This window comes from Pocillopora damicornis, chromosome 4 (genome assembly GCF_964200805.1).
Source record: "Pocillopora damicornis chromosome 4, jaPocDami1.2, whole genome shotgun sequence".
Lineage (NCBI taxonomy): Eukaryota > Metazoa > Cnidaria > Anthozoa > Scleractinia > Pocilloporidae > Pocillopora > Pocillopora damicornis.
The window spans coordinates 6437868-6491664 of NC_142673.1; the positions used below are offsets into that span (position 1 = coordinate 6437868).

The 53797-nt window shown below is 37.8% G+C and overlaps 1 protein-coding gene, 4 long non-coding RNA genes and 2 pseudogenes across 11 annotated transcripts; 6 read left to right on the plus strand and 1 right to left on the minus strand.

Moving 5' to 3' along the window:
• Positions 1-2638: 2638 nt before the first annotated feature.
• Positions 2639-3591, plus strand: LOC149046619 (uncharacterized). The gene is made up of 2 exons (XR_016186340.1): positions 2639-2862; positions 3473-3591. It is a non-coding gene; the product is annotated as an uncharacterized LOC149046619 (long non-coding RNA).
• Positions 3592-9666: 6075 nt separating this feature from the next.
• LOC113673565 (TNF receptor-associated factor 2) lies at positions 9667-25950 on the plus strand. 4 transcript variants are annotated; one of them, XM_089204382.1, is made up of 8 exons: positions 9667-9743; positions 19134-19321; positions 19574-19628; positions 19757-19861; positions 20297-20461; positions 20854-20931; positions 21308-21397; positions 21744-25950. In XM_089204382.1, the coding sequence occupies exons 2-8, from the start codon at positions 19182-19184 to the stop codon at positions 22797-22799; spliced, it is 1689 nt and encodes a 562-aa protein (XP_089060508.1). In that variant the 5' UTR covers positions 9667-9743; positions 19134-19181; the 3' UTR covers positions 22800-25950. The 4 variants fall into 4 exon arrangements, with proteins under 4 accessions (XP_089060508.1, XP_089060509.1, XP_089060507.1 ...); XM_089204383.1 differs by lacking the exon at positions 9667-9743 and adding an exon at positions 12622-12697; XM_089204381.1 differs by lacking the exon at positions 9667-9743 and adding an exon at positions 13848-13988.
• On the plus strand, positions 15216-17282 carry LOC149046620 (uncharacterized). Of its 2 annotated transcripts, none has more exons than XR_016185991.1 (3): positions 15216-15352; positions 16153-16495; positions 16734-17282. It is a non-coding gene; the product is annotated as an uncharacterized LOC149046620 (long non-coding RNA). The 2 variants fall into 2 exon arrangements; XR_016185992.1 differs by having other exon boundaries at positions 15260-15352; positions 16368-16495; positions 16734-16969.
• LOC149046621 (uncharacterized) lies at positions 16924-19292 on the minus strand. Its single transcript, XR_016185993.1, has 3 exons — positions 19152-19292; positions 18074-18128; positions 16924-17608 (listed from the first exon to the last, which is right to left on the minus strand). It is a non-coding gene; the product is annotated as an uncharacterized LOC149046621 (long non-coding RNA).
• Positions 25951-31851: 5901 nt separating the features above from the next.
• LOC149046622 (TNF receptor-associated factor 2-like) lies at positions 31852-37617 on the plus strand (annotated as a pseudogene). Its single transcript, XR_016185988.1, has 7 exons — positions 31852-31990; positions 32271-32325; positions 32454-32558; positions 32997-33161; positions 33493-33570; positions 33948-34037; positions 34384-37617. The product of XR_016185988.1 is annotated as a TNF receptor-associated factor 2-like (transcript).
• Positions 37618-42992: 5375 nt separating this feature from the next.
• On the plus strand, positions 42993-43702 carry LOC149046623 (uncharacterized). Its single transcript, XR_016185990.1, has 2 exons — positions 42993-43272; positions 43558-43702. It is a non-coding gene; the product is annotated as an uncharacterized LOC149046623 (long non-coding RNA).
• Positions 43703-46181: 2479 nt separating this feature from the next.
• LOC149046624 (TNF receptor-associated factor 2-like) lies at positions 46182-51575 on the plus strand (annotated as a pseudogene). The gene is made up of 7 exons (XR_016185987.1): positions 46182-46344; positions 46626-46680; positions 46809-46913; positions 47352-47516; positions 47909-47986; positions 48347-48436; positions 48782-51575. The product of XR_016185987.1 is annotated as a TNF receptor-associated factor 2-like (transcript).
• The last annotated feature ends 2222 nt before the right edge of the window (positions 51576-53797 follow it).

The following is a 53797-nucleotide window of genomic DNA, read 5'->3' on the forward strand; positions in this document are numbered from 1 at the left end:
CTAAAACGACTGAAGTTAGGCCACCCAAGGGTTATAAACTGGCGCGATTAGTTCCCTAACGGCTCTCAATTCCTTATGCTGATTGGATGTATTCACATGAGCGTCGCATTCAAAATATCAAATACACTTACGGAAGCAATTTTGTTGTAACTTGCTGATGTGATCAGGCTAAACTTATCAATAAAGAAAGATCACGAGGGTAAGGCCTCTTTAGTCTCGTAACTCTGAACATTTCAGCGTAAAAGAAGTAGATTATCGAGATGGGTAAACTAAAAGTGGGTAAGTTTCTAAAGAAACTGTGGTGCAGCGTCGGTGGGAGAGCATAACAGGGTAATTTGGTGTTGTCAGCTGAGTTGATAACGTAAATTGATCATCGTAAAGAGTTTAAAAGCTGACGTTTCGAGCGTTCGCCCTTCGTCAGAGCGATTGGAGGAATTGTGGGTTGTGTTTAGGTTTATATGCAGAAAATGGAGCTACGCTATTGGTGGGAATATGGTGACGAGAAGACAAGAATAAATTCAAGAAAGATGTTCAAGTCGTCTTGTCACGAGCGTGGGACCAAAAAAAAATTAGTAGAATGAAAAGCGCTCGTTGATACCGTGGGGATTAAGAGTGCCAATCAGTGGAAGGTAAATTTTTGTTGTTAAGTTTTGCGGCTTTCCGAACTGCCTAAATGTAGGGAAAGGCCGCAAACTGCCATATGCTGCTTAGAATAATTAGGGAGATTAGTGTCTAGCTACTGGTTTGGATGCGTCCCTGTCATTTCTTTCTACGTCGCGAAGGTGTTGACGGAATCGATCAACTAGTCGTCTTCCTATTTCACCAACGTATAACTTTTTGCAATAAGTGTAAGTTGTATATAGTGAATGAAATTGACGGTGGTGTACGTAAAGTGATCAGTGATCTTATTGGTCTCTTGTGTCCCGACAGTTTCTCTACGTTATGAATTTCAACGGGGAATCTAACAGTAACAATGCTGTAGTTATCATGGCTGGGACTTCTGAAGTTAGGCCACCCAAGGGTTATGAACTGGCGCGATTAGTTCCCTAAGGGCTCTCAATTGCGTTATGCTGATTAGATGTATACAAATGAGCGTCAAAAAAAAATACATGTACACTTATGGAAGCAATTCTTGGTGGAACTTGCTGATGTGATCAGGCTAAACTTACGAGGACTTACGACTTCATCACTACAACTCTTCTTGTGAAGTTAACTTCAAATGCATTCTCAGCAATTCAAGATTTGGTCGATCTCTTATCACTCAGTAGGCAATTGGCGTAAATAACATATCAAGGTAAATTAACCTCCGACGTCCATAAATATGAAGCATGTAAAATACACTGGAAATGTCTCCTACCTTTCATCCGATGGTGGAAAATTTCCATTAAAAAAATTTACCATTCAAAGTCGACATTAAAGAACGATCAGGCTAAAGTAAGTATTGAAATTGAAAGCTGAACTCTACCTCCGCAGTTGATTACTTACAAAAATTTGCATATGAGTGAAACTACCGTGAACTTTACTGATAAAAACTACCGTGAACTTTACTGATAAAAAAAACAATGAAACGTCCAGGACCGGCAAAGGGAAATATTTTACCCCAGGAAGATGTTCAAAACGTTCCCGAAATGTCAAATTCTCTGTGCCCTTGGAGATAACTTATCACAATACAAGCTTTTTTTTCTAAGGATTTAAAACTGATTAATAAATAAGCTTCAGCCGTGTTTGCTTCTGTATACGATAAATACTTCTGGTTCAGCATTCGACGACTTTAGGAATCGGTAACACATGAAACTCCTGAAATAATTACGCCAATTCATCGCTGCTTGCTTCAGAGATGTAAACCTATCTAGAAACAAACTCCGCGCAAATGGCTTACAGGTGAAGGTTTCTTTAATCCTCTGGTCGCGATTCTACAACTCTTCTTGTGGATCTACCTTCAAATGCACTCTCAGCAAATCAAGATTTGGCGGTCGATCTCTTGTAACTCAGGGGACAACTAGCGTAAATAAGATATCAAGGTTCATTCCCCTCCTACGTCCATCGTCTTATCGCTATAAATGTGAAACACGTAAAAAATATACTGGAAATGGTTCCTGCCTTTCATTCTATGGTGGAAAATTTCTATTAAAAAAATTTACCGTTCACAGTCGACATTAAAGTACGATCGGGGTAAAGTGAGTATTGAAACTGAAAGCCGAACTCTACTTCCGCTGTTGATTACTTACAAAAATGTGCATATGAGTGGAACTACCGTAACCTTTACTGATAAACAAAACAATGAAACGTCCAGGACCGGCAAAGGGAAATATTTGACCCCAGGAAGATGTTCAAAACGTTCCCGAATAAAAGAGACTTGCATGTACCAGGGCTTATTGAACCTATCTACAGATGAGTAACGAGAGGGTCGAAAGATAAATCCCCATTTCGTTCACACAGCTTGGTCATGATAACCTCACTAGCCAAGTTGCGTTATTTGTTACGGACCTGAAGATATTGTAGTTCTTTGACAGAAAAACAATGCCCTGAATACATAGTAACAATGTTTAGAGAAACAAGCGACCAATAAAAAACGAACGGTGCTTATTTTTTTCTACTTAGCTAATCAGGGTGTATCAGTATAGACTTGACTTCGAGCTGCTTAACTGAAAGACAAGATCGAACACCAGACACTGCCCTTCAGTTGGTACCTTTGTCAGAAGTGAATAATGCTCATTAATCGTCACGTTTTCAGAAGGATATCTCGATGCCCATTGGGAATCGTACAGTTGTGTTTCTCTTTATTTTTGTGGTTATACCAGTGTATCCTCAGGCCAAATAATCAGGATAAACCAGGTCCTGTTGAGCATCATTGCCTTGAAGGTAAGAGCCATAACTTTGTTTATGTGACGAATCGTTTCAAACTTAAACAACTTTCTCAATTTGTTGATTTGAAGAACTCAACAATAAATCTTCATTTTTCTTCGTTTTCCTCTGAAATCATGCCAACAACTTGACTACCATACGCAATTTTTTCCATTCTTTTTAAATTATTCTAAACATTGTGACCCTGTCACACACACTGGGTATATGGGAAGATAATCGCCACAGTTTCTGACTCTTCCGTCGTTTTAACTGAAACTTGAACCGCATTCATAACAAGGCTGGTCATATTGTTCCCCAGCATATTTCCACCCCACTTATTCCAACCTTATACCACTTAGCTTTAAATTTGCATAGGCAGGTTGACATTTTGAACTGTCAAGAAAACTTTCTTTGTTAATTGCAATAGGCCTCTGTTCACACTCAGCTGCACATATCTTTGGTTTCCTGTGACCACACGACTCACTCACTTCCTCGATCGCTCGGTCACTAAGTTTCGACTATGCATTGACGCAAACAATCATGCTAATTAGCAACAAGCGACCAATCAAAATCACGAACAGTGCGTGTTGAATGCACTTAATACATTTGCTTCTTTTTGTTTTGTTAGGCACAAACCCAGTTCAGTGCACAGAGGATGTTGCAGATGACATTCTGGTGTAAAGAAAAAAGATGAAACAAGAATGTTTGGTTCTTTGTAGTCACTTTTAATGAAAAACTCAATTATGGAACATTTTCAAAAATACGTACTCATTAAGTACGTATTTTGTAAGTACGTATTTTGATTTAAAGCTAAACTTTAAATAAAACCGATCAAAAACTCATGTAAACAATAATCGTACATACATTTGATCGCTTCGGGCCAAAGGAGCGACACGCTATGTAACGTTCTTGTGCCCTCATCCTTCACAAGCTCTTGTTATTTTCACTTCGAAATGCTATGTGGGATACCGCCAAAGTTAGGTCACGACTTACGGGGTACCAATACATGTATTTTTAGTTCACTTGTCAGAGCAAACAGGGCTAGTTAAATAAATTAACCCTTAAATTGCCGTGAGTGACCAAGACAAAATTTCTCCTTACAATATCAACACAATATCAACCAGATAAGTGATGAGAGTAAAGAAAAATATAAATTTGGGGATAATTAGTTGATCCAATACTAAATTCTCTGAACAAACATTATAAGAATCGTATGGTTAGGAGTAAGGAGAATTACAAATTTGATCTGGGAGTTAAAGGGTTAAGAAAATAATGGTATTAATAGTAATTCGGCACCGGAAGTCTATTAAGATTATTTTTTTCGGGAACTTTACTGAACAGGATCACATCTCTACAATCCTAAGATCTTGCTGTCGACACTTTTACTATATTGACACAGAATTCGATGTTTAAAGTTTTAAGTCATATTTTTAGCATAAATTGAGATAACGATGCCAATTCACATTCATTTTATTATTAAAACCCTACGTGCAATATGTGGAACATATTTCATTAGTGGTTGGAACGCCGTTCGGAAAGCTTCCGTTACACGTCAGAGTCTTGTTTAAAACTGGATATACTTAACTTCGGCCAGAACTTTCCAAAAAAACAATTTTGGCTTGGTAAACGAAGCGAAATCAATTATATTGCCATTGTGATTCTGTCCATATTGCCGTGTTTGCGTCAACATAGGTTTAGTAAATTATGGAGTTCTTTCTATCTGTGAATTTTTATATTGTTCTTAGAAAATCAAACTTTCCCTAAATTCACTAACGCCAGCTACGGTAAATAGCGAAAACAAAACCACCGACGGAAACATCCCTTGTGACATATCATTGACAGGGGATTCGGGGATTCCCCTTCATTAACAAATGTCAAACGACAGGTTTCCGATTTAATTCCCTAATGCAAAATTCTCGGAAATGGGGTTGTGCCCTGACTCATTGCAATTTCCATGGACTCGAAGGTTAAACATACAATAACTGCTGAGTAATTTCTAAATTGCATCGTATGGAAACTTTGCAAAATTGCGAGTGAAAAGAATTCGAAAGCAGAGACAAGTCTATGATTTGGGAAAACTTTAGGTTCTGGTCTTCCAAAAAGTGTGCTACATTGAATGTTTTCAGGAATTTGAAGTCATGATTATCTTACTGAGGTTTACAGTTCACTTACTAACCTGCATGCGATTTCACGTAAGAATCGACAAAATTTTGTTGTCATTAATTATGTATGACTCAAAAATCTGTAATCTCAAATCATAAAAATGCGTATCTGGGCACATTGCTATAGTGACAAACCCTATTCTATGGATAAACATCAACAAGGTTACCCTGTTGACCTCGGTTTGGTTATGTTCACTCAGCCATGCGTGATTACATTTAGTTGAACAAACGGCTTCGCTATATCGATTCACAGATAAACCATACAGATAAACAACAATATCTTAGTGATTCAAACAATGCTAGTCAGAAACAAGCGACCAATCACAAAACGAACGGCGTGATCATTTGCGACTGACCACAGTGTGTCAGTGCAGTCCTTACACTAGAGAGCATTAGCTGAACTGCGAGAGAAGAACGACATAAATCGTCCTTAACACTTTCGTCGGAAGAGAATAATGGTCATTAATCGTCACGTTTCTAGAAAGATCTTTCGACGCTCCTTGGCAGTTATGCAGTTGTGCACACAGAGGTTGGAAATGACGCTTTGGTTTAGAGAAAAAAGATGTGAACATTGACAAGAAAAAAACAATAATGTTTGGCGTCGTAAATTGTGAAAAACTCAATAGTGGAACAATTTACAAAATATCTTGGTGATTTCAAATCAAACTCATAAAAACTCAAGTAATCAATAATCATGCATACGTGTAATCGCGCGAGAATCGGAAATTTAATTGTATTAGGTGTAAGGAGCGTCTGTCTCTGTTCCCTCTTCACTGGTTATGTCCGTTTCGAACTTGATACTACTTAGAAGTTGGCACAAGTGTGGAAGTTAGATTCATATGCAAATAGTCTCTGTTCATGCGCCAATCAGTTAGCCACAGCATACAGGTATGAAGTAAGAACAATGCCGGACATCATCGTTACCTTATGGAAGCCAGAGAGTCGCTGTCGCAACTTTGTTTTATGTAATGAAAGTCGGCTTTGAAAATTTCCTTTTTTGGAACTTGACTTTTAACAAGATTAAATCTTAACAAATTAAATTAAAGATTAAATCTTAACGATCATACATTTGGCTGTCATTTATTCTTCTTCTATACTGGCACATTCGGTGTATAGGACAGGTTGTATTTAAGACGATGTATTAGTTTCTAGAAGTCACATGACAGCTATAAAATAATCGTAGCATCTTAATAAAAGTCGTATATCTCTTCTCATCGTCTTACTATCTTAATCTGGTTGTCTTATATCCTTTAACAACACAGAAGCAGAAAATAGAAATATAGATAAATCTTTTCCTCGCTAAGTTCAGAGGGTCTTCTCTCTAGAATGTTCAGTTTTAAAAATGCAATAAACTCCATCAGATGTTACCACACTTGGACACGTATATCAAAGTTCGTCCTTTTATATTGTTATGTTCCCGCAGTTTTGGAAATGCCCCTCAGAACTTTCAGTAAATTTCAAGTACATCGCCGATGCACAGAACAGCCTGTCTCCCACATGATCGCCCGCACTGCCTAACGTCTTAGAAGGTAGGGATCATCCGGGTGATCCTTCCATTAAAGACTCCGTTACATCCGGAGGATCGTTGTCGTCCTGATCCAACGGGTCTGTATTGATATATAATTTACCAGATCATTCGGAACGATCGTTGTGCCACAAGATCATGCAAAGGCAAGGTCTGAATTTTCTTCTCTAAATTTTTCTCCTAAGTGTTATCTCAACTACACGAATCTTTCTTCTTCAGTCGCACAATTGAATGGCTTTCCCAAAGTCAGAGAAATTCTTAATGCTGCAATTGCGGTAAATTTACGGTCAGTACCAATTTCTTATCATGCTCCGATTGCCTTTCGTAATTTAGACTATTTCAGTCGGGGGTTTTCCTAATAAAGAAACAATTTCGAAGTCACCAGTTGGTCAGAATGCAAAACGAAAACGTGTTTTCTTTCGGGTTAACGCTCTGCTTCTTGTTCAAGATACTGATAGGATCGGCGCGGAATGTGGTGCTCAAGTCCAATAAATGCAGGTCAAATCTATAACTGTGAGGGTTTAAAATATACGTAAAAGTTTTTTATATAGGGTTTTCAGCAGGAATAGAATTAAACTGAAGGAAGTACGGTTCGGAAATCGTGATCATTTGGTGGAGCGTAATTACCGATTAAAAATAAACCTTTGACTTCCAATTCATAACCTTCTCGTTTTGTTCGGTCGTACAATAGTAATCTAAGGTTGTATTTAAGCTTGATAGTGATCAAACGAGTAACAACTACAAGTCTTAAATTGTTTCTCGGCGATAAATGAATGTCGGACCCCGACCCGTTTCGTTACCTCAACGACGAAATAGACTCGAAGTTTTCCCATCTATACTACAAGTATAAACGCGGAAACTGATTAGGCTTGCACAGTTAAACAGAGTAGTTTCATTGCTCTGCACTTTAGACCAAATTTCAACATGATTTGCATATATATTCTAACGACTGTGACCAAATCCAATGCTGTTCGTTCGAAGCTGTAGTTTTGCAACAAAATACTAGTTTCACTGGCGTTCTTCTATTAATGCCTGCTCAATGTAAAATTTCGCTTCAATCGCTATTCTTTGGATGCGCAAGCAATCGATTTGCATGAAATTTCGGTTTCGGGAAAGGTTTCGTTGTCATGATCACTATAACCTGCTATCGAGACACCAAAACCATACTACAAGCATCCACATCACCTCTCATGGCGAACCACGTTAAATTGATTCAGAAAAAAGATAAATGCTGTTCACACCGCTTCACATAGCAAGACACACCACATTAATTCAGCAAAATAATATGTATTGTCCACATCGTTTCTCGTAGCAAGACACACAAAATTTATTCAGCGAAACAGTAAATGCTGTCCACATCGCTTCACTTAGCAAGACACTACATTAATTCAGCAAAATGACAAAAACTGTCCACATCACTTCACATAGCACGACATACACATAAATTCTGCAAAACAATAAATAGTGCCCACATCGTTTAACTTGACGAGACACGCCACAATGAATCACCAAAATAATATATAATGTCCCCATCGTTTCAAATGGACATCAAAAAACACATAAATTCAGGAAAATAGTGCTACTTTATTACTGTCCACATCGTTTCACATGGCCAGTAGGAAATACATAAATTCAGGAAAACAATGGTTCCACTGCTAAAATCGTACGTACTGTCCGCATCGTTTCACATGGCCCGCAAGCAATATATAAATTAAGGAAAACCATGCTACTAAAATACTGTCCACATCGTTTCACAAGGCCACCAGGAAATTCAGGAAAACAATAGCTACATTGCTAAACTACTAGGAAAACGATGGTTCCACTCCCAAGCCTGCATTTTCTCGCATATCTACTTGTGGATATAAGTACTCGCACGATTATTCAATCTTTCAATCAGATGCGTCAAGGATTAATAAAACACCTCCAGACAGGCTAAAGCGAAAGATTATCAAACGAAGCCATTTCAGAAGAAAATGCAAATTATTTCCAAGGTTACTAGAAAATTTGCTCGATTGCTTTTAAGTATAGTGAAATTGTGCTTGTCTTTCGTTTGTCGTCTGATGAAATGCATTACGAAGGGTGATCAGAAAAAGATAGGAGCCATCGAACATGATTGGGGCAGAGGTAAAAGAAGCTAAACTTGGATATGATAGGTGGTATTTTAACATGTAAGCATATTTTTCGTAAGTCAGTTTAACTCTTTCCGGTGAGAAGCGAAGTATTTTTATTCCATGGTCATTGGTAATAGATATGTGCTATGCAAAATAATACAAATAATCTATCAGACTTTTTTCGCTTCTCTAATTTAATGCCTCATCGAAATTTTACCAGAGAGAGTCCCCGTTCAGTGCTCAAAGGATGCTTTAGACGACCCACCAAATTACCAGCCGTTCGAGGAAAAGTTGCTGGTGATGACTCATTTCCACTAATCCAAAAGCAGAGTGGCGTAATCAACGAGAAAAGCACGACTCAGAGGCCAGGCAGAGCGTGTGATAAATCTTAAAAACTGGTAAATCAGCAACACAAAGGAACAACTATAAAGCGTGTATTGAAATACCACTCACATCATTGGGCAAATACTTTCTGTTGATTGGTTAATATGTAGGACAGGTTTTATTTAGGATGATGATGTCATAGTTTCTAGAGGTCACACAACAGCGATAAACTAATCGTAGCATTATGATAAAAGTCGTTTGGTTGTCCGATATCCTTTAACTACACTGAGGCAGTAAATAGAAATATAGATAATTCTTTTTTGCGTTGAGTTCAGAGGGTCTTCTCGGTAGTATGCTCAGTTTTAAAAATTCAATAAAGCTCTATAAGATGTTACCACTTTGACGCGCATATCAAAGTTCGTCCTTTTTAGTATATTGTTATGTTCCCGCAGTTTTGGAAAATTTCTTGTACATCTCTAATGATGCGTAAGCATGTCTCCCACATGATCACCCGCACCGCTTAACTCTTCGACGGTTTATTCATGCAGCGTACAACTTGTCTTCAAAAACAGTCTAGGAAAAAAAAAATAAATTCACCCTCTCTGTCTTAAAATGCATCAATTTCCTTTCGCGACAGACTATTTTATATTTCGGGGATTTCCCTAAAAAAGTCAACTGGTGATCAGAATACAAAACAGACGTTTTCTTTCGTATCGGCGCTCCGCTTCTTCTTAAAGAAACAGGATCGGCACAGAGTGTGGCACTCAAATCATAGATGTACGTAAAATCAAGACAACTGAAGGTATAAAATATACGTTTAAGTTTTATTTATAAGTTTTTAAACGAGGATAGCGCTAAACTGCGTTTAAATGCGGTTCGAAAATCGTGATGATTTCATCATTTGATGGAGTCCAATAACCGTACCAACTTAATGTGGCTTAGACTTCAAATCTTATATTGATGCTTTGTTCGCATCGTAAAATGATATTCCAGAGATTTAAACTCAGTGGTGACCGAACGAGCAACAACTGCAAGTCTTGAATTGTTAGCCATTGCTGTCCAAGTGAAACCCGGATTCTCAGAAATAACTGATCAGGAATGTCGCGCCCTGATTAGTTGAAATATTAGTAATGTTCTGTTCCCCCAAAAATGTCTTCAGGATTTCCCACCCGTAACGAAATATAACACTGTGAAAACTGACCAGGTTTGCGCAGTAAAACAAAGTAGTTTTATTGCTCCGAGCTTTAGACAAAATGAGTGCGTTCTTCTTCTGAGTTTCAACTCGGAAGTAATTTGTTTTTTCTCGTACCCTGTTCTCGTCGAACGCCGTTCGACAAATTTCATTCTGTTTATTAACACACGTACTCTATTAGACACTGAACAAAATCTTTGGCGATGTTACTCTTGGTTTATCATCAAGAGTAGTCTTTAGAACCCAAAAAACAGTAAGAAGTTTTCATATTATAATTATTGAAAACAGAAAGGTTTTAGCTTAAATTATAAGCACTTCCATTTTTCAATACGCATATTTTGTTGCCCACTATATTTATACATATGTATATTGTTATCCAATGCTGTTCGTTCGAAGCATTAGTGTTGAAACGAAATACTAGTTTCAGCTGATTTTGTTGAAATGACTTTTCTGTATCACTGCCTGGTCAATGTGAAACTGCAAATCAACCACTGCCCTTTGGATGAGCAGATGATTTGCGTTAAACTTCGGTTTCGTGCGCTAAAAATCTTCGTTGGCATTATTACTGCCCATCTCAAAACCATAAATTTAGATGCATTTCGCAAAGGTGTTTACAATTCTGTGAAGACCTTGACAGAGTTAACAATTTCAATCAAGTGAAAATGGAGTTTCTCTGGATATAAAAAGGCTACCCAGAAAGCACAGACGACCATGTCAGCGCTGTTTGGGAATGATGTAATAATAAGAAGAGATACCAACTTAAAGGATGAAGTCACACAACGCCCGCCGGTTTTTTTTTTTAAAAGTCCTCAGTCGATTACACTTATATTTGTCCTACGTCACATCCTGCTAAACATTCGCCAAGGGGCTTCTCAGTGGGTTCTCCAGTAACCTTAGTTAAACATTGACAAGAACAAGTTTTCCCTGGAAATACAAAGTAATGCCACTTAAGCAGAACTTTGATTCAGAAAGTTTTGAGGGAAAGAATGCCATCTCTTTGCCGAGGACAAATAAAATTTTTTCGATGCTGGTTGGGAGTAATGAAGTGGTGCATCACGATCGTTTGGCGTCTGACGAAATGCATCATGATGGAACGGTCGTCAAAGGACAAAGCCTACTGAACATTTCTGGCGCAAAGGTAAGAGAAACTGAATTTAGATATTATGGAAAATATTTAAGCAGGAGGAAAATTGATTGTGTATTATGAAACAATAGGCCTTTACAAGTAAGGAGTGCCAATTATGCACTGTCAGTGACAATAATAAAGGAAACATTTTTATCGGGATTTTTTCGTTTTGAAAAGCCTTGCTGGAATTGAGGGATTGATACAAGTTGTTCTTTCTTGACCAGAGAAAACCCCTGTTCAGAGTGCAGAGGATGGTGTATATGACCAGCTGCCAGTTTATTCTTCTTCCGTAGAATAACGTCCTTTAATAACTGGTAGAACAATGTCTTCGAGGAGTAAACAAGAATAGGAAAATGAACTTGTTGTAATTACGGGGCAAATAAAGTTAGTTCTGTATCCAAATGCAAGACTGATTGATTGAAGAGGTTCTACTAATGTTTGCAATAACTTAGTAGAGTGCTCTCCGTCGAGTTGCTAATTAGGTTGTTCATTTTTAGGATCTCGTCTATATCATAGTGTTATGTCATAAGCTAGGTGCTAAGGTTGATTGCGAAGGACTGGATAACGACTGGCTGTGCATATGAGATAAAAAGAGAAAGATTAGTCTCTACTACTAAACTGTTACAGGATGCCAATTGAAAGTTCACATTATTGATAGTAGGCATTTTCCTCTTGGCAAAGCATCGCTGAAAATGTCATTGTGATTAGAGAATGTAACATCAGCATGATAAAAAGTTCCTCTGTTGGATTTCTGTTTATTCTCGTTTCACTATTCTTGTTAACCTGTATAAACATTTCTTTTAAATCTGGAACTGAGATAATATACTGACAAAAATTTCAGCACGCTCCATGGCGGAGAGCATTTCAAGTAATCCCAAATACAATAAGAGGAATACATATGCTAAAAAAATGGGAGAAAGCCGTGCAAGATTCACGTCCCCAACCAGTGATAGAGATCGCTTGTAAAAATTCCATTTCATCTTCCTCGTCAAAGTTTATTTTATACTAGGATAATCTATTTCCGTTATGTTAAAAGCGGGAAACTCGACTTTGTCAATTTCCTAACCAAGCGTTTGCTTAATAAGTGTAACTTAAAGCATAGAAAATTACTGTATTTCGAAGTGCTCTTTTTTTGACGGCAGAGATCAATTTCCGAATCGCTCAATGAATTTCAACGGAGGACCAATCAGTAAAAATACTGTCGCTATAATGGCTAAAGCGATTGAAGTTAGGCCACCCAAGGATTATAAACTGGCGCGATTAGTTCCCTAACGGCTCTCAATTCCTTTATGCTGATTGGATGTATCCAAATGAGCGTCGAATTCAAAATACCAAATACACTTACGGAAGCAATTTTGCTGTAACTTGCTGATGTGATCAGGCTAAACTTATGAGGAGAGAAAGATCACGAAGGTAAGGCCTCTTTAGTCTCGTAACTCTGAACATTTCAGCATAAAAGAAGTAGACTACCGAGATGGTTAAACTAAACGAAAAGGTAGATTTCACAGCTGTAACGTTGGAAGAGTGCAAGCGATAAGTACCGTCAAAACATAAGCCAGTGGGCAGACGAATGTCCATTTCGATCGCCTTGTCAAATTCTCTTTGCCCTTGGAGATAACTTATCACAATACAAGCTTTTTTTCTGAGGATTTAAAACTGATTAATAAGTAAACTTCAGCCGTGTTTGCTTCTGTATACGATAAATACTTCTGGTTCAGCATTCGACGACTTTAGGAATCAGTAACACATGAAACTCCTGAAATAATTACGCCAATTTATCGCTGCTTGCTTCAGAGGTGTAAACCTATCTAGACAAACTCCGCGAAAATGGCTTACAGGTGAAGGTTTCTTTAATCCTCTGGTCGCGATTCTACAACTCTTCTTGTGGATCTACCTTCAAATGCACTCTCAGCAAATCAAGATTTGGCGTTCGTCACTCAGGGGACAACTAGCGTAAATAAGATATCAAGGTTCATTCCCCTCCTACGTCCATCGTCTCATCGCTATAAATGTGAAACACGTAAAAAATATACTGGAAATGGTTCCTGCTTTTCATTCTATGGTGGAAAATTTCTATTAAAAAAATTTATCGTTCACAGTCGACATTAAAGTACGATCGGGGTAAAGTGAGTATTGAAACTGAAAGCCGCACTCTACTTCCGCTGTTGATTACTTACGAAAATTTGCATATGAGTGAAACTACCGTGACCCTGACTCATAAACAAAACAATGAAACGTCCAGGACCGGCAAAGGGAAATATGTTACTCTAGGAAGATGTTTAAAAAGCTCCCGAATAAGAGAGACTCGTATGTACCAAGGCTTATTGAACCTATCTACAGATGAGTAACGAGAGGGTCGAAAGATAAATCCCTGTTTCCTTCACACCGCTTAGTCATGATGACTTGTTGTGTTATTTGTTACGGACCGTATTGTACTCGTTTCATGATGTCTCAGCGCCGATGATCACGTCTTCCACGCGTTCCATCCTGATGTAACCTAAAGATGGTAATTTTCCCCTCCTCCTCCGGTAATTGCACCATAGTCGATCCAATAAACGAACTTCCACAACAAATGTTTTTCAATTTTTCTCGCGAACAGTCACTGAGGCATCAGAATGTCCGTTACAAGTACAAGTTTGCATTTGGTCTCAATTCCAGAAGGAATATTCTGAGCTGCATTTTTCCTCAAACAGTGGATTTTAAGGTAAAAAAAACTTTTATTTACAAAAAGCTCGGTAACTGAACTACAGAGAAAGAATTGCGAGTGTAAATCGCTAAACTGATATAAAATATTCATGGCTTTGCAGGATATATGCAAAGGCTGACAACTTTTCTATCATCAATGGGCTCTTGCAGTCCTTTATCTGTTTTGGTTGTTGTTGTATTTTTTTTTAGTGTTTTATTCGATATTTGTCTCTTGCTTTGCGAGTTTGGCTATCTGCCTAGCATATTGGTATATTTAGCCGAGCATTAAAGTGGAGCTGCAACTCTCACGGTGACCATAATAGTAGGATACTTTGCTGAGTCTGGGTCATCAACAAAAAAAAAAGTTTTAACGAACCGACGGACACAAGCAGTTACCTTTCGAAACAAAATGGAAGTTCCTCAAACAGAATGTCTCTGAACAACACGACAATCATGGTCCATTCAGAAAAAAAGTAAATTATGTTCGAATTTAATATTACGAACATTGATTCAAATAAATTTAAATTTCTCTTCACTGACTATTTCTTCAAAACAATCATTATCCGAGAGACCCGGCGGAGGGGAAGGGGGCATTTATAACAGCAGACTTTGAGACAGACTCCGAAAATTCGGAAGGAAATAAATGTTATCAAGCTTAGAAAGGAATTTTAAGGAAAAATTTACAAAATATGCACGTTTGCATATTAATTCAATATACCGCAAAGGTTTTCCGGCGAAGAGGTTTCCACCAGAATCTTCCATAACTGAAAATACTTCATCCTACTGATTTTTTAATTGATCATGAAATGTGTGTGTCAGAGCAACTGCAGTATATTTTCATAGTTTGTATAGGTGTCACCTTGAATATCGTTTATTTCAGAAACAAATTCCAAGTCTCTTTTGCGCCGCTTTATTTGGAGTTATCTTGAGGGTCTCAATGGGGTTAACGGTCAGCCGTAAAACGACCAACAAATTTAGTCGTTAAGCGTAAAAACTGACAAATTGTAACCGTTATTCGTTGAAAAAAATAACAGTAAATTAATTTTCTGGTTACAACAATGGAAATATTTTAACTGTTGGCCGTAACAGCCATCACTCCATTGAGACCCTCTTCAATAAGAGAGACGTTGCGATCGATTGTGTAATACTTGCAAATTATTGATGGACAACGGAATCACTGACTGTGCAAAACAGAAGTTCTGATGCAATTCGCCGACAAAACTATTCAATTGCGTTCCCTGTCAGTATTTACAACCTACGTGTTAAACCGTGACTAGTATCGGCTGCAGTAAATGTTGCTTCATCACAAAACTGAAATCAGCGATACCAACCGAAGGAACAGATCGTCAAAGGACTTAGCTGCGGAAGAGGAACTCTCGGAGTGTAAGTGATGCTATATTTTTATCATGGGTGCTTTATATTAAGACATTTCATTGATACGTTCACTTATTGTAAAATAGGAAGAGCTTGGCTAGTTTACTGAGTCAAACAAACCAGCGACAAAGATGCTAACACAAACAGTACAACCAAACCTGTATTTAGCGGTACTGTATTTCGCGGTCACCCTGTATTAAACGGTCAGTCGTCAAAGTCCCGAATTTGTTTCTCCTTGATCACTTTTCTTAAGCGGTCACCTCTATTAAGCGTTACCCTTTTACTAACTCTCAACTTGGTGTACCAAGTCTATGATTTGGGAAAACATTAGGTTTTGGTTTTCTGAAAAGTGTACTACACTGGATGTTTTCAGGGATTTGAAGTCATGATTATCTGTCTGAATTTACCGTTCCCTTGCCCACCTGCATGCGACAAAATTTTGTTGTTATAACAACAACACGAAAGATCGCCAATCGAAGAAGCAAATACACAAGTCAATAATTCATGTTTTTATTTGTTGTAACACAAAATAAATACGGAGATTGAACTGCTTATCACCTGTTACACGATTAGGGCGCATGTCGGGCTCGGTAAGCAGTTTTATAATTTAAATTAATGCGCCATATGCGTGTTATGTATTGCACACTGTCATCTGTAATCCCAAACCATTGTGACATAAACGAATTCTGTGGTTAACCCTATTGACCTCGGCTTCTTTATGTTATTGATTATATCTCAAAGAAGGATAATGATACGCATATATTAAATAGTATACAGAATGACCATTGGACCGGACCTTTCCTTTCTAGCTGACCGATTTTTGATGAACCCCTAAGCGTATCGAAATTATGAACGACCAATCATAAAACAAACGGCGTGTTTATTTGTGACTGACCACAGTGTGTGTGTCAGCGTGGTCCTCACACTAGAAAGAATTAGCTGAACTGCAAGAGAAGAACGACAGAAACTTTCCTTGGCACTTTCGTCAGAAGAGAATAATGGTCATGAATCGTCACGTTTGCAGAAAGATCTCTCGATGCTCCTTGGCAATCATGCAGTTGTGCTTCGCGTTATTTTTTTGGTTATACCAGTTTATCTGCGGGCCGAATGATCAGAATAAACCAGATCCCATTGAAAATCATTGGTTTGCAGGTAAGAGTCAATCACTTTGGTTAAGTGACGAATCGTTTTGATCTGAGGGACAATTTTAGATCATTTTTCAAGTTATTGGTTTGGAGTAGCCAACCATAAATCTCTCGTTTGTTCGCTTTCCTCCTCTACTTACAGTAATTTTTAATTCTCAACAAGCCATTGGACAAATTCGTTGAAAAACGAAGTTACAAATAAAGTTGAATGCACTTCATATATTTGCTTTTTTTTGTTTTGGTAGGCACAAACCTAGTTCAGTGCACAGAGGATGTCGTAGATGACGTTCTAGGCTTGAGAAAGATCAAGATGGGAACGCTGACCAGAAACAAACAATAATATTTGGTTTCGTAAATTGTGAAGAACTTAATTGTGGAACGTTTTACAAAATATCTAGCTGATTTCAAATCAAACCCATAAAAACTCACTTGTAATCGTTAATCGAAAATTTAATCATATTAGGTCTAAAGAGCGTCTGTCCCTGGTTCCTCTTCAATTGTTATGTCCGTTTCGAACTTTCTACCACTAAACAGTTGGCGCGTGAAGATTAGTCCATATGTAAATAAATTCTGTTCATAAGCCAATCAGTTAGCCATAGCATACAGGTACTTGGTTTAAACAATGACATCATCGTAACTTTAGGGAAGCCAAAGAGTCGCTGTCACAACTTTGCTAGATGAAATGAAAGTCTACTTTGTAAATTTCCTTTTTAGGAACTTGACTATAAACACGATTATATCTTTACAAATTTACAATCATACATTTGATCAAATACACTTCTACTATACTGGCACATTATAGTGCAATGAAGTCCATTTTTGTCATAAATAGCAAAACCGTTGATAACTCTCGGTCAGAGTTTATTATTACAACAATATGTGCAATAAGTGGAATATGTGTTATTAGTAGTTAACGCGAAAGCTTCTAAATAACAGTCACAGTCTTAAGAAGTGGATGTACATTATTCAGGCCAGAACTTTCGAAGTATTTTTGGCTTGATCAGTTTATACCAACGAAGCAAAACCAAGAATATTTCCACACCGAGTTTGCGACACTGTCCATCGGCGCGTTTCCGTCATCGCACATTTAACAGGTGACGGTGGTCTTTCCATGTGTAAACTGTTTAAATCAAATCAAATTTTAGCCCTAAATTCACTTAGGCAAACTACAGAGTATAACGGAAAATAACCGTACGAGACAAACCCATCAGTAGCAGTTGCAGCGCTTTGTTTTTTTGTCTTATTGTGTGACCTCCGAAGATAATTCGGGGATTCCCCTTATAAAGGTTGAAAAATACAGTTTAAAGTCTCAAAACGTCTGGAATATTTAATTACAAAATACTGTACCTTGACGCCCATCTTGTTTTGCAGAGATGAAATTCTCCGATAATCAATCTTACACATGTAAGTGAAGAATATTTATAAGTTGTAAGAAGAAGATAGGGTGTACGTACAACTTGCATTTGAACGAATATGGCCCGATATCGACAAAATACTAATGCTAATCGCAGATTTGAATTATTCCTAGAATTACATGAATTTCTTTCTAAGATCATAATATACTTTACAGTAAAGTTTCTCCGACCTTAAATCGCTTCGTTCGGTTGCATATCCGCTGCTGTGCCTGGGACCTCTTGAAACTAAAATAAGATCAGAGAAATAACGAAAAAAAGGTTTTAAACCATTGATCGTCGGTATCAGTGCCGCTTGATTTCTCAGAATTCGAGTCGTGCCTCGACTCGTCGCAATTTACATTTGTTTTATTACTTTAGTTCTTTCTTTTAGTCATCTCCCCCTTATTTACACATAACACTGCTCTAACCGACTGGGGCTTAAGTGATGATCAATGTTTTCTACGCGCCTTAAACTAGGATTGTTTCCTCGATATCTACAGCTCTGAAGCGAGATATTGATTCGGAAGTAAGCAAGGCTTGTCTTGTTTTGACAAACTTGCTCCAGTTACTAAGCAGAAGGAAAGAACAACATCGACGAATGAACACGCATTGAGAGTGACCCTAGGAACCCATAATACTAATGACCCTAGGAACCACAAAAGATTTTTTTGCAAACGTTGCTATCCGCTTGCTTACAAATCGAGTTTCAAAAAAACCTCCAAATTTCAGACAGAATGAACTCTGGCGAAATGATGATTGACCAATTTAAAGCACTGCTACGCTGTCATACACACTAAGTATGTGGTAAAGATAATCGCCTCAGTTTTCTGACTCTTCTGTCGATTAACTGAAGCTTGAGTCGCATTCATAACTAGCAAAGGCTGGTCATGTTACTCCGTAGCATATTTTCAATCCCCTAATTTCAACCTTACACCACTGAGTTTTAAATTTGCATTGGCAGGTTGACATTTTGAACTGTAAAGTAAAACTTCTTTGTTTATTTTAATAGGCCTCTGTTCACACTCATCTGCGTATCTGCGCATCTTTGGTTTTCTTGGGACCACACAACTCACGCACTTGCTCGATCCCGGGGCACTAAGTTCCGAGTTGGGCCCACTCTAAATTTCAGTTATTATCAGTATTTTTAAGAGCTAATTTACAAACAACTACTATGAATACGCTGAATACAATTACTATAAATACATGCCACTTATTAGCTGATTTCAAATTCTCTTATCCATTTCTTTTAAGGGAGTCATCAACACCAACCTGGAAGGATACACCACTGATATCTCCTGAATGCCAGGGTATACGTTTTCTATGAACAGCGCCGTTGATTCACGCTATTTGTGTTTACTGTGCAAAAACATCCTCAAAGATCCTGTCCAGACGGGTTGTGGCCATGTTTACTGCACCTCTTGCATTCCTCGCCTCAAGAGGTAACCGAGTCACTGATCATAATCTCAATAAATTTCGAAAAACAAGCCTAAACAAGGCTTTGTTATAGGAACTCTGCAATGTAAAATAATCTCAAGGGTTCATGCACCTTTTGCAGAGGTGTGTAGTAAATGTAAAAAGGTTTTGGTTGGCCGAGTTAGCGTGGGATTAGTGAAATCAACTGTAGAATTGCCTCTATCAGCATCATCATTAGTGCATCCAAATTTCACCGTTACGAATTTTTCAATTAACAGGGATGATGGGACCTATATTTGTCTTGTTGACAAGACACCCTTCGCAGCAGACCAGGTAAATTTGTAAGGACACATTCTTAACATGAAATGGTATAGTTGGTGTTAAAGGATCCAATATTAATCAGGCCGAAGACCCGCTTTGATAACTTTTTTAACGGAAACGTCTCTTTAATTTGTATGCAGATATTCCCCGACAACTTTATGAAGCGCGAAGTTCTTTCCCTCGTAGTCACGTGCCCTAATTCACCGGATGGCTGTAAGTGGAAGGGAGAAGTGAGACATATTGAGGTAAGTCAAAGTAAGAAAAGCCAAAGAACCAATCACGCTACAAATCGCAAGTAGGATTTACCATCTGGTAGAGTAAGGAGAAAGTCTAAATTTCATTGGTTGAGAAGGGGGCCCAATCCTTTGGAAAAACAAAAGTGCCAATGGCGATCGAAATCGCTCTCTCTTTTACCTGTAAATCATGTCTTCATATTCCCTGCTAATCTCCTCTCCATTTTCAGTCTGTTGTTTTTCAATGCGTTCTGACAAAAAAATATAAACTTTTCCCAGCCACGCGCACCAATGGGCAAAGAGAATAAAACTACTGAGTTTTCTTAATTGTACAAAGTGTATTCTTAGGACTACTGTAAAACTATATCAAGCGAGGAAAATGTCAAACAATACACAAAGAACGGCGCTTGATGGAGGTACTATGATTTTCTTTTCTGTCTTGTGTAGAAACACCGGTCTACCTGCCCTGAGGAAAAAGAAAACTGCTCTAACCGTAACTGTCAAGAACGTGTGAAAAGATCCCATCTTCAGCGACATCAGGAACATGAGTGTCTTTATCGCACCCAACAGTGCTCCTTGTGCGGTGATTCTATGACTGCTGCTGTTCTTAAGGTCAGTTTGATCACCCCTCTAAAGCTACTTTTACCGCAATAACACTTCTCATTCAGGCGCTTTTTAAATCATATGACCAGTGTGGTTTAGTTTGTTTCAAGGACAACACCATAATGCCTTGCTTTTCATATATGCGTATGATTAAAATTAACTCTACACCATTTGCAATAAGTGACAACAAATGGCCAACTCCTTTTAACATGTCGGACGCGCCTCTGTCCTTTATCATCGGTTTTCCGCGTACACTTGAATTCATACGTACCTTTATTGAATCATCTTCAAAACAAATGAATTCTCACCAAGAACTTAACAGAAATTATGACAAAAATTGTTCCGATCCTCGTTCTTGTTTGTTATTCACTTCTGTTTTTGTCTCGATTCCAAATTTTTAGACTCATCAAATACAGGATTGCAAAATGTATCGCATTCAATGTCCCGGATGTGGCAAAGAAGGAATTCCGCGAGGAGAGGTAGACATGTTTAAAACGTCAACTAATTGCATGCACATTTTTCCTGGTGGACAGTCAAAACAGTTAAACAGAATTCGATTATTACTTTCGGAAATTTATCTCAAAGCTAAGGAAGAAGTTTTACCTTATTCTTATGAAGTGCCACATTTGCATCAGTATGTGTTATTTTTGTTGTTGATCTATTTCATTTTTGTAATGCACTTAAGTCTGCAGAATTAGATCGTACAACTTAAGTGTCCACCTTTCCTTCAAAAAAAGCAATAAACAAAATATTACACTGCTCTTCTAAGACACGGAAATTTAGAGAAACCCTTCTGAGTTGTCGACCTAAGCTTACAAATAGATTTTTACCCTCCTTTAATTTCAATCCTCACAGATGGATAGCCATGTTAATCCCATTCATGGTGACTGTGAGGCGGTCGAGAGGACCTGTGCATTTCAACAGATTGGTTGCAGCAACAACAAGGTTCGTATCATAATGAAGGTTTCACCTAGTTGCCTTTTTAAAACTATTGAAATAAAATTTATCCTTCGTATGGGCCACCTACCGAAGTGATAATAAAGTTCCCCCGGTGTTTCACTATTCGAAACACTGGCGTGTTAAATGAAGTCCCCTTAAAAGCCGTTTTATTGAGATGTCTAACATCTTCAAAAACGGCTGCAAAAGATATTCAACCGGGGACACTAAATCTACGAAAAGTTGCAATAAAAGTATCAAAAAAGCAAAGACGATTTGTCAAGTAGAAATTTCGTTTACACACACCAACTACCAAATAATCAGGGATGATTTTCTTAAATCCCTGCACTAACAGAAAATGAAGCAATCCGAGGTCAAGAAACATAATGAGCTGAGTGCAATTTTGCACATAAATCTACTTTTGACGAGTGTTCTTCGGCTGGAGGAGCAAGTTAAAAGTCAGCTTTCTATGGGTGGTGCATGGGGTGGTGGCACCTCCGATCAGTGGATGAGACGATCGGAGATGACCATCGCTAACGCCATATCAAGCATCGACACAGTGGTACGCGAGCAAACCGATTTACGACAGAAGCTAGAAGATAATTCTATGAGACTTGTTTCGATGGAAAAAAGAGTTTCAACCCATAGAGACCAGTTCCCACAATCGGCAACTTTCTCTTCGTTACAACCACTCCCCATTTCGGACGAGATTTCACGACGTCTCACAAATGCCGAAAATGGCACCAATAACATCGAGTTCTTAGTAAACGAAACAAGGCGTGAGTTGAACGAAGTGAGACAAGAAGTATCGTCTGTTAAACGCCAATTGGATGGCGCAGTGGACAGTATTAGACGACTCGAACGAAGAATGGAGTCTGTGGAACACAATTTGGCTCTCAGAAATGTTGTTTTGTCGGATATCGAAGAACATGTTCAACAGCAGCAAGTTTCTACATATAATGGGATCTTACTCTGGAAAATATCGGATTTTGCACGTAAGAAAAATGATGCCGTAACTGGGCGAGAGGTCTCAATATATAGCCCGTGCTTTCATACCAGTCAGCATGGTTACAAAATGTGCGCGCGACTTTACTTAAACGGCGATGGAATGGGTAAAGGAACCCATCTGTCGCTGTTCTTCGTTGTCATGCGTGGAGACTACGATGCATTGCTCCGCTGGCCATTCAGACAGAAGGTGACCTTCATGCTGTTAGATCAAGATAACGTAGAGCACGTGGTTGATGCTTTCAGACCCGATCCAAACAGCTCATCGTTTCAAAGGCCACGAAGGGAATCAAACATTGCGAGTGGGTGCCCGATGTTTTGTTCTCTATCGGAGTTAAATAACCACGCCTATGTGAGAGACGATGTTATGTTCCTGAAAGTTATTGTAGACACGACAGATCTCTGAAAATGTCGGAGCTTTGAGTGAGGGTGAGGAAAAAAACGGTAGAGATATCTAAGAAATATCCAAAAAATTGAATACTTTCTTGAAGAAAAGGTGAGTAGTTTCTGTGAAATTATGCGAGAAAAAACAGAGAAGAAAAAAAAATGTTCCATAACATTCAACAAATTTTCCTTGACAATCATTGAGATATGGAATGCCCTATTAGTTCTTATAACACAGTAACTGTAGGAACGACTTAAAATCGATAGAGTAGTCCTCCGCATGAAAAGCGCATGCGAAAGGTATATAAAGAAATGTAGTGCAAATTCAAGATGGATGACTTTGTAAACTGCCGTTCGTTTGAGGCACTTTCACGTAGGGCCCCTTTTGAAATTCTATATGGAGCCTTTTATAATCCTGGTTACACCGAAACAGGATTCTGGTGTAGTGCATGAATACTCTACGAAAAGGTTTATATGAAGCCAACTGATTAGTCGTATTTGATGCGGCATCAACAGTGTGAATTTGACTTTGTAAATCCCCTTTAAAACTTTTATCCAGCAATTAACTGATCACATATTTTTTGAAAGTCTTAAGCGATTTACGTAAGTATTTTCCGAGCTCTGCCCCAGGAAGAAAAAGCTGGGGAAGCTAAGAAAAATACAGCATGAGGGTCGAATTGTATTGAAGCACAAGTAATTCACGAGTAGAAGATATTCAATATTTTACAGCATTTTCGCACAACCGAGGGGTGGCTGACCTTAGCTAAATTCGCCGGTAATTCCAGTAGATCCTTGGAATGCAAATTCTGCAAATTAGAGCCATATTCAATATTGCTGAACAATTCTTTTTATCGATATTCTCTTCACAATATCAACCATTCATCGAATTATACCAAAATAGTTAGAATGTACGTTACGTTTGCGTGTAAGGCATCAGATACAAAGTTTTTTTGTAGTAATCGACTTTGATGTGTCATTACAACGTTTTCACCTACAAAGGCAAGTTGCAGTAATTCATACGGTGAGGAAAGTGCCCTTGTTGTTGTTGTTTTTTTTAATTTTATTTTTCAAAACCTAAAACCCATACAAAAACCACTCGGAGTCAGTTGTTACGGTGGGAGAGATTTTTTTGGTCGCTTCAACCGATAGCATAATGTGTGCCATCAGCCGACAGTTGTCACCAGCAACGGCGATTTTTTAACGTCAGTGTCAAGTGAACTTTTTCTCAATATCTGATAAAGTTTCAATGATAAGTCAAAATCTTTCAGAACAATGAAATTCACACGTTTCATGTCTTAGCGTTTAAAACGAGTGAAATCTGAACTATTTTTATCCTTACTATCATCATCATTATAATTATTATTCATATTATTATTATCACTATTATTACGTTTATAATTAAGAGTTTATAGGTTCGAAATGTCTATTACGCACAGCAATAGACAGCGATTGATCTAATGGCTTTCGAAAAAGCAAAGTTTTTTCAAATCTCAGCAATAAGGCAGGCTCATTTCTTCATTGAATAATAGCTTATCATACGTGCCACACACTTTACTCAATGTTTATAAACAAATAGAGAGCAAGTAGCGCAGCCAATAAGATTGCAGCATCTTTCATAGAACGGTGGAAGATTATGTCAAGTACTATCGATAGTATTTTTGTCATAATTTGTCTCTGCATTGTATAAAGGCAGCGAACTTTTTGCTTTTGAGTGGTTAAATATAATCAATTAAAGTATTAAAAAAGTCTGGTAAGAATAGAACATATTCTTCTAAGAAACTAATAAAACGATGCGGACTCATTTGATAAACATGGCGAGTAACAAAATAGAAGAGAAATTTATGGTTTAAAATTTACGGCATAAATTTCGTGTTTTATTTTGATTTGGCTGGTCCTTGTTTATGTCTTATTGGAAGCAGTAAAATAAAACGGGGAAAATCTTTAAAAAAGTCTTTAAAATTCGGTAAAACAAAAGCACATCCCGTTAAAATAGAACCAGGCTTCAGTTTGATGGTGAGTTTTAGAGGCCAGAAAAGGGAACTACAATGCCTAACTTCCAGTATGTCCACTACGTTTTGTTACAGTGTAGAGGTTGGATATGTTGAACTGAAGATTATCACATAGCATTGTTACACTGAGTGTTGGGAGTAGTCGAGACTTCCTCGGCTTTCCTTTTATGACTCTGTCTTGGAATATTTTCGATGATATATATATATATATATATATATATATATATATATATATATATATATATATTATGTATTGAGATAGGGAAAATCCCTATCTTAATACATATCGCGCTCTACTTTTATGTATCGAGCACTGTAAAACAGAAAAATCAAATCACAAGACTTCCTAGATATAGATGTATATATTCATTTTCAACTTAGTAGCTTCATGCTGTAAATTCAGGTACTAGTGTTTTAGGCACTACAAGTATAAGAACCCTTACTATTAGGGTACTTACTTATGGTAGTCTCGTTTATTATTGTTAGCGTTGTAAATAGAGTGAGTTTTTTAGTATAGTAAAAGCAAACAAAAAAAAAGCAAAATATATTGTCGCGTTTTTTGGATATAAACCTCACCGTGTTTCATCATTAAATCGTTGTAGCTTGTTTGAAATGGGATAATAACTGCAATTTTCGCCATCTTATTAATGTTCCAATTTTGATGACCATGTGCTCTGCACTACAACCGTCTCTGTAATATTTTGTCGTAGTAAACAAATGTCGCATCACGGAAATGCCAATTTAGACAACTGCGAAACAGGAGAGCATGACGCTTCTCCTTTGGGTGTTGAAGAGACGCTTCTTGGCTTTCCTCACGGTAATTTAGTTATTAGAATAGTGCACTCATATTTCAGGGATAACACTTTGAAATCCCATAAAGCCCTGATCTTTCTCATTTTTTTGAGTTCTTTTATCTAGATGCATGAATTGATAATTCCACTGCTTAGAAACTAGGCACTGTATTATAACATGCTGGATCCTTACACAACAGTAATTTTAATACTTCCTTGAAATATTTGAAATATTGTAAATATTCAATTAGATGTTAAGTTTGTGATTAATTTTTTTAACTATTGCTTAAGAGTTACTTTGAATTAGTTTCTAGTGCTCAAAATTAGTTTAGCTAGTGGAAATTAAACACAAATAAAGTTTCTTACTCTATCTTATCTCATAGTTCTGTCACCTATTACACTTTCAACGAAAGGAACATCTAGAAATATATCTACCCTACAATTCTATGTTCTTTTAAATTAGAATATTCAGTCATTTTCACCACACTATGAGTTCGTTTCAAAAGACTCTAGGCATAGATAAAACTGAGCACTGCGTGATATTGTCTAAATGACTTATCTACAGTTCTAATAACCCCTGCTTTCAATTTTTTCTTTGATTGCACCGCTGTTTCCTTGTTTGCAGTCTGTCTATAGTTTTTTTTCTTGTATTGGTTGATATTAGGGCACCATCACTACTGCACCTACTTACCGCTGTGATTCAACTAAGAAACCATGGAAATAGCGCCTCGAGTTGAATTATAATGTTATCTACACAATATAAGCGACTTAGATGTAGTTAATGCTGCATGTACATTTTTCCGAGGATGGTAGCTAAAATATCGCGCCACCAAACAGTACACTGTTCTAGACATTGGCCTACGCTGTTTTCGCCAGCAAAATTCCTCGTTTCAGTGCACAGACAATGGCAGTAGTACCTCTTCCTACCACGGTCGCAAGTGTGAAATTAGTCACTTGCCTGGTTTAGACTTGGAATTGTACCAATTCCTACCAAACATACTGCATTTACTATTTAATAGACTACTGTTTGACTCTTCTCCACCTTTTCGCAAAATAAACACTTTATAGGATTCAAAACTGAGATCCTGGGTCAACAAGATAATAACTAAGAGGTTTCTAGGCAGGGAAGCACGAAGTTTCACTCTCTTATGTAGCATACTGCAAACCTCGCACAAATCGTGTGCCAACCTTGTCCCATTGTGTTACCAACCACGCGCCATCGTTATGACAATTGTTTGCCAGTTTTGACTGAACCTTGCACAAACGGTATCTCTCCTTAGAAATGTCTGCCATTTTTTCCCTGCAAAAAAACCTACGCGAATGCTATCAAAGCGGCACAGTGACTAAGGTCTGCATTGGTAATGGTAGGGTGATAGATCTTCGAATGTTCGCCAGCAAGGGGGAAGGAAGACGCTTTCTGTCTCCTCCTTTAAGCGAAAGCCACGGCCGACCCACTTAATGAGAAAAGAGCTTGAAAGCTGTTCAGCCATTTCTGAAGGACAAAATAAAAATGATCACGCTAGTTTCGTTTGTAATTTTGCAGTATAACATACAGCTTGGCAATGTAATCTACCTTTTTCCAGGAACAAAACTGCTCCAGATCAGTACGATAACAAGCAGTGAAACTGGGATAAAAGGTGTTACCCAAGAGGGGACCGTTATTTGAAGGAGGTTATTCACCAGTCACAGGTGAGCTCTTGGTCAATGAAGAAAAAAAAAAATGCAGCGCACCATGACAATATTGTGCAGCCCCAAATATTAACACAAATGCTACCTCTTAACACTTAAGGAAAACATACACTCAAAAAAAACTGGGAGGAGGCAGTGCAAGATTCACGTCCCCAACCAGTGATAGAGATCGCTTGCAAAAGCTCCATTTCATCTTTCTTATAAAAGTTTATTTTAAGTTAGAATTATTTATTTCCATTATTCTGAAAGCGGGTAACTCGACGTTGCCACTTTCCTGATTATACGTTTGCTTAATATGTGTAACTTGACGTAAAGGAAATTACCTTATTTCGAAGTGCTCGATTTTTGGCAGCAGAGATCAATTTCCGAATCGCTCGATGAATTTCAACGGGGAACCTAACAGTAACTATGCTGTCGATATTATGGCTGGGACAACTGAAATTAGGCCACTCAAGTGTTATGAACTGGCGCAATTAGCTCCCTAACAGCTCTCAATTGCTTTATGCTGTTTGGATGTATCCAAATGAGCGTCGAATTCAAAATATCAAATACACTTACAGAAGCAATTTTGTTGTAACTTTTTGATGTGATCAGGCTAAACTTATGAAGAGAGAAAGGTCAAGAAGGTGAGACCTCTTTAGTCTCGCGACTCTGAACATTACAACATAAAAGAAGTAGATTATCGAGATGGGTAAACTAAAAGAATACGTAGACTGCACAGTAACGATAGAAGAGTGCTAGGAATAAGTACAAAACGTAAGCCAGTAGGCTGTAGAATGTTCATTTAGATCGCCTTGTTGTCAAATTCTCAGTACCCTTGGAGAAAACTAACCACATTACAAACTTTAATTTCTGAGGATTTAAAACTGATTAACAAGTAAGCTTCCGCCGTGTGTGCTCCTACATACAATAAATGCGACTGGCAAAGCGTTCGACGAATTCAGGAATCGGCAACACATGAAACTTCTGAAATTAATTTCGCCAATTCATGCCAACGCGGTGTAGAATCATTACCAAAGTCCATTATGAACTAATTACTGACGGGTAACGCCATAACAATAATACAAAAGTTACCAAAGCAACGATGTTCAATTAACACACTGATTTGTCCATGATTAAATTTATTGATCATTTATAAGTTCATTGGAGTCAAAGTCAAAGTCGTCAAAGCTGAAAAGTGCACCATTAATCAAACATTAAGCAAATTCAGTCGCTTTGAGGGTTATCCGTTCAACTTGGCAAAGATCATTTCAGCTTGGGATATTGACCGCATCTTTAAAACTTTGACAAAGCCGAATAAACTGCATCTATTGTTGATCGGCAGTAGACAACCATGCACAAGAGTGTAACGGTATATTATTAAAAACAAATGACAACTCAACGATGTCGGGAGGCAGGATTATGTGGGTTCTTTGGTTCTTATTAAACGTCGCCCTTAACCTTATTTCTTCTTTTTGTGATTACAAAGTATCTTATCATAATCACGCCTCGGCAACGATTTACTGAAGAAGGTTCTAGATGAACGTTGCTGCAAACAGAAGGAAGAAAAAAAATGTTGTCGCTTCTATGCGTTGTTCATGATTTTTTATGCAGTCCTGCTGCCCAGAGAACAACTAAAGTAGGTTTTAAATGATTAATTATTGTCGTCTACGTCGTCCATACTTGATTCCCGGAAATAGAGTTGTGCCCCGACTCATTGGAATCTCGATCGGGTTTTGTTATTATAATTACTTCTTTTAGGTATCTCACACTTATTCACACATAACACTGCTCATCCGACTCGGCTTTAGTGGTGAGCAACGTTTTCTATGTGCCTTAAAACTAAAAGTGTTTCCTCGTAAGCCGTAGCTCTGTAGCGACGCATTAAGGCGGACGTAACACGGCTGATGTATTAACTGTCTACAAAAGCTCAGGTGACAAACTTGCTTCAGTTACTGAGCGGAAAACGAGTATACTATCAACAAACTCTGTTTTAGCTCCTACTTCATCATTAAGAATGACCCTTAGAACCCATAAGAACTGTGAATGATTTTTTTGCAAACGAGCTTTTTATATTGTTCAAAACACTGCCGCACATCACACCAGCCCTTCGAGAACCTTACTGGTTGAGGAATCGATAATGTTTAAAGTTCTTATTACATTCAAGACTCTTCATAGGCTTTCTCCGACCCATTTATTGAAACGAACGCTCCGTTCATCCTCCAAATCACTTTTTATAATTCCTACCGTAACCTCTGTGACATACGGTCAACGTGCATTTTCCTTAGTCTATGTACCTATCGAGTTTCAATGACACCTTCAACTTAAGTTCCATCAGAGGAAGTGAGTGTGAAGTCATCATCAGAGTGGTTATTGAACTACTGGGAAAGAATTGCGAGTTTAAATCGCTCAACTGATATAAAATGTTGATAGCTTTGGAGGGACGTGTTCTTCACGTGTCCTTAGTTAGCCGCGGCATGCTGATACGATGTTAAAACAATGACATCATTGTAACTTTATGAAAGCCAGAGAGTCGCTGTCGCAACTTAGCTATATGTAGTGAAGTCTACTTTGAAAATTTCCTTTTAGGAAGCTTGACCAAAAACAAGATTACATCTTTACAAATTTACGATCATACATTTGGCTGTCATCTATACTTCTACTATACTGGCACATTCAGTTTATGGTGCAATGAAGTCCATTTTCATCATAAATAGAAATACCGATAATAATTCTCGGTCAGTTTATTGTAGTTAACGCGAAAGCTTCTGAATAAACGTTACAGCCTGTAGAAGTGGATATACATTATTCCGGCCAAACCTTTCCAAAATATTTTTGGCTTGATCAGTTTATACCAACGAAGCAAAACCGATGATATTGCCACTCCGAGTCTGCGACACTGTCCATCGCCGGTAGTCTTTCCATTTGTAAATTGTTTAAGTAAAATCAAATTTTTTGCCCTAAGTTCAAAAGGTATAGCGATAAATAAACGAAAGAGACAAACGCATCAATCGCAATCACGGCGCTTTTCTTGCATTGTGTGACCTCGGACGATAAATTCGGGGGTTCCCCTCACTAACAATTAAAGGCACTACAGCTACGGTTTGGACTTACGTCTCAGTACGTCAGCAATGTTAAAATGCAAAAACAATGGCGCCCTCCTAGTTTTGGATAGATGGTACAGTCAAGTCAAGCTTTTCCGACCTCAGATCGCTTCGTTCGGTTGTATATCGTGTGCAGCTAGCCTGGCACCTCTTGAAACTAAAACGCGATAAGAGAAACAACGAAAGAAGGTTTTAAATTATTGATCATTGTTGTCTGTGCCGCATGATTTCGCTAAATTCGAGTTGTGCCCCGACTCATTGAAATCTACATTTGTTTTATTACTTTAGTTCTTTCTTTTAGTCATCTCACCCTTATTTATACATAACACTGCACTAAACGACTGGGCTTAAGTGACGATCAACGTTTTCTATGCGCCCTAAACTAAGATTGTTTCCTCGATATCTGCATCTCTGAAGCGAGATATTGATGCGGAAGTAAGCAAGGTTTGTCTTGTTTCGACAAACTTGCTCCAGTTACTAAGCGGGAGGAAAGAACAACATCGACGAATGAACACGCACTGAGAGTGACCCTAGGAACCCATAATACTGTAAAGAGTTTATCGCAAACATGAGCTTTTAGATTGATGAAGCATTTTTAACTTTCACTTTCGTTTGTTTCCTACGCGATGAGGGATGTCAACTCGGTAACTAAAGGCAAAGATCGTCTCTTCCTGACACAAATATCGAAGTGTAATATTGATATGTAGAAGCAAAGAATGTACTAGATGATTTTATGTTGCCTAATTTCCTTGTTAATGCATGTTAAATTTGAAATTACATGAGAGGAAAGTTGTGCTCTTGTAAATTTTGCTCAGGGTAAATGATATTTACCCAAGTAACTTAAAAGCTCTTTAGACTTTGGTGAGAACTAAAATTGTTCACGCTCAACTGTGCATGTACTAAGTAACCACCCAAGTGTGACCAAAAGGACATAAGATCGTGTTCTTTCCAGTGAACGACAAGTGCATAGTTTTACTCACTTATCCTCTAATCCAGTTAAAAGAAGTGCTACCCTGTCATACACACTGAGTATGTGGTAAAGATAATCGCCCCAGTTTTCTGACTCTTCCGTTGTTTAACTGAAGCTTGAGTCGCATTCATAACTAGCAAAGGCTGGTCATGTTACTCCATAGAATATTTTCAGTCCCCTAATTTCAACCTTACACCACTGAGTTTTAAATTTGCATTAGCAGGTTGACATTTTGAACTGTAAAGTAAAACTTAGGCCTCTGTTCACACTCATCTGCGTATCTGCGCATCTTTGGTTTTCTTGGGACCTCACAACTCACGCACTTGCTCGATCCCGGGGCACTAAGTTTCGAGTTGGGCCCACTCTAAATTTTAGTTATTATCAGTTAATTTACAAACAACTACTATGAATAGGATGAATACAATTACTATGAATACATGTCACTTATTGGCTGATTTCAAATTCTCTTATCCATTTCTTTTAAGGGAGCCATCAACGCCAACTAGAAGAATACAGCACTGATATCTCCTGAATGCCGGGATATACGTTGTCATGAACGGCACAGTTGATTCACGCTATTTGTGTTTACTGTGCAAAAACATCCTCAAAGATCCTGTCCAGACGGGTTGTGGCCATGTTTACTGCATCTCTTGCATTCCTCGCCTCAAGAGGTAACCGAATCACTGATCATAATCTCAATAAATTTCGAAAAACAAGCCTAAACAAGGCTTTGTTATAGGAACTCTACAATGTAAAAAAATTTCAAGGGTTCATGCACCTTTTGCAGAGGTGTGTAGTAAATGTATAAAGGTTTTGGTCGGCCGAGTTAGCGAGGAATCTAATGCACTCAAGTGAAATATTTTGCTCACGTAAAAAACCAATAGAATTTCCTACATTAGCCTCATTAATAGTGCATCCAAATATCAACGTTACGAATTTTTCAATTAACAGGGATGATGGGACCTATATCTGTCTTGTTGAAAAGGCATCCTTCGCAGCAGACCAGGTAAATTTGTAAGGACACATTCTTAACATGAAAAGGTATAGTTGGTGTTAAAGGATCCAATATTAATCAAGTCGAAGACCTGCTTTGATAAATTTTTTAACGGAAACGGTTCTTTAATCTGTATGCAGATATTCCCTGACAACTTTATGAAGCGCGAAGTTCTTTCCCTCGTAGTCACGTGCCCTAATTCACCGGATGGCTGTAAGTGGAAAGGAGAAGTGAGACATATTGAGGTAAGTCAAAGTTAGAAAAGTCAAAGAACCAGTCACACTACAAATCGCAAGTAGGATTTATCATCTGGAAGGGGAAAGGAGAAAGTCTAAATTTCATTGGCTGTGAAGGGGGGGGGGCAATTCTTTGGGAAAAATAAATTGACAATCGCGATCAAAATTGCTATCTTTTTTACCCGTAAATCATAAGTCTTCATATTCCCTGCTAATCTCCTCTCCATTCTTAGTATGTTGTTTTTCAACGCGTTCTGACAAAAAACATAAACTTTCCCAGCCACGCGCACCAATGGGCAAAGAGAATAAAATTACTGAGTTTTCTTAACTGTACAAAGTGTATTCTTAGGACTACTGCAAGCTATATCAAGTGAGGAAAAAGTCAAACAATACACAAAGAGTGGCGCTTGATGGAGGCACTATGATTTTCTTTTCTGTCTTGTGTAGAAACACCGGTCTACTTGCCCTGAGGAAAAAGAAAACTGCTCCAACCGTAACTGTCAAGAACGTGTGAAAAGATCCGATCTTCAGCGACATCAGGAACATGAGTGTCTTTATCGCACCCAACAGTGCTCCTTGTGCGGTGATTCTATGACTGCTGCTGTTCTTAAGGTCAGTTTTATCACCCTTATAATGCTACTTTTACCGCAATAACACTTCTCATTCAGGCGCTTTTTAAATCATATGACCAGTGTAGTTTAGTTTATTTTAAGGACAACATCATAATGCCTTGCTTTTCATATATGCGTATGATTAAAATTAACTCTACACCATTTGCAATAAGTGACAACAAATGGCCAACTCCTTTTAACATGTCGGAAGCGCCTCTGTCCTTTATCATCGGTTTTCCGCGTACACTTGAATTCATACGTACCTTTATTGAATCATCTTCAAAACAAATGAATTCTCACCAACTGTTTTTGTCTCGATTCCAAATTTTTAGACTCATCAAATACAGGATTGCAAAATGTATCCCATTCAATGTCGCGGATGTGGCAAAGAAGGAATTCTGCGAGGAGAGGTAGCCATGTTTAAAACGTCAACTAATTGCATGCACATTTCTCCTGGTGGACAGCCAAAACAGTTGAACAGAATTCGATTATTACTTTCAGAAATTTATCTCAAAGCTAAGGAAGAAGTTTTACCCTATTCTTATGAAGCGCTACATTTGCATCAGTATGTGTTATTTTTGTTGTTGATCTATTTCATTTTTGTAATGCACTTAAGTCTGCAGAATTAGATCGTACAACTTAAGTGTCCACCTTTCCTTCAAAAAAAGCAATAAACCAAATATCACACTGCTCTTCTAAGACACGGAAATTTAGAGACACCCTTCTGAGTTGTCGACCTAAGCTTACAAATAAGATTTTTACCCTCCTTTAATTTCAATCCTCACAGATGGATAGCCATGTTAATCCCATTCATGGTGACTGTGAGGCGGTCGAGAGGACTTGTGCATTTGAACAGATTGGTTGCAGCAACAACAAGGTTCGTATCATAATGAAGGTTTCACCTAGTTGCCTTTTTAAAACTATTGAAATAAAATTTATCCTTCGTATGGGCCACCTACCGAAGTGATAATAAAGTTCCCCCGGTGTTTCACTATTCGAAACACTGGCGTGTTAAATGAAGTCCCCTTAAAAGCCGTTTTATTGAGATGTCTAACATCTTCAAAAACAGCTGCAAAAGATATTCAACCGGGGACACTAAATCTACGAAAAGTTGCAATAAAAGTATCAAAAAAGCAAAGACGATTTGTCAAGTAGAAATTTCGTTTACACACACCAACTACCAAATAATCAGGGATGATTTTCTTAAACCCCTGCACTAACAGAAAATGAAGCAATCCGAGGTCAAGAAACATAATGAGCTGAGTGCAATTTTGCACATAAATCTACTTTTGACGAGTGTTCTTCGGCTGGAGGAGCAAGTTAAAAGTCAGCTCTCTATGGGTGGTGCATGGGGTGGTGGCACCTCCGATCAGTGGATGAGACGATCGGAGATGACCATCGCTAACGCCATATCAAGTATTGACACAGTGGTACGCGAGCAAACCGACTTACGACAGAAGCTAGAAGATAATTCTATGAGACTTGTGTCGATGGAAAAAAGAGTTTCAACCCATAGAGACCAGTTCCCACAATCGACAACTTTCTCTTCGTTACACCCACTCCCCATTTCGGACGAGATTTCACGACGTCTCTCAAATGCCGAAAATGGCACCAATAACATCGAGTTCTTAGTAAACGAAACAAGGCGTGAGTTGAACGAAGTCAGACAAGAAGTATCGTCTGTTAAACGCCAATTGGATGGCGCAGTGGACAGTATTAGACAAATCGAACGAAGAATGGAGTCTGTGGAACACAATTTGGCGCTCAGAAATGTTGTTTTGTCGGATATCGAAGAACATGTTCAACAGCAGCAAGTTTCTACATATAATGGGATCTTACTCTGGAAAATATCGGATTTTGCACGTAAGAAAAATGATGCCGTAACTGGGCGAGAGGTCTCAATATATAGCCCGTGCTTTCATACCAGTCAGCATGGTTACAAAATGTGCGCGCGACTTTACTTAAACGGTGATGGAATAGGTAAAGGAACCCATCTGTCGCTGTTCTTCGTTGTCATGCGTGGAGACTACGATGCATTGCTCCGCTGGCCATTCAGACAGAAGGTGACCTTCATGCTGTTGGATCAAGATAACGTAGAGCACGTGGTTGATGCTTTCAGACCCGATCCAAACAGCTCATCGTTTCAAAGGCCACGAAGGGAATCAAACATTGCGAGTGGGTGCCCGATGTTTTGTTCTCTATCGGAGTTAAATAACCACGCCTATGTGAGAGACGATGTTATGTTCCTGAAAGTTATTGTAGACACAACAGATCTCTGAAAATGTCGGAGATTTGAGTGAGGGTAAGGAATAAAACGGTAGAGATATCTAAGAAATATCCAAAAAATTGAATACTTTCTTGAAGAAAAGGAGAGTAGTTTTTGTGAAATTACGCGAGAAAAAACAGAGTAGAAAAAATAATTTCCATAGCATTCAACATATTTCCTTCGACAATTATTGATATATGGAATGCCCTATTAGTTCTTATAGCACAGTAATTGGAGGAACGACTTGAAATCGATAGAGTAGTCCTCTGCATGAAAAGCGCATGCGAAAGGTATATAAAGAAACGTAGTGCAAATGCAAGATAGGGCCCCTTTTGACATTCTATAGAGCCTTTTATAATCCTGGTTACACTGAAACAGGATTCTACTGTAGTGCATGAATACTCTACGAAAAGGTTTATATGAAGTCAACTGATTAGTCGTATTTGATGCGGCATCAACAGTGTGAATTTGACTTTGTAAATCCCCTTTAAAACTTTTATCCAGCATTTTACTGATCACATATTTTTGAAAGTCTTAAGCGATTTACGGAAGTATTTTCCGAGCTTTGCCCCAGGAAGAAAAAGCAGGGGAAGCTAAGAAAAATACAGCATATGGCTCGAATTGTTTTGAAGCACCAAGTAATTTACGTGTAGGAAATATTCGATATTCTACAGCATTTTCGCATAACCGAGGGGTGGCTAACCTTAGCTAAACTCGCCGGTTATTCCAGTAGACCCTTTGAATGTAAATTCTGTAAATAAGAGCCATATTCAATTTCACTGAACAATTCCTTTTATCGATATTCTCTACACCATATCAATCATCTATCGAGTTATAATAAAATAGTTAGAATGTACGGTACGTTTGCGTGTAAGGCAGAAGATACAAAGTTTTTTTGCTGTAATTGACTTTATGTGTCATTACAATGTTTTCACCTACAAAGGCAAGTTGCAGTAATTCATACGATGAGGAAATTACTTAGTTGTTGCCCTTGTTGTTGTTGTTGTTTTTATTTATCTTTTCTTTTTCAAAACCTAAAACCCATACAAAAACCACTCGAAGCCAGTTATTACGGTGGGAAAGATTTTTTCGGTAATTTCAACCGATAGCATAATGTGTGCGATCAGCTGACAGTTGTCACCAGCAACGGCGATTTTTTAACATTTGTCAAGTTAATTTTTGCTCAATATCTAATAGAGTTTCAACAATAAGCCAAAATCTTTCAGAACAATAAAATTCAAACGTTTCATGTCTTAGCTTTGAAAACGAGTGAAATCTGAACTATTTCTATCTTTACTATCATCAGCACTATAGTTATTATTATTATTATTATCACTATTATTACGTTTATAATTAAGAGTTTATAGGTTCGAAATTTCTATCGTGCACAGCAATAGACAGCGATTGATCTAATTGCATTCGAAAAAGGAAAGTTTTTCAAATCTCAGCAATAAGGCAGGCTCATTTCTTCATTGAATAATAGCTTATCATACGTGCCACACACTTTACTCAATATTTACAAACAAATAGAGAGCAAGTAGCGCAGCCAATAAGATTGCAGCATCTTTCATAGAACGGTGGAAGATTATGTCAATTGCTATCGTTAGTATTTTTATCATAATTTGTCACTGCATTGTATAAAGGCAGCGAACTTTTTGATTTTGAGTGGTAAAATTTAATCAATTAAAGTGGTAAAAGACAACGAAAAAGATTAAGTCTGGTAAGAATAGTATATATTCTTCTAAGAAACTAATAAAACGAGGCGAACTCATTTGATAAACATGGCGAGTGACAAAATAGAAGAGAAATTTATAGTTTAAAATTTATGGCATAAATTTCGTGTTTTATTTTGATTTGGCTGGTCCTCGTTCATGTCTTATTGAAAGAAGTAAAATAAAACGGGGAAAATCCTAAAAAAAAGTCTGTAAAAGTCGGTAAAAGAAAAGCACACCCCGTTAAAATAGAACCAGGCCTCAGTTTGATTGTGGGTTTTAGAGGTCAGAAAAGGAAACTACAATGCCTAACTTCCAGTATGTCCACTACGCTTTGCTACAGTGTAGAGGTTGGATATGTTGAACTGAAGATTGTTATATAGCATTGTTACACTGAGTGTTGGGAGCAGTCGAGACTTCCTCGGCTTTCCTTTTATAACTCTGTCTTGGAACATTTTCGATGATCTATATATATATATATATATATATATATATATATATATATAACTAACTGCAGACAGTACTGTTTCGGCCTTCTGGGCCTCATCAGTGCAGTGCTGATGCTAGGATGGAGGTAAGGCAATATAGCCACCCCAAGTGATCTCACACATGTGGGATCACTTATGTATTGAGATAGGGAAAATCCCTATCTCAATACATATCGCGCTCTACTTTTATGTATCGAGCACTGTAAAACAGAAAAATCAAATCACAAGACTTCTTAGATATAGATGTATATATTCAATTTGAACTTTGTAGCTTCATGCTGTAAATTCAGGTACTAGTGTTTTAGGCACTATAAGTATAAGAACCCTTACTATTAGGGTACTTACTTATGGTAGTCTCGTTAATTATTATTGTTAGCGTTGTAAATAGAGTGAGTTTGCTAGTATTGTAAAAGCAAACAAAAAAAAAAGCAAAATATATTGTCGCTTTTTTTGGATATAAACCTCACCGTGTTTCATCATTAAATCGTTGTAGCTTGTTTGAAATGGGATAATAACTGCGATTTTCGCCATCTTATTAATATTCCAATTTTGATGACCATGTGCTCTGCACTACAACCGTCTCTGTAAGATTTTGTCGTAGTAAACAAATGTCGCATCACGGAAATGCCAATTTAGACAACTGCGAAACAGGAGAGCATGACGCTTCTCCTTTGGGTGTTGAAGAGACTCTTCTTGGCTTTCCTCACGGTAATTTAGTTATTAGAATAGTGCACTCATATTGCCGGGATAACACTTTGAAATCCCATAAAGCCCTGATTTTTCTCATTTTTTTGAGCTCCTTTATCTAGATGCATGAATTGATAATTCCACTGCTTAGAAACTAGGCACTGTATTATAACATGCTGGATCCTTACACAACAGTAATTTTAATACTTCCTTGAAATATTTGAAATATTGTAAATATTCAATTAGATGTTAAGTTTGTGATTAATTTTTTTAACTATTGCTTAAGAGTTACTTTGAATTAGTTTCTAGCGCTCAAAATTAGTTTAGCTAGGAGAAATTAAACACAAATAAAGTTTCTTACTCTATCTCATCTCATAGTTTTGTCAGCTATTATACTTTCAGCGAAATGAACATCTAGAAACATATCTACCCTACAATTCTACGTCCTTTTGAATTAAAATATTCAGTCATTTTTCACCACGCTATGAGTTCGTTTTAAAAGACTCTAGGCATAGATAAAACTGAGCACTGCGTGATATTGTCTAAATGACTTATCGACAGTTCTAATAACCCCTGCTTTCAATTTTTTCTTTGATTGCACCGCTGTTTCCTTGTTTGCAGTCTGTCTGTAGTTTTTTTTTCTTGTATTGGTTGATATTAGGGCACCATCACTACTGTACCTACTTACTGCTGTGATTCAACTAAAAAACCATGGAAATAGCGCTTCGAGTTGAATTATAATGTTATCTACACAATATAAGCGACTTAGATGTAGTTAATGCTGCATGTACATTTTTCCGAGGAAGGTAGCTAAAATATCGCGCCACCAAACAGTACACTGTTCTAGACATTGGCCTACGCTGTTTTCGCCAGCAAAATTCCTCGTTTCAGTGCACAGACAATGGCAGTAGTACCTCTTCCTACCACGGTCGCTAGTTTGAAATTAGTCACTTGCCTGGTTTAGACTTGGAATTGTACCAATTCCTACCAAACATACTGCATTTACTATTTAATAGACCACTGTTTGACTCTTCTCCACCTTTTCACAAAATAAACACCTTATAGGATTCCAAACTAAGATCCTGGGTCAACAAGATAATAACTAAGAGGTTTCTAGGCAGGGAAGCACGAAGTTTCACTCTCTTATGTAGCATACTGCAAACCTCGCACAAATCGTGTGCCAACCTTGTCCCATTGTGTTACCAACCACGCGCCATCGTTATGACAATTGTTTGCCAGTTTTGACTGAACCTTGCACAAACGGTATCTCTCCTTAGAAATGTCTGCCATTTTTTCCCTGCAAAAAAACCTACGTGAACTACCAAAGCGGCACAGTGACTAAGGTCTGCATTGGTAATGGTAGGGTGATAGATCTTCGAATGTTCGCCAGCAAGGGGGAAGGAAGACATTTTCTGTCTCCTCCTTTAAGTGAAAGCCACAGCCGACACACTTAATGGAGAAAAGAGCTTGAAAGCTGTTCAGCCATTTCTGAAGGACAAAATAAAAATGATCACCCTACTTTCGTTTGTAATTTTGCATTATAACATACAGCTTGGGAATGTAATCTGCCTTTTTCCAGGAACAAAACTGCTCCAGATCAGTACGATAACAAGCAGTGAAACTGGGATGAAAGGTGTAACCCAAGAGGGGACCATTATTTGAAGGAGGTTATTCACCAGTCACAGGTGAGCTCTTGGCCAATGAAGAAAATAAATGCAGCGCACCATGATGATATTGTGCAGCTTCAAATATTAAGACATATGCTACCTCTTAACACTTAAGGAAAACATACACTCAAAAAAAACTGGCAGGAGGCAGTGCAAGATTCACGTCGCCAACCAGTGATAGAGATCGCTTGAAAAAGCTCCATTTCATCTTTCTCGTAAAAGTTTATTTTAAGTTAGAATTAGCTCGATTTTTGGCAGCAGAGATCAATTTCCGAATCGCTCGATGAATTTCAACGGGGAACCTAACAGTAACAATGCTGTCGTTATCATGGCTGGGACAACTGAAGTTGGGCCACCCAAGGGTTATGAACTGGTGCGATTAGCTCCCTAACAGCTCTCAATCGCTTTATGCTGTTTGGATGTATCCAAATGAGCGTCGAATTCAAAATATCAAATACCTTTACAGAAGCAATTTTATTGTAACTTTTTGATGTGATCAGGCTAAACTTATGAAGAGAGAAAGGTGACGAAGGTAAGGCCTCTTTGGTCTCGTGACTCTGAACATTTCAACATAAAAGAAGTAGGTTATCGAGATGGAAAAACTAAAAGAATACGTAGACTGCACAGTAACAATGGAAGAGTGCTAGGAATAAGTACAAAACGTAAGCCAGTGGGCTGTAGAATGTCCATTTAGATCGCCTTGTTGTCAAGTTCTCAGTACCCTTGGAGATAACTAACCACAATACAAACTTTACTTTTTGAGGGTTTAAAACTGATTAGCAAGTAAGCTTCCGCCATGTGAGTTCCTATATACAAGAAATACGACTGGCAAAGCGTTTGACGAATTCAGGAATCGGCAACACATGAAACTTCTGAAATTAATTTCGCCAATTCATCGCTGCTTGCTTCAGCAGTGTAAACCCTTCTAGAAACAAACTCCGCGCAAATAACTCACAGGCGAAGGTTTCTTTAATCCTCGGGTCTCGATTCTACACCTCTCATTGCTAAGTCAACTTCAAATGCATTCTCAGCAAATCAAGATTTGGCAGTCGATCTCTTGTCACACAGGGAAAAGTTAGCGTAAATAACATCAAGGTTAATTCCCCTTCTACGTCCATTGTCTCATCGCTACAAATGTGAAACACCTAAAATAAACTGGAAATGGCTCCTGCCTTTCATTCCATGGTGCAAAATTTCGATTAAAAAAAATTTACCGTTCACAGGCGACATTAAAGTACGATCGGGCTAAATTTGAAACTGAAAGCCGAACTGTACTTCCGCTGTTGATTACTAAGGAAAAAATTGCATATGGTTGAAACTACCGTGACCTCTACTCATAAACAAAACGATGAAACGTCCAGGACCGGCAAAGGGAAATATTTTACCCGAGGAAGATGTTCAAAACGTTCCCGAATAAAAGAGACTTATATGTACCAAGGCTTATTGAACCAAATAACAAATGAGTAACGAGAGGGTCTAAAGATAAGTCTCTGTTTCCTTCACACCTCTTAGTCATGACGACTTGTTGCGTTATTTGTTACGGGCCGTATCGTATTTGTCTCATGGACGTCTGCGCGCCGATGATAACTTCTTCAACCACGCGTTCCATCCTGATTCAACCTAAATATGGCTATTTTCCCCTCCTCCAGTAATTGTGTCATTATCTATCCTATAATAGAACTTCTAAAAAAATGTTTTTCAATTTTCCCGGCTCTGGAACAGTTACTGAGGCATCAGTTTGTCCGTTACAAGTATAAGTTTGCGTTTGGTCTAAATTCCAGAAGGAATATTCGGAGCTGCATGTTTCCTCATCAAATAGTGGCTTTTCAGTTAAAAAAAATATATCAAGCTGTGAAGATGAACTTTCCATTTTATCAAAGTCGAAAAACAAACGTAGCAATAAAAACAGTCGAAGATTTAAAAGTTTTTTTTCTAAATTTCGTCCCTGAATCGAAATGCCTATGCGGTGTAGAATCATTACCAAAGTACCTGAATTACCTGAATTTTTTATCGTGTTTAAATAAATGCTGTTGTTGTTGTTGTTGTTGTTGTCTATTATGAACTAATAACTGACGGGTAAAGCCATACCAAGAATACAAAAGTTACCAAAGCAACGATGTTCAATTAACACACTGATTTGTCCATGATTAAATTTATTGATCATTTATAAGTTCATTGGAGTCAAAGTCAAAGTCGTCAAAGCTGAAAAGTGCACCATTAATCAAACATTGAGCAAATTCAGTAGCTTTGAGGGTTATCCGTTCAACTTGGCAAAGATCATTTCAGCTTGGGATATTGACCGCATCTTTAAAACTTTGACAAAGCCGAATAAACTGCATCTATTGTTGATTGGTAGTAGACAACCATGCACAAGAGTGTAACGGTATATTATTAAAAACAAATGACAACTCAACGATGTCGGGAGGCAGGATTATGTGGGTTCTTTGGTTCTTGTTAAACGTCGCCCTTATCCTTATTTCTTCTTTTTGTGATTACAAAGTATCTTATCATAATTACGCCTCAGCAAAGATTTACCGAAGAAGGTTCCAGATGAACGTTGCTGCAAACAGAAGGAAGAAAACAAATGTTGTCGCTTCTACGCGTTGTTCATGATTTTTTATGCAGTCCTGCTCAGTTTCCTGCTTCCCAGAGAACAACTAAAGTAGGTTTTAAATGATTAATTATTGTCGTCTGCGTCGTCCATACTTGATTCCCGGAAATAGAGTTGTGCCCCGACTAATTGGAATCTCGATCGGGTTTTGTTATTATAATTACTTCTTTTAGGTATCTCACACTTATTCACACATAACACTGCTCATCCGACTCGGCTTTAGTGGTGAGCAACGTTTTCTATGTGCCTTAAAACTAAAAGTGTTTGCTCGTAAGCCGTAGCTCTGTAGCGACGTATTAAGGCGGACGTAACACGGCTGATGTCTTAACCGTCTACATAAACTCAGGTGACAAACTTGCTTCAGTTACTGAGCGTAAACAAGAGCTCTTACGTAAGCAAGAGAGAAACAAGCGACCAATCACAAACGAACGGTCCAACTATTTGTCTACTTGAGAGCAGCTAGACTGCAAGGGAATAACGAATAACAGACACTGCCCTTCAGTTGGCACCTTTGTCAGAAGAGAATAATGCCCATTAATCGTCACGTTTTCAGAAGGATGCCTCGATGCCCATTGGGAATCGTACAGTTGTGTTTCTCTTTATTTTTGTGGTTACACCAGTATATCCTCGGGCCGAATGATCAGAATAAACCAGGTCCTGTTGTGCACCATTGGTTTGAAGGTAAGAGCCATCACTTTGTTTACGTAAAGAATATTTTTAATCTGAGGGAAAATTTTAGATTATTTCTCAAGTTATTCATTGGAAGAACCCAACGATAAATTTTCATTTTCTTCGCTTTCCTCTCTGAAATCTCTGAAATCATGCCAGCAACTTAACTGCCATACGCTATTTTCTCCATCTTTTGAAATTATACTAGTGAACAACAGGTTACCGACGTAATTCGTTAAAAATGTTGTAAATAAAGTTGAATGCACTTCATAAATTTGCTTCTTTTTGTCCTGTCAGGCACAAACCCAGTTCAGTGCACAGAGGATGCAGCAGATGATGTTCTGGTTTAGAGTGAGAGGATGAAACAACGTTTGGTTCCGCATGGTCACTTTTTGTAAAAAACTCATTTACGGAACATTTTACATACACTTAGTTAACTTTAAATCAAACCGTTAACAAACTCCTGTTAATGATAATCGTTTATACATATAATCGTGTGGGCCAAAGGAACGACACCGTGTGTAAACTTTATCGTGTCTTCTTTCCTCTTGTTTATGTAAATTTTTCGCCGGATATCGCCGGCTAGTTAGTTTAGTTCATTTGTATAAATGATCATAATCTCGCCTCAGCAACGATTTACGTAGTAGGCCTGAGGAGCGTCTGTCCCTGTTCCCTCTTCACTTGTTATGTCCGTTTCGAACTTGATACCACTTAGCAGTTGGTGTGAAGGTTAAATTCATATGCAAATGGTCTCTGATCATGAGTTAATCAGTTAGCCCCGGCATGCTGATACGATGTTAAAACAATGACATCATCGTAACTTTATGAAAGCCAGAGAGTCGCTGTCGCAACTTAGCTATATGTAGTGAAGTCTACTTTGAAAATTTCCTTTTAGGAAGCTTGACCAAAAACAAGATTACATCTTTACAAATTTACGATCATACATTTGGCTGTCATCTATACTTCTACTATACTGGCACATTCAGTTTATGGTGCAATGAAGTCCATTTTCATCATAAATAGAAATACCGATAATAATTCTCGGTCAGTTTATTGTTAAAACAATGTGTGCAATAAGTGGAATATGTAATGAGTAGTTAACGCGAAAGATTCTAAATAAACGTTACAGCCTTTAGAAGTGGATATACATTATTCCGGCCAAACCTTTCCAAAATATTTTTGGCTTGATCAGTTTATATCAACGAAGCAAAACCGATGATATTGCCACTCCGAGTCTGCGACACTGTCCATCGCCGCGTTTCCGTCATCGCAAGTTTAGCAAGTGACGGTAGTCTTTCCATATGTAAATTGTTTAAGTAAAATCAAATTTTTTGCCCTAAGTTCAAAAGGTATAGCGATAAATAAACGAAAGAGACAAACGCATCAATCGCAATCACGGCGCTTTTCTTGCATTGTGTGACCTCGGACGATAAATTCGGGGGTTCCCCTCACTAACAATTAAAGGCACTATAGCTACGGTTTGGACTTACGTCTCAGTACGTCAGCAATGTTAAAATGCAAAAACAATGGCGCCCTCCTAGTTTTGGATAGATGGAACAATCAAGTCAAGCTTTTCCGACCTCAGATCGCTTCGTTCGGTTGTATGTTGTATGCAGCTAGCCTGGGACCTCTTGAAACTAAAACGCGATGAGAGAAACAACGAAAGAAGGTTTTAAATTATTGATCATCGTTGTCTGTGCCGCATGATTTCGCTAAATTCGAGTTGTGCCCCGACTCATTGAAATCTACATTTGTTTTATTACTTTAGTTCTTTCTTTTAGTCATCTCACCCTTATTTATACATAACACTGCACTAAACGACTGGGCTTAAGTGACGATCAACGTTTTCTATGTGCCCTAAACTAAAATTGTTTCCTCGATATCTGCAGCTCTGAAGCGAAATATTGATGCGGAAGTAAGCAAGGCTTGTCTTGTTTTGACAAACTTGCTCCAGTTACTAAGCGGAAGGAAACAACAACATCGACGAATGAACACGCACTGAGAGTGACCCTAGGAACCCATAATACTGTAAAGAGTTTATCGCAAACATGAGCTTTTAGATTGATGAAGCATTTTTAACTTTCACTTTCGTTTGTTTCCTACGCGATGAGGGATGTCAACTCGGTAACTAAAGGCAAAGATCGTCTCTTCCTGACACAAATATCGAAGTGTAATATTGATATGTAGAAGCAAAGAATGTACTAGATGATTTTATGTTGCCTAATTTCCTTGTTAATGCATGTTAAATTTGAAATTACATGAGAGGAAAGTTGTGCTCTTGTAAATTTTGTTCAGGGTAAATGATATTTACCCAAGTAACTTAAAGGCTCTTTAGACTTTGGTGAAAACTAAAATTGTTCACGCTCAACTGTGCATGTACTAAGTAACCACCCAAGTGTGACCAAAAGGACATAAGATCGTGTTCTTTCCAGTGAACGACAAGTACATAGTTTTACTCACTTATCCTCTAATCGAGTTAAAAGAAGTGAAGAAGTGCTACCCTGTCATACGCACTGAGTATGTGGTAAAGATAATCGCCCTAGTTTTCTGACTCTTCTGTCGATTAACTGAAGCTTGAGTCGCATTCATAACTAGCAAAGGCTGCTCATGTTACTCCATGGAATATTTTCAGTCCCCTAATTTCAACCTTACACCACTGAGTTTTAAATTTGCATTAGCAGGTTGACATTTTGAACTGTAAAGCAAAACTTCTTTGTTTATTGTAATAGGCCTCTGTTCACACTCATCTGCGTATCTGCGCATCTTTGGTTTTCTTGGGACAGTTATTATCAGCATTTTTAGGAGCTAATTTACAAACAACTACTATGAATAGGATGAATACAATTACTATAAATACATGTCACTTATTAGCTGATTTCAAATTCACTTATCCATTTCTTTTAAGGGAGTCATCAACCACTGATACACCACTGATATCTCCTGAATGCCAGGGTATACGTTTTCTATGAACAGCGCCGTTGATTCACGCTATTTGTGTTTACTGTGCAAAAACATCCTCAAAGATCCTGTCCAGACGGGTTGTGGCCATGTTTACTGCATCTCTTGCATTCCTCGCCTCAAGAGGTAACCGAATCACTGATCATAATCTCAATAAATTTCGAAAAACAAGCCTAAACAAGGCTTTGTTATAGGAACTCTACAATGTAAAATAATCTCAAGGGTTCATGCACCTTTTGCAGAGGTGTGTAGTAAATGTATAAAGGTTTTGGTCGGCCGAGTTAGCGAGGAATCTAATGCACTCAAGTGAAATATTTTGCTCACGTTAAAAAACCAATAGAATTTCCTACATCAGCCTCATAAATAGTGCATCCAAATATCAACGTTACGAATTTTTCAATTAACAGGGATGATGGGACCTATATCTGTCTTGTTGAAAAGGCATCCTTCGCAGCAGACCAGGTAACTTTGTAAGGACACATTCTTAACATGAAAAGGTATTGTTGGTGTTAAAGGATCCAATATTAATTAAGTCGAAGACCTGCTTTGATAAATTTTTTAACGGAAACGGTTCTTTAATCTGTATGCAGATATTCCCTGACAACTTTATGAAGCGCGAAGTTCTTTCCCTCGTAGTCACGTGCCCTAATTCACCGGATGGCTGTAAGTGGAAAGGAGAAGTGAGACATATTGAGGTAAGTCAAAGTCAGAAAAGCCAAAGAACCAATCACACTACAAATCGCAAGTAAGATTTATCATCTGGTAGAGTAAGGAGAAAGTCTAAATTTCATTGGTTGAGAAGGGGGCCTAATCCTTTGGAAAAACAAAAAGTAGCAATGGCGATCGAAATTGCTATCTCTTTTACCTGTAAATCATAAGTCTTCATATTCCCTGCTAATCTCCTCTCCAATTTTCAGTCTGTTGTTTTTCAACGCGTTCTGCCAAAAAAATATAAACTTTCCCAGCCACGCGCACCAATGGGCAAAGAGAATAAAATTACTGAGTTTTCTTAATTATACAAAGTGTATTCTTAGGACTACTGCAAAACTATATCAAGTGAGGAAAAAGTCAAACAATACACAAAGAGTGGCGCTTGGTGGAGGTACTATGATTTTCTTTTCTGTCTTGTGTAGAAACACCGGTCTACTTGCCCAGAGGAAAAAGAAAACTGCTCCAACCGTAACTGTCAAGAACGTGTTAAAAGATCTGATCTTCAGCGACATCAGGAACATGAGTGTCTTTATCGCACCCAACAGTGCTCCTTGTGCGGTGATTCTATGACTGCTGCTGTTCTTAAGGTCAGTTTTATCACCCTTCTAAAACTGCTTTTACCGCAATAACACTTCTCATTCAGGCGCTTTTTAAATCATATGACCAGTGTAGTTTAGTTTGTTTTAAGGACAACATCATAATGCCTTGCTTTTCATATATGCGTATGATTAAAATTAACTCTACACCATTTGTAATAAGTGACAACAAATGGCCAACTCCTTTTAACATGTCGGAAGCGCCTCTTTCCTTTATCATCGGTTTTCCACGTACACTTGAATTCATGCGTACCTTTATTGAATCATCTTCAAAACAAATGAATTCTCACCAAGAACTTAACAGAAATTATGACAAAAATGGTTTCGATCCTCGTTCTTGTTTGTTATTCACTTCTGTTTTTGCCTCGATTCCAAATTTTTAGACTCATCAAATACAGGATTGCAAAATGTATCCCATTCAATGTCGCGGATGTGGCAAAGAAGGAATTCCGCGAGGAGAGGTAGACATGTTTAAAACGTCAACTAATTGCATGCACATTTCTCCTGGTGGACAGCCAAAACAGTTACTTTCAGAAATTTACCTTAAAGCTAACGCAGAAGATTTACCCTATTTTTATAAAGCGCCACATTTGCATCAGTATGTGTTATTTTTGCTGTTGATCTATTTCATTTTTTGTAGTGCACAAAAGTCTGCAGAATTAGATCGTACAACTTAAGTGTCCACCTTTCCTTCAAAAAAAGTGATAAACCAAATATTACACTGCTCTTCTAAGACACGGAAATTTAGAGAAACCCTTCTGAGTTGTCGACCTAGGCTTACAACTAAGATTTTTACTTTCCTTTAATTTCAATCCTCACAGATGGATAGCCATGTTAATCCCATTCATGGTGCCTGTGAGGCAGTCGAGAGGACCTGTGCATTTCAACAGATTGGTTGCAGCAACAACAAGGTTTGTATCATAATGAAGGTTTCACCTAGTTGCCTTTTTAAAACTATTGAAATAAAATTTATCCTTCGTATGGGCCACCTACCGAAGTGATAATAAAGTTCCCCGGTGTTTCACTATTCGAAACACTGGCGTGTTAAATGAAGTCCCCTTAAAAGCCGTTTTATTGAGATGTCTAACATCTTCAAAAACGGCTGCAAAAGATATTCAACCGGGGACACTAAATCTACGAAAAGTTGCAATAAAAGTATCAAAAAAGCAAAGACGATTTGTCAAGTAGAAATTTCGTTTACACGCACCAACTACCAAATAATCAGGGATGATTTTCTTAAATCCCTGCACTAACAGAAAATGAAGCAATCCGAGGTCAAGAAACATAATGAGCTGAGTGCAATTTTGCACATAAATCTACTTTTGACGAGTGTTCTTCGGCTGGAGGAGCAACTGAGTTAAAAGTCAGCTCTCTATGGGTGGTGCATGGGGTGGTGGCACCTCCGATCAGTGGATGAGACGATCGGAGATGACCATCGCTAACGCCATATCAAGCATCGACACAGTGGTACGCGAGCAAACCGATTTACGACAGAAGCTAGAAGATAATTCTATGAGACTTGTGTCGATGGAAAAAAGAGTTTCAACCCATAGAGACCAGTTCCCACAATCGGCAACTTTCTCTTCGTTACAACCACTCCCCATTTCGGACGAGATTTCACGACGTCTCACAAATGCCGAAAATGGCACCAATAACATCGAGTTCTTGGTAAACGAAACAAGGCGTGAGTTGAACGAAGTGAGACAAGAAGTATCGTCTGTTAAACGCCAATTAGATGGCGCAGTGGACAGTATTAGACGACTCGAACGAAGAATTGAGTCTGTGGAACACAATTTGGCGCTCAGAAATGTTGTTTTGTCGGATATCGAAGAACATGTTCAACAGCAGCAAGTTTCTACATATAATGGGATCTTACTCTGGAAAATATCGGATTTTGCACGTAAGAAAAATGATGCCGTAACTGGGCGAGAGGTCTCAATATATAGCCCGTGCTTTCATACCAGTCAGCATGGTTACAAAATGTGCGCGCGACTTTACTTAAACGGCGATGGAATGGGTAAAGGAACCCATCTGTCGCTGTTCTTCGTTGTCATGCGTGGAGACTACGATGCATTGCTCCGCTGGCCATTCAGACAGAAGGTGACCTTCATGCTGTTAGATCAAGATAACGTAGAGCACGTGGTTGATGCTTTCAGACCCGATCCAAACAGCTCATCGTTTCAAAGGCCACGAAGGGAATCAAACATTGCGAGTGGGTGCCCGATGTTTTGTTCTCTATCGGAGTTAAATAACCACGCCTATGTGAGAGACGATGTTATGTTCCTGAAGGTTATTGTAGACACGACAGATCTCTGAAAATGTCGGAGCTTTGAGTGAGGGTGAGGAAAAAAACGGTAGAGATATCTAAGAAATATCCACAAAAAAAAAATACTTTCATGAAGAAAAGGCGAGTAGTTTCTGTGAAATTATGCGAGAAAAAACAGAGTAGAAAAAAAATGTTCCATAACATTCAACAAATTTTCCTTGACAATCATTGATATATGGAATGCCCTATTTGTTCTTATAACACAGTAACTGTAGGAACGACTTAAAATCGATAGAGTAGTCCTCCGCATGAAAAGCGCATGCGAAAGGTATGTAAAGAAATGTAGTGCAAATGCAAGATGGATAACTTTGTAAACTGCCGTTCGTTTGAGGCACTTTCACGTAGGGTCCCTTTTGACATTCTATATAGAGCCTTTTATAATCCTGGTTACGCCGAAACAGGATTCTGGTGTAGTGCATGAATACTCTACGAAAAGGTTTATATGAAGCCAACTGATTAGTCGTATTTGATGCGGCATCAACAGTGTGAATTTGACTTTGTAAATCCCCCTTAAAACTTTTATCCAGCAATTAACTGATCACATATTTTTTGAAAGTCTTAAGCGATTTACGTAAGTATTTTCCGAGCTCTGCCCCAGGAAGAAAAAGCAGGGGAAGCTAAGAAAAATACAGCATGAGGGTCGAATTGTATTGAAGCACAAGTAATTCACGAGTAGAAGATATTCAATATTTTACAGCATTTTCGCACAACCGAGGGGTGGCTGACCTTAGCTAAATTCGCCGGTAATTCCAGTAGATCCTTGGAATGCAAATTCTGCAAATTAGAGCCATATTCAATATTGCTGAACAATTCTTTTTATCGATATTCTCTTCACAATATCAACCATTCATCGAATTATACCAAAATAGTTAGAATGTACGTTACGTTTGCGTGTAAAGCATCAGATACAAAGTTTTTTTGTAGTAATCGACTTTGATGTGTCATTACAACGTTTTCACCTACAAAGGCAAGTTGCAGTAATTCATACGGTGAGGAAAGTGCCCTTGTTGTTGTTGTTTTTTTTTTTATTTTATTTTTCAAAACCTAAAACCCATACAAAAACCACTCGGAGTCAGTTGTTACGGTGGGAGAGATTTTTTTGGTCGCTTCAACCGATAGCATAATGTGTGCCATCAGCCGACAGTTGTCACCAGCAACGGCGATTTTTTAACGTCAGTGTCAAGTGAACTTTTTCTCAATATCTGATAAAGTTTCAATGATAAGTCAAAATCTTTCAGAACAATGAAATTCACACGTTTCATGTCTTAGCGTTTAAAACGAGTGAAATCTGAACTATTTTTATCCTTACTATCATCATCATTATAATTATTATTCATATTATTATTATCACTATTATTACGTTTATAATTAAGAGTTTATAGGTTCGAAATGTCTATTACGCACAGCAATAGACAGCGATTGATCTAATGGCTTTCGAAAAAGCAAAGTTTTTTCAAATCTCAGCAATAAGGCAGGCTCATTTCTTCATTGAATAATAGCTTATCATACGTGCCACACACTTTACTCAATGTTTATAAACAAATAGAGAGCAAGTAGCGCAGCCAATAAGATTGCAGCATCTTTCATAGAACGGTGGAAGATTATGTCAAGTACTATCGATAATATTTTTGTCATAATTTGTCTCTGCATTGTATAAAGGCAGCGAACTTTTTGCTTTTGAGTGGTTAAATATAATCAATTAAAGTATTAAAAAAGTCTGGTAAGAATAGAACATATTCTTCTAAGAAACTAATAAAACGATGCAGACTCATTTGATAAACATGGCGAGTACCAAAATAGAAGAGAAATTTATGGTTTAAAATTTACGGCATAAATTTCGTGTTTTATTTTGATTTGGCTGGTCCTTGTTCATGTCTTATTGAAAGCAGTAAAATAAAACGGGGAAAATCTTAAAAAAAGTCTTTAAAATTCGGTAAAACAAAAGCACATCCCGTTAAAAGAGAACCAGGCCTCAGTTTGATGGTGAGTTTTAGAGGCCAGAAAAGGGAACTACAATGCCTAACTTCCAGTATGTCCACTACGCTTTGCTACAGTGTAGAGGTTGGATATGTTGAATTGAAGATCATCACATAGCATTGTTACACTGAGTGTTGGGAGTAGTCGAGACTTCCTCGGCTTTCCTTTTATGACTCTGTCTTGGAATATTTTCGATGATATATATATATATATATATATATATATATATATATATATATATATTATGTATTGAGATAGGGAAAATCCCTATCTCAATACTTACCGCGCTCTACTTTTATGTATCGAGCACTGTAAAACAGAAAAATCAAATCACAAGACTTCCTACATATAGATGTATATATTCATTTTCAACTTAGTAGCTTCATGCTGTAAATTCAGGTACTAGTGTTTTAGGCACTACAAGTATAAGAACCCTTACTATTAGGGTACTTACTTATGGTAGTCTCGTTTATCATTGTTAGCGTTGTAAATAGAGTAAGTTTGTTAGTATAGTAAAAGCAAACAAAAAAAAGAAAAATATATTGTCGCGTTTTTTTGGATATAAACATCACCATGTTTCATCATTAAATCGTTGTAGTTTGTTTGAAATGGGATAATAACTGCAATTTTCGCCATTTTATTAATGTTCCAATTTTGATGACCATGTGCTCTGCACTACAACCGTCTCTGTAATATTTTGTCGTAGTAAACAAATGTCGCATCACGGAAATGCCAATTTAGACAACTGCGAAACAGGAGAGCATGACGCTTCTCCTTTGGGTGTTGAAGAGACGCTTCTTGGCTTTCCTCACGGTAATTTAGTTATTAGAATAGTGCACTCATATTTCAGGGATAACACTTTGAAATCCCATAAAGCCCTGATCTTTCTCATATTTTTTAGTTCTTTTATCTAGATGCATGAATTGATATTTCCACTGCTTAGAAACTAGGCACTGTACTATAACATGCTGGATCCTTACACAACAGTAATTTTAATACTTCCTTGAAATACTTGAAATATTGTAAATATTCAATTAGATGTTAAGTTTGTGATTAATTTTTTTAACTATTGCTTAAGAGTTACTTTGAATTAGTTTCTAGTGCTCAAAATTAGTTTAGCTAGTGGAAATTAAACACAAATAAAGTTTCTTACTCTATCTTATCTCATAGTTTTGTCAGCTATTACACTTTCAACGAAAGGAACATCTAGAAACATATCTACCCTACAATTCTATGTTCTTTTAAATTAGAATATTCAGTCATTTTTCACCACACTATGAGTTCGTTTCAAAAGACTCTAGGCATAGATAAAACTGAGCACTGCGTGATATTGTCTAAATGACTTATCTACAGTTCTAATAACCCCTGCTTTCAATTTTTTCTTTGATTGCACCGCTATTTCCTTGTTTGCAGTCTGTCTATAGTTTTTTTTTCTTGTATTGGTTGATATTAGGGCACCATCACTACTGTACCTACTTACTGCTGTGATTCAACTAAGAAACCATGGAAATAGCGCCTCGAGTTGAATTATAATGTTATCTACACAATATAAGCGACTTAGAGGTAGTTAATGCTGCATGCACATTTTTCCGAAGATGGCAGCTAAAATATCGCGCCACCAAACAGTACACTGTTCTAGACATTGGCCTACGCTGTTTTCGCCAGCAAAATTCCTCGTTTCAGTGCACAGACAATGGCAGTAATACCTCTTCCTACTACGGTCGCAAGTTTGAAATTAGTCACTTGCCTGGTTTAGACTTGGAATTGTACCAATTCCTACCAAACATACTGCATTTACTATTTAATAGACTACTGTTTGACTCTTCTCCACCTTTTCACAAAATAAACACCTTATAGGATTCCAAACTAAGATCCTGGGTCAACAAGATAATAACTAAGAGGTTTCTAGGCAGGGAAGCACGAAGTTTCACTCTCTTATGTAGCATACTGCAAACCTCGCACAAATCGT

Excerpts from the sequence above, each read along its gene's own strand:
- LOC113673565 (XM_089204382.1), top strand. The coding sequence starts at position 19,182 with ATGCCAGGGTATACGTTTTCTATGAACAGCGCCGTTGATTCACGCTAT. Across the intron at positions 19,322-19,573 it reads TGCATTCCTCGCCTCAAGAG|GGATGATGGGACCTATATTT; the intron begins GTAACCGAGTCA and ends TTCAATTAACAG. Across the intron at positions 20,462-20,853 it reads TGACTGCTGCTGTTCTTAAG|ACTCATCAAATACAGGATTG; the intron begins GTCAGTTTGATC and ends CCAAATTTTTAG.